General features: G+C 32.2%; 1 protein-coding gene and 2 long non-coding RNA genes across 4 annotated transcripts; 1 reads left to right on the top strand and 2 right to left on the bottom strand.

The window, feature by feature from the left end:
* Positions 1–38,936: 38,936 nt before the first annotated feature.
* Positions 38,937–66,628, top strand: LOC127722156 (uncharacterized). Its single transcript, XR_007991688.1, has 3 exons — positions 38,937–39,206; positions 62,164–62,240; positions 66,470–66,628. It is a non-coding gene; the product is annotated as an uncharacterized LOC127722156 (long non-coding RNA).
* LOC127722154 (uncharacterized) lies at positions 42,703–47,867 on the bottom strand. The gene is made up of 4 exons (XM_052229010.1): positions 47,111–47,867; positions 46,190–46,388; positions 45,587–45,706; positions 42,703–44,926 (listed from the first exon to the last, which is right to left on the bottom strand). The coding sequence occupies exons 1-4, from the start codon at positions 47,756–47,758 to the stop codon at positions 44,139–44,141; spliced, it is 1,755 nt and encodes a 584-aa protein (XP_052084970.1). The 5' UTR covers positions 47,759–47,867; the 3' UTR covers positions 42,703–44,138.
* Positions 48,236–56,428, bottom strand: LOC127722155 (uncharacterized). 2 transcript variants are annotated; one of them, XR_007991687.1, is made up of 4 exons: positions 56,371–56,428; positions 54,005–54,187; positions 52,588–52,680; positions 48,236–48,679 (listed from the first exon to the last, which is right to left on the bottom strand). It is a non-coding gene; the product is annotated as an uncharacterized LOC127722155 (long non-coding RNA). The 2 variants fall into 2 exon arrangements; XR_007991686.1 differs by lacking the exon at positions 56,371–56,428 and having other exon boundaries at positions 54,005–54,744.
* Positions 66,629–72,089: the final 5,461 nt, after the last annotated feature.

Here is a 72,089-nt window from a genome sequence, read left to right as displayed (position 1 = left end):
TATATTTTTTTCATTTAAATGCAATATTTTTTATTCAAATGGTATAATTTTCCATTCAAATGGTATAATGTTTCATTCAATTGGTATAATTTTTCATTCAAATGGTATAATTTTCATTCAAATGCAATAGTTTTTATTCAATTGGTATAAAATGTCATTTGAATGCAATATTTTTTATTCAATTGGTATAGTAGTTTTTTTATTTATATGCAATAATTGCATTATGGGGAATTCTTTGACGTCATAAGGTCAAATTTGTAACAGCGTTTGTGATTTGTCTGAAATTGTTTGGATTTCTCCCCTTTCTTTCTAAACATGGGTGACCAAGAATTAAAAAACGCGTCAGAATATCGCCCCTCTAACTAAATCTAACGTTCGTGCGAGTCCTGCACTGGCTGTTAAAATCTTGTGGTCATAACTAGTATTTCTATTGCAAAATTTTGATGGTCAAAACGTTCGGTCCACTTTTCAAAAACCGTTTCATTGTATATGGATTTATATGCAAGTATATCTGTTTTTTTAAATAGATTAGACACCGTTGGTTATCCCGTTTGAATGGTTTTACATTACTAATTTTTTGGGGGCCCTTTATAGCTTGCTGTTCGGTTTGAGCCAAGGCTCTGTGTTGAAGACCGTATACGTTGACCTTTAATGGTTTACATTTATAAATTATGACTTGGATGGAGAGTTGTCTCATCGGCACTCATACCACATCTTCTTATATCTATATACAACGTAAACCAGACGTTTCTCAGACTGTTTTCTTTTTTTGATAAATTCTTTGCCGCGCGTTGTGTACTGATTGATAACCCAGTCTGGGAGAACAAGATTTATTTCAGTACCAGTTGTAATTAGGGTTGAGCAAACTTCCAGTGATTGCAAATACTCTTATGTCGGTGCTTTGTGTCTATTGTCTTAATGTTAGTTTTTTTGTGTGTCTCGTACCGATCTTTTGAGTTAATTTGCTGATTTGTGCAGGTTGTTATTTTATTGTACTGTTACACCACTGTCCCAGCTTCGGGATGGGTTGCTCACAAACATGTTGTTGTACTGTTACACCGCTGGCCCAGATTAGGGGAGGATTGGGATCCCGCTAACATGTTTAACCCCGCCACATTCTGTATGTACGTGCTTGTCCCAAGTCAGGAGCCTGTAATTCAGTGGTTGCCGTTTGTTGCTTTGTTAAACATATTTGTGTTTCGTTCATTTTTTTGTACATTAATTCGGCCGTTAGTTTTCTCGATTGAATTGTTTTACATTTTTGATTTTGGGACCTTTTATAGCTGACTATGCGGTGTAGGCTTTGCTTATTGTCGAAGGCCGTACGGTGACTTATAGCTGTTGATTTCTGTGTCATTTGATCTCTTGTGGAGAGTTGTCTCATTTGCAATCATACCACATCTTCGTTTTTATATCCACCCTGCCATATTCTTTATTTGCATGTCCCAGGGATGGAGCCTGTAGTTTAATGGTTGTCTTTGGTTCCTGTCTCGACTCATATTTGATATTTTGTAAATTGTTTTGTTATGTATAATTAGGCTGTTATTTTTTTCGTTTGAATTGTTCACACTTTTCATGTCGGGCCTTTTATAGACGACTTGACAGTAGCAGGTTTTTGTCATTGTTGAAGGCCTTACGATTGTCTACAAAAAGCATTTGTCTACATGACGGCAAAAAGCTCTACAGAGCTTATGTTTGTAGTATTTCATGTCACCCGACTTAAAATAAATTTTACTTATCTTATCTTATCTTATCTATAATTGCTTACATCCACTTCATATTTGAACTCCGGTGGATAGTTGCCTTATTAGCAATCATATTCCATCTCTTCATTTTTATATTATATACGTGACTTCTAAACTCGTGATTTCCCGAACAAGCATGAAATAATTTTCACTGGGCGTTAAAATTAGCAACAAACAATCAATCAATTTTAACTTGTGTTAAATAAGAGGAAAACCATTTGATATTTATTTATTTGTTGGGGTGGGGACAGAAGGATTTCATATATGAATATGGTTGCCTGGTAAGAGCTGAAAAATAGGTATGATTAGCGACAGATTGAAATGAATAATAATGCCCTCTCTTCCCTTCCCCATCCTTCATCTATACATTTAAACTGACCAGCACGGAATAGCCCAATAGTGTTGAAAGTAGCGTTAAACACCAATCAAGCAAAATCCCTTCCCTAGAATATCAAATAATCGTCCCTTAACTGTTATTGTCCGTGTAGTTCTTATACTTATCCCGCTTATCGTCCTACAGGGATGTCCTACTAAGGCTGTCATACCATAAAAACGTTTATAAAACAGCTCACATTCTAATATATCTGCATTCATAAATTTATTAATTTCATTTAGACTAAACGACGCCATGTTTGTTATGTGCCTCTGCCGTCAAAATGAAGAGGTGGAAGAGAGCCAGAAGATCTTCCCAATGCAAAAAAAAACAGAAATGGACTTCTTCTGCCTCACTTCCGAAGAACAAAAAAAAAAAAACGCGTCCCATTGATATGTTTTAAAAACGCCTTGCCCCTACCCTTTTTTCCAAAAAAAAATGGCATTATTAAATATATAAACATATATATAAGCATCAAAATTAAAATGCTATTGTATTTTTATAAGACCTACTTTATAACATGACCTGGGACTAATGACATCTATCTATAAGTCCTAGCATACATTAATTAATATAATATGAATATGTTTCTTGTTTTAATAACCACATATGATGCTATGCATGAGTCACCATTTATCAGGACATGAATTGGGTTTACATAGAGAGGATAAGGGGTGACATCAGAAAATCAATGAAGGATAAAAAACCTAATTCAAATAGTTTGGGGGGGGGGGGGGTCAAAATTGCTGCAAGTTTTGTTTAATTAACATCGATTTTATATATATCCTTATTGGTCAATCAATTTTTCCCAAATTAAGTTAAGAGGGGGGGGTCAGTGAAAAAACCTATATGAATTAAGTTTTTTTTATCCTACATTGAACTTTTGATGTCGTCCCTAATGTGCAAAAAATAGATAAGGGGCGGGACCAAACCTATAGATAACATAATAAAGAAATGATGAAATATACAGAATACGTTGATTGACTTTTGGTTGCCTTATGTCCAGTGGCAAATATGTCACGCATGTTTAGAACAAATATAATAGAGATCAAAGGATAAAGAATAGAGTGAAATGGTAAAAACTAAAAGATATGGAATTATAGAAACGATCTTTGATCTGAAACCCCTACCCTCACACACACACCATAACCATTACAGCCAATACTCGCATATATACATCTCTATATAAATCCCTCCCCCCCTCTCTAGACACCGAGGTTTTGGATCCGCCCATGTTAAATGTGTCTAATTACACATTGTGTACGGGTCTAGATAATAGCTAAACGTACAATCATATAATTTGTTGGATACCTAATTATATTATATAATGTGTCACAAAATAAACTTGTATACCCCACTTCCCAATGCAGTATTGAAAAGTAAATCATTAAAAAGTCCTGAAGATAAAATATGTTTTGAAATATACCCTGCATACTTATTTATGCAAAGACATATAGTAATTATTGAACTACTGTGGGGCTTGAAAAAAAATCTATTTAAGGGATTCGGAGACGAGAACATTAAAACAAAGCTCATCAACGAATCCTAAATGTAAAATGATTTGCAGCATAAGACATGAGAGCATATATTATAGATAGTATTAAATATGAAGTTCGCGCCTCATATAGTGCAGTCCTATGTCCTAGGACTATTGTTGTAACATGGGTTAGTAACTGGTTCCAATTTATCCTGAATTGTCTGTATTAAAGAATTAGCTCCGGAGTATAACAGTTTATATCTCTACTTGTGGGTTTCTGGTTCTGCTGTCGTAATTAGGTGATTTTTTTTCTACATGGAGTAAAAAAAAGGGGGCTTAGTCCAAATAATTGTAACGTCCTGGATGTTTTTTATTCTTTTTTCATGTGTGCCTTCCTGCAACGTCTCTGAGGATCAAGAAAAGTAAAAAATGATATAGCACTAAAGAACGTCATGATTACATGTATCTGGACTTAGAAGCGGGAGGGGGCTAGCTATGTATTTTTTTTTTTATTTCAATGTGTAGACTGTAGGAGAGTTTCTTCAGAAAAGGTTTTCATTGGAGGTGTTTTTGGCCATGCACGCAGGCATCTGTTTCTATCAATGAACAAGTTTTGTGTCAAATTAATTATTATTACTTGTCACTCGCATTTTTTGCTCGTCCTGGCCATTATTGGCATTAAAAGCCAGTGCACGAACTCGCACGAACGCCAAATTTAGTTGGAGGGGCGATATTCTGACGCGTTTTTTTAATTCTTGGTCACTCAAGTTTAGAAAGAAAGGGGAGAAATCCAAACAATTACCGACCAATCACAAACGTTGTTGCAAATTTGACCTTATGACGTCAAATAATTCCCCATAATGCAATTATTGCATATAAATAAAAAAACTACTATACCAATTGAATAAAAAATATTGCATTCAAATGACATTTTATACCAATTGAATAAAAAATATTGCATTTGAACGAAAATTATACCATTTGAATGAAAAATTATACCATTTGAATGAAAAATTATACCATTTGAATTAAAAATTATACCATTTGAATAAAAAATATTGCATTTAAATGAAAAAATATACCATTCAAATAAAAAAATATTGCATTTAAATGAAGAAATATACCAATTAAATAAGAAATATTGCATTTAAATGAAAAATATCAAATTTTTGCAACCAATACCATGCCATAGTCAACGTCCAATGCAAAGTATTGTTCTAAACGAGTTGCACAATTATCAGATATTGCCAGGGTTTTTTTTTATGTATGCGAATATTGCGACTAGTTGAGTATCGTTACGATTAGAACTCGCTTTCTAATATTGGATACATAATGCCGTATGCAGATGTTCCTGACAGCGAAATAATTAATACAGTATTCAAGTCTTCGTTTTGTAACCATAATCTGTATTCCTTCAATCTGAAAATGAAAGAAAGACGTTATATTGCACGAATGTTGAAACCATATTGTTGTACAGCGCTTCGAAGTATGAAAAATTTAGCATTAAATCGAAAATGGTTGCACCATTATTCGATAATAAAGTATCTGGAACAAAGTGTTTATCACACTATTTAATTTTATATGATACTAATATTTAGTAATATAGTGTTATTAACTGGCTGTTTCTGTATTGTCCCTGTTATAGATTCGAGGTTAGCTGTATTGGACCCGAGACTCGAAGAGTCGAGGGCCAATACAGCTGATCGAGAATCTATAACAGGGCTAATACAGAAACAGCCAGTTCATAACACTTTTATTAAATGATTTTAATTCTTTTAATTCAAATAAAATTAGAAACTTACCGTGAAGAAGATACAGAATGCCATATCTGAACTTGTTTTCCCGCATTCAGTGATTCACGTCCATGGATTTTTTGTCAACATTATCAGATGTAATTTCTGATTTCTCGTCCAAGTACTTAATATTATGCTATTACAATTCATTCTATCTAGCAAATATAAAGCAGCTGGGAAGAATAAATCAGACAGTTTAACTATTCTTACTCTTGGATCGTCTGTGTTCTGATGATTGATCAAGGTGGCACGGTAGTATTTACATTCCGGAATTTAGGTTGCTCTTTTGTGTAAATAGTGTATATAATGTTGTTGTGTTGTTTTTTGGTGGTGGAACTGTTCGACATACGAAAGTATGGTTACCCTATAAAAGGTGTAAAGATCCAGAGAAGAAGAAGTACCCTACTTAAGTCAATGTTTCTGAACAGTGTGATTGGACAAAAAATACAGTATCTACTGAACATACTTTCCCAAACTGAGGGATGAATCAGGTGTAGAAAAATATAAAATGAATTTTTTAAATTTTGTATTCACTACATGATAAAAGACCTAAAAGCACAAGTGGCCTTAGGTTTATAAAGATAGCAGAAAAAGTAAACGGTCATGATACATATTCAAATTCATTTCTGAATATTATAATGAAAGTACTTCAGTTTACTTTGTATGTAGAATTTTGGGCAGTGTTAGAAAGTGGTGAAAATTCTAAAAAGGCTATCATTATCCCTAAAAGCCAGGAAATACTACTGTGCCACCTCAACGGAAATGAAACAGTGTCAATAATCGAAAGTCGTACTCGAAAAGGCTGTGAAATATTTCCATTTCAAGACTTCAAGACGTTACAAAACACTGAAATCATTCATACTTTTTGATTTTATGATTTTAAGTTTAAAAAATATAATACAAATGTTTTTTTATGCATAACGATTTGTCCAAAGTTTAGTAAGGCGTTAGAAAATTGAAACCGGATGTGAACGTCCCGTATTAGCCCATGGGCCAATACGGCTTTTTTCCTTATTGGCCCTGTCTGAAAAGCAATATTAACTCTTGATTAATATCGACATGGCAACGTCATCAGTATTTCTCATTGACGAATTATAAGTGATACAATAGGAAAACAAAGAATAATCATGTGGTATCCATCCATGACACAACAGCAGCACACGCACAGCAAAAAATACTAAAAAGCAAAGGAACAGCGCTATTATTGATGTTCTTCATCTCAAAGTCACTTTAGGCCTTCAAGGTTATTATCCCTATTTTCTTAATATTTCCTGTTGATCATTTTGTGTGATAATGTCTATATCAAGCTACCCGATTAACATTTGATTCTCTCAGTCACGTAGATGAGAATGTATGACTATGTCATTGATATACGTGGGTCATATTACTCGTAAATAAACTCCTTCAAGATCAACTGTATTTCTGTAATGAATTCATGAGCAATCATAACTCCTGACAAGTTGGTCAGAAGGTAGAATATATATTACTCGGATATTTTGTTTCTAATTAAAAAATTGTTCATGAAAGATATTATCCAACTTTTAGCTTATGTCTATTGCAATCTATACCATAATCACATTTTCTGAGCAATCAAATGATATTTCTTGAGATTTCATATCCATTTCAAACATATGATATAAACAATGGCAGATGACACGTCAAATGCATATGTAAATATGTCGATAAATCAAGTTCCTTTTTTGGATATTCCTTTCAATTCGTAAGCAAACCCCATATTTGAATTTAATTCGAAAATAAAAGTCAACTTATTTACGTGCAAAATGTAATTTCTATGATTATGTGTATGCATGTATTTATTTAAATATTCAATATATAATTTTCCGAGAAGCGATGTTTAGCAGCAATACAATACTTTCTTATTATTTAAAAAAAAAAAAAATAGAAACTTGATGCACTTAAAGCGCCTTTTAATCAATCATGTACCTTAATCCTCATATCACACACTCTAACGGAAGAAGTAAACAAACCAATTTTTTACTATATGTATATCATTACCATAACCACAGGGTCGGTAACTCTTCTCATCACACAGAAAATATTTTGCCGACAGAAAAAAAAATTGAAAGCAAAAACTAAAGACACAGTATAATAAGACATTTACTAGATTTAAATTGGATTTCAAGGCTACTCATTTGCTTATTTTTTACCTTTTTTGTAGGAAAAATTCTGTAGCTTAAATACAGAACATCATTCACATCGAACGATCATATACCTGGATAGTTAAACCACACCGCACGGGACGACTTAATAAAGAACATGTTGAACATCTAACCTTTTCAGAATGTTTGTTTAGTCCTTGTTTTAACTACTAGTACTTATTTCATTTAAACATAGTTGGTATGTATGGCTGAATGCATTTGCTGTTCCTAATTGTATGAGTTTTTCTAAACAATTTATAACGTCTTTACACTTAATCTATCGGGAGTATATTATGTCTTTGTAACATGATTTATATAAGCCGTAATTGGCTTTGATCTAGCTTTTACAAGCAGTGAATACTCCAACATTAATGTTTAGGCTCCCGTAAACATGTTCAATCCCGCAACATTCAGTTCGAGCCTTCCCAAATCAATATGACCTAAACTTTTTCTTTCGAATTGTCGGCGAATTTTATATTTTGTTATGCGGCAAGAGTTGTGATCATTGTTAAAGGCTATGAGATGACCTACAGTTTATGTTTTTTAGTTTCGATTTATTAATTACCTCGGGATGAATTGTTATGCTATGGATACCGTATGGGTACCTGTCTACAACTGGGCTTGTTGGTGAACTGACAGACCAAAGTAAACCATTATTTATAGTTACAAGTGTTTCGGTCCGTGCAATATGAATATGATTAATTGGGATAGCAAATATTTATCATTAAAAATTCATCTGAAGAAGTTAAGTTGGAACTCACTAAAGCAAAGATTATCTTAAACGTTTTCGACAATGTTATAAAAAAAAAGATGTGGTATAATTGTCAATTAGACAATTCTCCACCAGAGACCAAATGACATAGAAGTTAAGAACTGTAGGTCACCGTACAGTTTTCAAAAATGAGCAAAAACAATACCTCATCACAAGCAAGAAACCCCTAGCTGTAAATTATAAGGGCATACACTACAGGCACAGGAACACATTCTACTGCATTCATACGGCGTAGTAGGTCTTTAGTCCTTTAGTCATGACTGTTCTCTTTATGAAATTTATACTAGATGCATTGTTGTTCTGTGCATTGAAATCGATATCATATCACTCAATTTAGGATATAAAATATATGTCAAATATTGGAAAGTGTTTTGCGTTTGAAATGGCCGACAAAGAATTCAATATTATTGGTATGACTGCATTACAATATTCATGTTCTTGAGAGTAATTTTATGTAATTTTGCCCATATTAAAGACCAAACGTTTCACGGAGACTCAAATAGTAGCCGATCATACCATTGCCACATCGCCACGTCTGACCTCTCTTCAACATTTGAAAGTCCCTTCTTTGTATTTTATACGTATACACCATAATTCGTTTTATAGTTGATTCTATTGGGGGTATATTTTTTAACTTGTATTCCCGTCCTTCTGACTTGTTCCTTGATATAATTAAAAGCTTTTTTATTAGATTTTGTAACAAAGCATATGAAAAAAGTGGAATTAATTATTACTAAAGTTGAAAAGTTAATTTGTTGTTTTAGATACATTTTGCGCTTTTGATGGTAATTTCAATTCCGGTGACAGTTAACATTTCTTGACAATGTACACTACACTATAACTTCACACAATCTTATTTAAACAATATATCATATGGTCAATCAAAATACCGTTTTTGAAATATACTTGCTCATACACATATCGAATCGTCTTTCGTTATAATTATGGATTTAGCGTTGTGCTGAGATGATTAAATGCGCTATTTTGTTTTCTTTACAACATCTATGTACGTTTCGGCAACACATTTATCAACTTGTTGTAGGTAATCACAAGGGCCCAATTATGTCCTTTAAAGGATATGTCCCTTTATATACTGTTGTAAATCACAATCAAGGACAACCTTATAACCTACTGCAACAATGGATCACATGGAGCTAAATAGATTAATATTAATGATACGTAAGTTATTGTAGTTTTCTTGATTTTCACAAAAAAACAACCTATACACATATTGTATTGTTAAGAGAAATGGTTTTTCATTTTCTATTATTAATATACCTATGTGGACATGAAGTTTCTTTGCCACATTAATATAGCGTGCATATTCCCCAACACCGATGTCTGCAGTAACAAAAAATCAAAAACGTACAGAGTATTTATCCTCCTATTTTGTACAACGACATAATACATCTAAATTCTCGGAACTTATGTCGAGTACACGGAAACCAGTCCTGAAGAAACTTTGTTTATTTATAAAAAATGTTAATACTTTTGTTTGTCCTCCTGGCTAGTGACTTCTGTAACCTCTCTCCTTGTTTTGTATATATTGTAAATAGTTATTGTTGTTATTTCTGTACTGATGTTATGCATTGGCTTTATGAGAAATAAAGGAAAGAAAGAAAGTAACAGAGTACTTACTGGGTTTTAACCAGCATTATCAGGTAATATGTTAATCATCAGGTCTGGGTCTGGAATTTCGTTACCACAAATTACTTTTTCTTTAGTGTGTTCTGTGTATAAATTTATACGGCTGCATTTTTTTACCAAAATAGTATTGTTCGTGGCCAAATATGACAAAATTAAGGTATTTGTATGAAACAAAATCTAGATCATTAGTTGGAAAATTGTGTAATTATTGAAATCTGCTTGGCAGATTAGATCATATCTGATTATTTGATTGTTTGTCTATTGTACTATCTTAGCTTATTGTTCTCTGTTGTTTATTGTGTGTCACATGTAGCTACTGCTTTGCAATAAAGAATTCATTCATTTTAAACCTTTTCTATAAATCAGCAGACATTACATGGATTAACCACAAATATTTCTTTAAAGATGTAAATTTCTGATTTGAAAGTTTGGCTATATCCTGTATAATTCTTAATACAAATCAGTTATCTCATTATAATTGTAGGGTTATGTTGTTTATACATCTCGTTGAATACTTTCTATGAAAATTGTTGGTCCTTTAATTAATCTTCAAATAAGAAAAGTGCTGTGATTGTCAATTAGACAACTATCTGCTCGTAACAAAAAGATGAATAAACTTATTATCAACGTTTTTCAACTTGACGTTGTTAAAAGATATATGAGAAGTGTTTTTAAGGACTGATCATTTTCTTTCATTATGGGAAAGGGGAGGAAACATCTGAATTTCTCTTATTTTTTTTTTCAAATCCCCACCTTGAAGAAGGAAAATAAATTTAAGAATCCCCCTTCCAAAGACATGAAAATTTAACAACAACAACAACAACCCCCCCCCCCCCCCCCCACACCCACACACACACCTTTCAATACTTTAATTCTTTACAACAAAAAATATATATACATGCATAATATTGCTATTTACAATATTATTATTCACTAAAATATTGCAAAAAAATAAATCTTCAAGTGGGGCAGTTGTTTTTTTTCTACGGGGAACTTTATTTAGATATGATGCCTGTTATGGTCTTAAAGGCATTTACCACACCTCAATTAAATCTCAGCATATTGTTCCTATCTTTATTAAAGAATTTATAGTAAATTGACTTCAGATAAATACTTTCCTGGAAATACATGTTGAAAATTAAGATTTTTGTCTGAACAATTGAGCCGAATTGAACGAGGCGAATTTTTTTTTTATGTCTTTCCTGCCAAAAAATATATTTTCTTTATTGTAAGGTTAAGCGTTGTGTGTGAGTCGGCTGACTCCATACCTTCAGGTCATAAATGAAAATTATTTTAGTTATTAAAGACATATCAAAAATGCCACACTTGACTCCTAGATATCATCTTGAACCATTGAAATATATGCTCAATCATGAGTTTTGCGATTAACCATGTAAAAAACAACTAATATTATCAGTGTTTTTATTATATGGAAAATGGTATTATTTTAAAAAAAAACATTCGAGAAAAACTGCGATTACTCTATAATGGTCATTGTCCATGTCCAACAAACAAACAGAAGATGGTCATGAAATATTAAAAAGAAGCAAATAAAAAATATGATACAATACTGACAGATTTGACATCTGAATCTTTTGAATAATCAGATAATGATTTAGAGAATTTATTAAATCTGCTATAACTTTTGCATGTTTGAAATACAGAATTGTAAAGAATTGAAATTTTTTCGATGTCACCCCATCTGAAGTCTTTTGAAAAATTAAACACCCCTTTTCCATTCAAAAAAATTTTCAAGCCCCCCCCCCCCTTTCCTAATTATCCCCCTCCCCCCTTTTACAAATGACCAGCCAAGACTAGCAAAATTGATTTTTATTTTATTTCATAATTAAGACAAAATTTACCATAATAGTTATCAAAGGTACCAGGATTATAATTTAATACGCCAGACGCGCGTTTCTTCTACATAAGACTCATCAGTGACGATCAGATCAAAATAGTTATAAAGCCAAACAAGTACAAAGTTGAAGAGCACTGAGGACCCAAAATTAAAAAAGTTGTGCCAAATACGGCTAAGGTAATCTATTCTCGGGATAAGAAAATCCTTAGTTTTTCGAAATATTCAAAGTTTTGTACTTGGAAATTTATAAAAATGACCATATAATTGATATTCATGTCAACACCGAAGTGCTGACTACTGGGCTGGTGATACCCTCGGGGACGGAAATGTCCACCAGCAGTGGCATCGACCCAGTGGTGTAAATAGTTATCAAAGGTACCAGGATTATAATTTAATACGCCAGACGGCGTTTCGTCTACATAAGACTGTGATTGTCAATTAGACAACAATCTGCTCGTAACAAAAAGATGAATAAACTTATTATCAACGTTTTTCAACGATAATCACGATAATAGATGAATTTTTATATATGTTTGAAGTCCCTTTTGGTCATTTAGCATTACAGTTTTTAGTAATAATATTAATGGTTCAATATTTCTTCAGTTATACTCGAGACAATAATATTCGAAAAATCCCAATTATTTATACATTCCTTGCTTTCAAATGTTTTTGTTTGAGTGTCCCAGTTGAAGGTAAATCTAGGTACGCCTTTCGGATGAACAAAATCTGTTAAGTGTTATTTTTTTATAATTATGTCTCATACATATATTGTTACCATTTATGAACACTACGGTTTTTTATCGAGACTTGCACGTTTACATTACACATGGTCATGTTTTCCGGCCACGCTTATTAGTAGGGTGCCCAATGTTCAAAAAGTCCTCTAGTTAACGAGTTAAGTTAACACACGGCTGATTTTTTTGCACATTATAGGAAAATCATTATATTTTACAATCATGATTGTCGTCGTAAGTTCCCAGGGTCACGATTTTCTAAATTTCGTGTTTTTACAGGGTACCACCAGATACCGTATTGTACGGGGAATCTTTAACATGAAAAATAAAATTATTGCGTTCTTTGTTGGTAGTACATATAATATAGTTTATATATTAAATATATCATATAACGAAACCGGAAAGTATTTACGTGATTTTGATATAAGTATTTCAGCATTTTAGTAAGAGTAAAATTTTACCCGAAATTTACCCTATTTTCATCGAAAGCAAAATTATTACGTGTATCATCACAATATTTTTTTGCATGTGTGTGCCAAATTGCATGCGTGAAATAAAAATCGTTTTAAAGAAATTAGCAATTAAAAACACAAATTAAGTCAACATTTTGGTATTGATTAAACACGGATTATCTCGTGTCATTAATCATTTTTTTGCTTACACTATTAGGTCATTAACAAGGACAGAGGTCACGCAAAACATTTGTCTTTTTTGCTTGTTGTGTGGTTGATTTTTTTGTTGTGAATAGCCAGCTAACTTTGTAGATTGTCATTTTATTCGGAGAAATCTGTTTTGTGTCTGTTTTTCAAAACTTTAAACTTTTTATTGAATAAATATTTTGTTATAATTCTTATAACCTAGTATAAGAATCAAATCGGTCGGTTTTGTTTCACACCCGGAATATGGCATATAAAAAGTCTTGTATGATGTTTTCGACCTAAATCCCTCTCGATCGGTGGGAATGACAACAAAAATATACCACCGTTCGTGCAACGAAAAAAACCAGATACAACAGACAGCAACCAACGACAACCACTTAATTGCAGGCTCCTGGTTTTGGACAGACATATACAGAATTTGGAGGGATTAAACATGTTTGTGATCCTTCAACCCTCCCCTGACCTGAACAATGGTATACCAACACAGCATAAGAAAAATCTGCTGAAAAACAGTTTGAAATGGCTTGACTTATCAAATCGGCATGAAGCACATAAACAACTAACATGATGAAAAAAAAACACAAAGTACCGCTATAATAGTACTCGCCGTTAGGGTAGAACATTTTATATTCTGAAGAAAGAGATGGGGCTTTTGTACACATTCATATCCTCAACTATCCTGCATTTCATGTTGAAGAGTGTTCATTCTCATCCTGTCTTGTGCAAGGTCAATTATTTCAGTTCATACCAGGCCAAGTAATTTATTTTTCAAACCCTCATTCCCTCCCAGTTTTCGAAATCAAATGGGTTTTCCTTTACTTAAAACTAATGAAAGTCTTCAATAGTCTGAGAAAAGTATGATCATAAACATCATTACCGTAAAAACTAGCTTTTGTTATAAATCAGACCGTTATTTTTTTATCAAATGAATTCTTTCATTTTTTTCATAACTGGCCTTTTTATAGCCGACCATACGGTATGAGTTTTCACATTGTCGAAGGCCGTACGGTTGTCTAAAATTGCTTGCTTCCACATCTCCTAATTTTTATATTAAACAACAAGTATTACATAAAAGTAACACTATCAATGTTCCATGTAAATGAGGTAAGGTCAGATGAACTCTGCCACAAACTCATGTACACCTTGTTACCATTCCATACACCAAATATATTTAACCCACTACTATCTGAGACTGTACGGACTTGACCACTGAAAGTCAAACTTAACCTTATTCACTGATCCGTGAAATTAGGTCGATGTCAGATGAATCATGTCTGACGGTCATGTAGACCTTGCAAGAATACCATATATTAATAACCAAATATAGTTATCCTAGAACTCATGATAATTCAGACATTCACATGACGAAAAGGTTTTTTAGCAGTCACTTAACCATGAATATGAGGTCAAGGATAATGATTATATGACGGAAACTTCGTAACACAATGAATCTATATACAAAGTATGAATCATCCAGTTCCACTGCCCTATGAAATATAAAGCTATACAAACAGTTTACGGTGTTGCCGCCACAACCATCAGATTGTATTCTGTATGCCTCGCATTCTGCTACTTGCGTCGAATGCGATTTAAAAAAGAACAACTGAAATTAGTTCTATAACCTCAACCTAGTTGGTGGGCTTTCAACTTAACAGTAGACAATGAAACGTAATAGCTACTACTAGCTTCGGCAATTTTTCTATGTTGTTTATCTCTTTTTAAAATTTTGATCTTTATTAACTCGCGTGCTCTTATATATAAGCTCAAATGAGGATAACGAAATCAGAGATCTATATTTTAATTAGATTGATGTTGTTTACAAGTGTTTGTAAAATACATCGATGCTGTACAAAACTTTCTTTTTGTAGATAATCTTTAACTTCATGTCAATTGTAGGTCAATTTATGTTCGATGAGTCAAGTACATTACACTTGATATATGTGTGTAAGATGGAGTGATTAGCCTGCTGTTTCTAATTCTCATTTTGTTTTCATAACTTGTAACATAAACCTTCCCCCTTTTTCACCGTTTGCAGTTTGTTTTTTTTTTTTTTTTTATTTCTGTAAAGCAAATATATACTCAGACCTGCTAATTCAATCAATTCTGCGTTAATATTCATAAGTTTTGGAACTAAGTACTATTAGGTGTGCTTCCACGTTCACCAAAAGAAAATTGGATATTTACCCAGAAACTCATGACGAACACCTTCTATCAAAAAACGGAAAAAATAACATTTTGGGAGGGCAACTTAAAAAAACATCTCTCAAGATCACTTGTATCGAATCTTATGTAAAAATTCCGATTTTGGAACTTTTAAAAGGTCAAGGTCACTGTTATTTAACAGCTGAATGAAAATTGTAAATATGCACCCTATAAGTACAAATGTCAATCTCGAAACATATTTGGCAATAAAATGTTAAATTAGTCCTAAATATAGAAACTATAGTTGTAATCCTTTGTATTTTTTGAATTTATTTTGCTATAAACGCAAATATGTAGGCGTGGCCGGCTGTCTAAACGCGACTCTACGTTTTCCTTGAAATTTTAGATTTGACCTTTGACCCAAATTTAAGAAAATCTTGACCACTGTAGACAACGACGACATCAATATTTCAACGAGGCTTGTTCTCCTCTTTCCAATGATATAAAATATAGCCGTGTGTTATTCCGTTAACCCAAATCGATCAAATTTGTTGACTGGGCACCCTACTATATGACGTATTTAGCTTACATTCATGTGATGTGTACTGATTGATACCAAGCAGCACACAACACATGAAATGAGCCAAGGCTCCGTGTTGGGGGCCGTACTTTGACTTATAATTGTTTACTTTTTACACATTGTGACTTGGATGGATAGTTGTCTCATTGGCACTCATACCACGTCTTCCTATTTATATGTCTGAGAGAACATACAGTTGGATGCAAACCAACCATAACATGTAGATGGACGTATAAGTTGCTTGAATAGGTTTTTGATTTGTGTTTTATGTTTCCAGTTTACACCACGCAGTAAGTTATCTCATTTAAAACCTTTTTTTGTATCCCTTTTATAACTCAGTGATATGGTATTGACTTTGCTAATTGTTGCATGCAGAACGATGACATCTATGTTATTTTTTTTCTTTTGTATCACTCGTGGCGTTGTCGGCTCTCAATTTATTTTTTTTACTTTCCCGTAGAGCGAATATGTCCAAATATAACTTGCTGCTTATCGCTAATGATTTTGTGTCTTTTAAGACGTGCTCTGCTTGACATGTACGTATGTTTATTCATTTAATGTCATAGAGATGCAAATACATATATTACCTAAGCATTTCGGGGCCTTTTATAGCTTATTATGCGGTATATGTTTTGCTCATTGTTGAAGGCTATACGGTGACCTATAGTTGCTAACTTCTACGTCATTTAATCTCTAGTGGAGACGTTTCCATTTGCATTCGTACCACATCTTCTAATTTTAATGTTGTATTGTTATTTATCTATTTGTTTTACCGAAGTTATCGTTCTTATACAGATTATACTAAATGTTCAATGGAGCGTCTGAATAGTATATCCTAAGTCTGTTTACACAATACTTTTGATACGTTTAAGTCACAGCTAACTTTGACTTACTTGTATATGTTATTCTGACATCAACCACATACGCTAAATACAAAATACCAATTTTCTTACATGTTATGATTTTTAAAGAACAAAGGAAAACCATCGTATTAAAGCGACAATAATTCAAATCTTTTAAGTATCATCATTGGATTTTCCTCTGCAAGTGTTTGAAGCGTTTGAGCAAGGTTTTCCTATACACAATGACATTTGATCAAATACATTCTGTTTCCATTTCTATTGCAATTATCTAGACGAAGAAAAGCATTACAAGTAATGATTTTTGATCTTTTGGTCACATTTATTATTTTAGAAGTTATGTTGTCTCGGGCCATTCTATTTTGTATCTTTTTTTTCAAAACGGATATATCAATTGATTGCTTGCCTAACTTTCAGTAGCAATTATTTCATTCATATTCAGGAAATAAAACTATTAACAATTAGTACAATATGAACTACCAGAGGAGACAACAAGAATGCACTACGGGACGTTTGGACAGCCACTGGAAAACAATGGTAAATGTATGTAAGATAAGGACGGGTTTAACGTCTCCATTCTGAGGGGACGTGGTTGCGAGTTTATACATTTCTCACAACAAACTGACACCCAACTTTGGCAAGGGTTTGCTGTTTGTCGAAAAATATTAAGTTGACAATCATTCTATAACCCAGTTACCTATGTTTTGATTTTTTACAACAAATAATTTAATTTTCGCCTCGGGTGGTCAAATGAAAAATGCATTAAAATTCTGATTAGAATTCTGGATAATATATTGAGGTCATTTTTTACTATTTAAAAAAAAACAACTAGGAAGTTCTTTATAAATGTATGGACCATTAGTACAATATCATTAAAATATTGTACTTTTATTTTTCAGCATTGATGCTTGATGAACTCAGATCAACGCTTGTCAATAAAAGATGTTTCCTTTTACTAAAGAGTATCTTGAAAAATTATATAGTAGTTTGAAAAACGAGACTGGATGATTACTCATTTTAAAGGGACTTGATAAAATGATTACAACACATGCGTACGATAATTATCTGGTAAAATCTTAGAATAAAAGATCATTTGTCTTTCATTTAACAATCAACAAACATTAGAATAATAGGATTTAATGTTTTCGTTCACTGATTTGTCATTTAAAATGTTATATAATGAAAAATAAAAACCTGTACGCTACAGTTGCCTCGTTAAGGGGTTTAAAGATGACATTTCAAATACAAATTACGTCGAACGTGTAATGAATCAGATTGATGATGCTTTAAAGCATTTGCACATTTGAACATCACGTGATAGGAAAACATACCATGTGATCCCACAATGGTCACGATTCAATTTCAAAGAAAATATCGGCTCTGTATGTCAAATGTTGTAAATGATATCTTCAAAACTAATTTGAATTATAATTTATATTGTTATACAAGGATGTTAAAATGGTATATTTCAACGACCAACTTCATTCGGTTCGAATTTGAATAGGAATATTTAATTCATCTTCTCATAATTTGCATTTAGTCGTATACATTAAAGACAAACGTAGTGAGGGGCAAAAAGACAACTAAGTCGAAGAAGACATAAAACGCCATTGCAAAAACGATAAACAAGGAAACAAACAACAGCCAAGAAAATCACCTCAAATAGTGGGTTTGACTATCTGCTGAAAGCCGGTGTGATAACATCTAGTTGTGTTTTTAAATGCTTGTCATTTGATCTAAGATCGATAGTTCCTTCATTGACAATTATAACACATCTTTTTATTTTTATAAGAGTAGCGATTTTGACATGACATCCACTTATAACCGAGATAAACACAGTGTTAGTGGCACCCGACGTCACTCAATTATATTTATAGCATAGTATTCCGAGTTAGACAAATAAACTTTCGAACGCGAAGCGTGAAAAGTTTATTTGGCTAACGAGGAAGGCGTTGCTATAAATGATTTGTGACATGAATGACCCGCCCACAGTCCGTGCAGGAAAAAAATCATCGTTTGGCGGCAAAATATAATAAACCGCAGTGTCAAAATATTTTCGGAAGTATGGCAGACGTATTCCCCCTTCCAGATTAGCTAGAAATCGAAGGCGATGATATAGTTCTCTCTCAGGTGTGTATTTTTTTTATATAAAATTAGATTGACTTGCGGTTATTGTCCTTTTTTGGGGCATTTAATCGGAAATCGGTAAATATTGCTGTGATTTTTGTCGGCAATAATAGAGGAGAATATCAATCTGTCGCAAATTCAAACGCATCAAAATATTGAACCATTTTATGGCATGAGTGTTTCGCAAGCTGTGGATTATTACGATTTAGGAACGTTTGACATAGGAGATTTCCAATTCTTAATCCGCCTCTAGATTCCACCGGGACTGCACCAGCGCCATTTTATGAGGAAAATTCTGGTACTGAAGCGACGAATGGAAAACTCGAGCGTGTTGGCCATTCCAGCGATAAAACGTCAAAGGATCATTTTCAAATTGCAACTTGAGCAACATTTCATTTTGATTTATTATTGTTGTTGTTTTTTTTTTTTTGCAAATATGTTCTGTTTCAAAAGTGACAGAAATTATGTTTATTTTTTCGGCTACTTCTTGAAATTTAGGAGTGGACATGATATTTTTTGTTCTCTTGCCTGACGGATAAAATCTGCAGAAATTTCCTTTAAATTTGTATTTTTTATTTGAAACCTAATAAAACTGACATTGATGTGTGTGGTTTTTTGTAGGCGTCATCTTTTTCTAAGGAGGCGGAGCTTACCCATGCAATATTGGTTTTAGTGTTGTTGGTTATTTCATGGCTGTTTTCTCATTGAGTTATATAGGCCCATGTGACCTTTCATGCAATATTATTTGGTTGCTTCAATTTAGAGCATACATTATTGTACATGCTTGTCATCTCTATCTTATTCCATAAAAAGATCAAAGGAAAAAAGAAGATTCATGTTACAATGATAAATAAACAACTACAGTAACTGTATACTATTTGTTATTATGTTATACCAGACGAATTCGGTCCTCCTGTAGCAATTTTTTTATGTAGTAATAACTAATAACAAGTCGGGAAATATGGTATATAATAACCTTACAAATTTAAGTGCCAGTCTGCAACGACAAAAACCTGATGAATTAAAATTGTATTCACATAAATTCGAAATATTAAGTCAAACAAAAATAGCATGCGTTTTAACTTCTTTGGGTAGTTAATTATCGGACATTTCCAAAGGCAGAAATTAAAAATATCACAAACCACTCGCCCCTTTTCCTCAATTCAGATATGTTTATCTTCAACATTCCAGTTCCTCAAAAACATTGAAAATTGTTCGTGCAAATTGTGTCGCCGTTACTGTGTTATGATTGCTTTATATCTTGTAAAACCTTCTTATTTCCGGGAGAGAAACCGATAATGAGTATTCAACTTTTAATTGAGTATTTAACTTTAAAATTGAGTGCCTTAAAAACAAAAACGATTGTTTAATCATTGTTATCACATGTGGTAAAAAAGGAATATGATCAATCAATAGAATGAATAAATGCAAGATAAGCCCCGAAGGAGACTTTTCACTGACCTTTTTCTTACCATGAGTAATAGAAAGGGTTCCATTTCAAGGGCTCCTGGGATCACCTCAGTGGCGTTGTCGGTTAATCTTTGACTTATGAGTTTTTAATGCATCCTTCTTACCTTCTTCCTCCTTCTTTCTATCAACCAGTATTTCATCGGAAATACAATATTGTGCTTTATTTGACAAAATATATAGCCAACAAAAGAAAGGTTTTCAAAAAGAAATTGTATATCAAAGATATCATAACTGATCAAAATAATCATTATCAGAGATTATTTTTTTTTTGTAAATATGCAAATATTATTTAAGATTATCAATGATAACAGTAATGGTACCTATGTTACTGATAATGAACCGAATGTGCATTTCGACAATTTATGGTTCGTTAGAGATTATCGAGGCAAAAATATTTGAAAATCAGAAACCTATTACAAACGTTGAAGAGCTGGTAAAATCAAAAAGGACAAAATATAAAGCCAAACCAAGACACTAAACATCTTTTCTTGAGGGATATTTTCCTTAACGTAAATTTCGAAATTTTACACTCAAATAAAACATTATCTGTATGTGTTATGCCGGTACAACAGAATGTATTCATGGTGCATTGTAATCTCAAAAGTTATAAACGGGCTTTTTATGATTTAACAATATCAAATTCGACTTTACCTAAAGATTTACATTATAATCTTAATTGAGTAATAAGACATCAATGAATGTGTGGCTATTATATTAGTTATTTTATGATTAGTGGATGAAATGTAAATTCTTGTTCGAAGACTTTAACGTAAACATAATATTATTACCATTCCATTAGAGCGTAATGTGGTCCTTTATTTCGGTATTTAATAATTTAACAAACATTTAAAGTTAAGTAGCCTTATGCAGTTGAAGTAAAATATCAGCAACTGAAATTTGCAGTTGAAGTAAAATATTAGCAACTGAAATTGCTAACAATTTCATTAACGGTGACATAATACCAATCTTAAACAAACATTAAAAATTGTAGAATGTAGCTGAACGCTTTATTATGATCTCGTCGTTTGCATTAGTTATTATACAATGCATTCAATCAAGCTCATTTGTTTAAATTGCAGTTCATTAAAGGTTACAAATGTTGTAATACTGCCATTTCGAAATACCAATGCATTCCATTGAATTAATGGGTTGAGCTGCGATGTAATTTCGGTGTTTAATTTATGATAAATATCAAAAGTAAAACGTTCTTTTATGGAGGGGTTCTTGTAGTCTTTAGCTTGGTGTACTATGTCTATCTTACGTTATTGGTCAAAAGGATAAAATGTAAATACGAACAATAAGAAAATGATAATATTTTGCTGAAAAAAAAGTTGTTTAAATAAATATTTTATGTATATAGTAAAATAAGAGAATAAATAAGATGAAAAGTCTAGATTTAGTGCCAAAAAATATAACAAAAACACACCTAATTCATATTAAGTTTTAAAACAAATAAGATATGCCTATCGATCTTTGTTAAACAGAAGTAAGATAAATGAATTTGTACGGAACTAATTTATAAAGTTGTTGTTTTATTTATATCTACAAAACCTTGTATCAACAAGTGAAATAACAAAGCAACAATTTATCTAGGTGGACAAGTCAATTTTGAAAAGTAAAAATAACCGGAAAGTTTTATACACCATTTGACTGAAATCAGCATTGTGAGAGGATTGAGTAAGATTAAAACACTGTCCGGTCATTTTTCTTCTACTTGCCTAAAATCTGAGATTCACTTTCAAGCACTTGATTTTCAGAAATTATATAACATCCGTGCGGCATCTCATAAATGCACCCTAATTCAATGACATCAGGTGAGAAACGTCTCTACAAAATAGTCGTTCTATCTCTATCTCGTCTTGTTGTAAATTGATGAAAAAATGTAATATGTCACAACATTTTGACTTGTGTAAGGTACTATTTACAAACTCGATCTTACACAATTTATGTGCTGTACAATTGTAGATAAACGATACAAAAATCATACGTCGAAGACAACCGACAAAGCATGTTCAAAAAATAATTAAATAACGAAATGTCAAAGAAACAGTCCATAACACACTACGTAGAAAACTAAAACTGGGCAACGCAAACTCACTTAAAGCTGGGGTTGTTCTCCGTCGGACCTGGAGCATTTATTTATTGTTAAGTACTTTGAATACCCCTCATGTGTTCTGATAGAGTATTCAGATCATGTACCACGCGTTGCCCCGTCGTTCTGTTCATGGCAAGTACACATTCGGGGGAAATCTCATACGGGGAAACCAAAGTCGAGGAAAGTGGATAGGATTGTGGCTTGGATGTCTGAGATATATACGTGATCATTTGTGACAGATTCCATAAATGTCGACCAAATCTAGGTAATTTCGAAAATGTTATACCTTATAAAATGAGAAAATTCTAACAGGACCTATTCAACTCGGAAAATGAAGAAATAAAAGAAAAAATGTAAAGCAACTTTCCTTTCTGCATGATATATCATAAGGGTTTCATACAAAATGATGAGGGTCAGTTGTTTGCCGTGATAAAGTCTTTTCATTCATCTAGATATAAGAAGATGTGGTATTAGTGCCAATGAGACAACTCTCCATCCAAGTTAAAATTCATAAAAGTAAACATTATAGGTCAAAGTACGGTCTTCAACACGGAGCCTTGGCTCATACCGAACAGCAAGCAATGAAGGGCCCCCAAAATTACTAGTGTAAAACCATTCAAACGGGAAAACCAACGGTCTAATCTATATAAAAAAAACGAGAAACGAGAAACACTTATGAACCACATTAACAAACGACAACTTCTGAACATCAGATTCCTGACTTAGGACAGGTGCAAACAATTGCAGCGGGTTTAAATCTGTACATCAAAATAAATATAAGGGAGTTTGCCTAATTTCCCTTATCTGTAATGACATATCCTTGCTAAACATTGTAGCATGGACAGGAAGCAGATATAGGTGGTTATCCCACTAACCACTCACTTCGAGCATGTTTTGAATGGCGAATTTCTGAAGATAGCATGTTTTGAATGGCGAATTTCTGAAGATAGCATGTTTTGAATGGCGAATTTCTGAAGATAGCATGTTTTGACATAGTTTTATTTTTATAGTAGCTTTTTCAATTAAAATAATATAAACTTTATACCATTATACATATGTTGTATAACATCTTTAATAACATACACAATGGCAATGACATTAGATAAGCCTGACATAGTACAGATAGATAGGGTAAATACTAGTCCATATTGCACAATTTTGTAAATATTGCACAAACAATGTATACCAAACTTAATTACAATACTTGTTTGTAATCATCCCGCGTAAGAAGTTATTTCAAGAGATTTCTTTTTCGAAGTTAATATACGACATAATTCAAAATCCCCTCCCCCCCTCTTTTCCGGAAATTCTTTCAGACATCAAATTAAATGTATTAAATTCTATCACTACTCTGAATAAAATATCATAATGATTATATTAAACAAGAAACCATCAAATATTCATATTTCCAGCTTCTTAATATCATATAACAAAATAATTTTCAAGGACATGTATGTGTATATCAATTGTAAAATACATCGACTGTTTTTTTTTTGTGTGTGTGTGTGTAAAATAACTTGTCATTTTATAAACTAAACTAGATATAAACTCAGTGCAAATGGCTTTGAACAATTTTTTTTACCATTTTTTTTTTATATTTCACCTAATGTAAGATGTAAATGTAAGAACTTATCGATACTTTACCAGCCGATCTGAATCGACAGAATTATCGACACTTATTGTGACTGATATAGAGAGCTGCGTATGTTTTGTAATGGTTCATTTACATGGAAAACATATATGTCAGTTATAATATACATTTCAGATAATAATGCATTTTTATTTTTTTGGAATTTCCGTATGATATTCTGTTTAGAGTGGACCTTCGCAGGTTTTTTTATTCAAATTATGAAAAAAGGATGTGTTTGAACATTTAAAAACACAATATTGGTCTTCTGTCACATAATTCACTCTTTGAGAATTCAACGCCTAATCAGAAATAAATAGCTTATTACTGCTTCTTATCACATTTTAAAATTGAATGAGCTCCTGCATTAGTATGTAACAAAACTTATTTAGATACAAGATATTGGCTCCCAGTGCGTCATTAATGTTTAAAATACAATAAATCGTATAACGAACTGTAATAACATGTAGAAATTGACTTTTAAAATCGAATAAACCATTTATAACCAGAATATATACAACTAAATAGAATTTATACCAAGATGTAATTCTATCATTCAAATGTAATAAAATGTTGATATCGGATCGAAACATGCTTCTTAGATGTCTGACTCAATTGAATGACAACAAAAAGAAAACAAATATTTTTCAGAATAAATTCATTACATCCCGTCTTGCATCTGTATTCCGCTCATTTCTACGAAAGCGGTTTACTAATATCAATAAGTTAGGTCTGTCATAATACCATATCACGATTAAAATTATAGACAGTATATACTGACTTTGTCATACCTTCTAAGATTTTGTGAACCTTTTATAGCCGACCATACGGTATGGGTTTTTCTCATTGTTGAAGGCCGTACGGTTGCCTATATTTGCTTACATCCTCTTCATTTGAACTTTGGTGGATAGGTGTCTCCTTGGCAATCAAACCACATCTCCTTTTTTTATTTTGGTAGTTGTTTTGGATTAATAGAGATAAAAAAAGTTTGAAAATATTTGTTTTTTTCATCTTCCAGATTTTACTAAAAGATGGACTATTTGCAGTAAACATTTAATTTAATCAATAGCCGTAGAGTACACGCCCATAGGAATGCAATAGCAAATCAAACTTTAAACAAACTTTGGTGAACTGAGTATAAACATGATAAACAGCAATAACTGAAAATTATATCATTATAGCTATGTATGGTAAAATTTTCACAATTATACCATAGTTTTGTAATAATTTTACTTCGAAAGAAAACAAAAGGAGGAAGAAGGCAGGCCTAGGGGCTTAATTTTTGGAGATAAGAACAACGATCAGCATATGACAAATAAGCCATTCTGCCCGCTTTGTACCAGATACTGTAGGGGTTTCGAACAAACGTACGGCAACTCCGTTTTTTAAAATAAATTTATCATTTTAGGTGAAATATAAAAATCTGTTTATCGTAATATGTTGAAACTATTAGATAGGGATGGTCTGATATAACAATAAATATATTTGTAATACACTACTGGTATCTTCAGTTTAATGAAGTTGCTTTAGAAAGTAATAAAAATGTTAAGATAGACCGTTAACATTAAACGAAGCTCAGCTGTTTAGGCCTATTTAGGCAGCATGTTTTTTTTCTTCAAATTGTCACTATTTAAAAACCTCTTTCATTAATCGTCTTTTGAAATCAATTAAACTGTTGTAGATTCTTTAAAAATCTAAATATAATTCTTGTGAAATTAGTTTCGTCAGATTTTTAAATGATTATTAAGAAACAAACAAAAATGAACTTACTAAGTTTGATAATTAAAAACTAACCTCTTGCAGTTCAACTTTAATTTGGGAATCTAGAACTCTTTAAAATATCAGAAATTTCTCGTTTCTTTTGTGAATAATTATTCAAAACCTATTCCAAATACAGATATTAATTGCAAAATGGAATGGATTCTCTTGTGTACTGTTTTGTATGTAGCCCTTATATAACAATGAAAACAACACGTCTCCAAAGCTTTTCTCTTGATTTATCTTCATCAAGACCGCTCAAAGCAAAATATTTGAAAGCCATGGATGTAAACAAAACGATGCAGTTGAGAAGCTCAATGACCAAAAAAGGACTAAAAAAATGTCAATTCAACTCAAGGAAGGATTTATCGGACAGATTGGTAGTTCTATTTGTGGAGGGGTTCGTTCCTATAGTCAACATATTTGAGATGTGAAATAACATTTGGAAATGTGCAGTAGATGAAAATTAACGGTATTTCGTGTTATGAAATATACGACTATAATAGATACAAACGAATTGCCAAAGAAGCATACTTTATAAGGGTATTTCAACCGAAACTAAACGGATCTACGTGAACACGTTGATGTATCTCCAGCTTGCCAAATGACACAAACGCGATAGTAATGTTATTTTAACGAAGTTATTTGATGTGAAAAGTAGTCTTTGTGAATAATACATTTTCATATATATACTAGTCAACAAACGAAACGGTGCAAAGCAATGTATTTTCCATATAATGAAATTGGATACACTGTACCAAGGTAAATAATTGCCCGATTGGTCTAATATTTACAGAGTGTTGTTTTCTTATCAAAACCATTGATTTAAGGCAAATACGCGAATTTATTTTTTTGTAATTTTTGTTATTTCAAAAATCGTATTTTCACCAAAAAATTCAAAAATCGATATTAGAACTTACAACTTTACACTTAAACATGGTCTGCTTAAAATTTTGAATGCCTTTGCAGATATTTGAATACTTAATTCTCATCTTTGAAATTAAGTGCCGACTTTTGTCATCATTTTCCGCAAAATAAATTTGACCCCTGTGTTCTATAACACGTTTTTTTTTTCTCACTTTCCAATTTGGTCAGATTCTTTTAATCATATGCATTTGCTTTGCAAATGAATTTTTGTCATTGGATAATTTAACAGTTTTTCCTATTTATTATATTTTATGATAAATTGGAGTTCAAACTTGTGTATCGTTACTTTTGTTGACTAGTATACATTCTATGTTTTAATGAAATTTAGTAACTTATATATCTATATTCATGTCACATTCCACTATTTTTATATTTGCTGCTTTGAGACCATAGTCATCGTTATAATGCATGTAGGCATAGTGCGCATTCATGGCACAGTTAATGAAGGCGCAGTCATTTGAATCTGATATCTATTTTTATCAAGGTTTGTAAACGAGCATTCAACGCATACATTCAGAACATGTACTTTGTACAGATCTTTATCTATTTGGCAGTGTAATATTGTATGATCAATCATGTGTTTGCTACTTTGTTTAACATCAGCATTATTTAAACAGAAATGTTTCTTCATTCAAACGATGTAACGACTTGATAGAAGTCGTTTCCAGGAAGAGTTTGTTTTCATTTAAAGCAGACACTTTGTTGGTGTGTGTTATGATTTTCGTCTATCTATGCTTAGGATAGTTGATGCTTCTGCAATTAATTCGCTTATTTTAAAATAAGATAAAAAAAAACATGTTTGTGATGGCTGTTGATTAATGGAACCATAAGACACAAAAGTTGCACGACATTACAGAACTCGACTGCTCGGACGCATGAATACATGTACATTCGCTTACTTACATTTGGTTTCAGATAAAGCACTCGAAAAAATAAATGCTTTTGTCGAATATACCTTGATACTGGGTCAAACAAAAAACATTCAACAGCTTATATAAACGATGATTTTGAATTTGGTAATCAACAGTAATAGAATAACGAGTGATGTGCCTATTACTCTAGAAGGAGTGTGAAAAATTCAAATGAAACAAATCAACTGGTACGGATAATTTGCTAAATGAGTATTTTCAAACTTTTAAAGCCATTCTCATGCATTTAATTGTACAATTGTTTAATGTTATTTTGAAATGTGGGTATATGCCGAAATAGCGATGTAAAAGAATACTTCTTCCAGTACATAAGAAAATATTTTGAAAATGTTATTGATAATTATAGAGGTATCACAGTAAGTAGTTATTTATGCTAAATTTTTACCTCTGTTTTTCACGAAAAGCTCACAGTATGGGCCAAAGAAAATGACATTTTAACTGGTGTCCAGTTTGGGTTCAAACCCGGTCGTTATACAACTGATTCAAGTTTTGCCTTCAATTCATTTATAACAAAATATTTGGTTTGAAGAAAAACTGTATTGTAGCTTTATAGATTATAAAAGTGCTATTAACAACTTGAAAAAAGATTTTCTATATTTTAAGCTTGCAAGATTTGGTATAAGTGGTAAACCATTTTCTACTATAAAGTCTATATATGGTAATTCTGTGCGCTGTGTAAAGTTTTAGTGGAATGTTCTGACATTTTCTCTGCAGAAAAAGGTGTACTACAAGGAAAACCATTATCACCCATCCCATTATAATTATTTTTAAATAATTTTGAAAAAAATAGCTTATGTGTGCCTTTACATATGAAAGAAATTTCATAACTTTTATTGATTGATACAGATGTCACTATCATTTTTTCTGAGACTATCAACGCAGGGCAAAATATGTTCAATTTACTTCCTAGTTATTATAAAAAGTGGAATATTAATGCAAACACAAGTAAAACTAAGTTGATAGTTTTCAAAAACGGTGTTAAATTAAGAAGCAATGAAAAAGGATTGTATAATGATGAAATTATTGAAGTTGTGGATCATTATGTATATTTTGTAGTAAGTTGTATTACAATAGAAATTTTATCAAACGCAGTTAAATATTGTTGCGAAAGCATAAGTTATGTGTTAAAATGTACAAACAAAATTGTATTTATTTGATGTTTATATTTCATCTGTTTTATTATATGGAAGTGAAATTAGGGTTTTCATAATGCATCTGATATAGAAAACTAATAATTGTAACTTACAAAATAAGTCACCGTTGATAAATAACGTTAAATTTTTCGTTATTTAACTTAGGTTTTTGGCATCGCTGGTACATGAATACCAAGAATGTTGAAGGCGAAGAAGTATTTTCCAAATTGTTCAAACAAAGGCTTATAGGCCATCTTCCTTAGGAAGAAATATCTGTTTTCGAATCGCCAACAAAATATACTATTTATAAAAATCTGGTGGATGATTTTCAATTACAGTTTCATTTGACAAAAAGCTCCACAATGTATTAGATTTTGAACGAAGTACATGTATAGGCTTTGTTTATTCAAACTAAATAATGATAATGGTAGATTATACAAAGAGCAAAAATGAAACGAAAGTGATATTTAGACTGAATTTCATTATAATAGAAAATTTCCAAAATATGACAACATAAGATAATTGTATATCAAAAGGTATTATCAAACAAAAGCATTTGTTTTTTAATAAGTTCAGTATTTTCAACAAAGACTGTAAAGGAATTGCTTATTAATTTTGAAAAATGTTTTAAATATGCGACAGATATAAAGTTTTCATGACAATCCTTTGAATAATTTACACTCCCCGAAGGTATGATCGACTCTATAGTAGTCAGTACTTCGGTACTGACATGATTTATAACAGGCTTCTGAAATTGTCCGTTTATAAATTTTGAAATTATTAAGAAACTAAGGTTTCAACTCCCTCAGGCAAAGTTTACCCGAGACTGATCTGGCTGTTTGTTTAATTCCTTTTTGGTCACAAATCTTTTCAACTGTTTCGTTTCGGTTTCGGGTTTTGTAATTTTACTTTCTTTTTATACAGCCTGGTTTTCAATTATTCGGCTTTGAGCGTTCCTGATGAAGGTAAATCAAGAAAAGCGCCTCGGACGCATGAAATTTATAACGTGTAGTTTCCATTTTTTACACTTTGTAGTGTTGCCTCCGATTGTATTAAAAATGTTCTGTTTTAATATACATGTATCTATTTCTGATACCCCTATAAGCTATAGTGCTTCCGGTTTGACATAAATAAACTATCCAACAGCTAAGATATTTTATACTACATACATAACCGCATAAAAAACATAGACTTCTCAGGCGGTTACAGTCACACATAATGAAGTCTTTTGATGGACTATATCTCGCAATTCAGTTATAACTACACAAAATGTATAAAGAGGTAACACATATATGGAATATGGATTCGTTACCGATTGTCCATTAGGATACTTGATGAGAATTGAGCTTATGAAACACAAAAACACCATTAGGAAAAAACAGACTTTGACTTGAAACTAGTCGCAAATCATTTCATGTGCATTGGAGAGACCAGAAAACCAAAAGAAATATTTTATAGCACGTTTTGTCCCAGGTGCGGAGCCGTAGCTCTTAGGTCCTTAGGATATTTGTTTACCATGGTTCGCACAAATCAGAAAACATAAGAAGAACTATAAGTGTACGGTTTCGCAGCTAGATTTTTCCTTAACGTAAAGCTGATGGTACGGAATATGAACCCGATAGGCTAATATAAAATAATACCATTTAAGCATTTACATGTTCAACAAAAATACGGAAAAATATTTTGAATAACATTTATTTTGCACATTCGAGAGACGTATTGTCTACAAAACGTAAGAAGCTGAAAACACAGGGAAAGGGAACTAATCAAACAAGCCTGACGGTTTACCATCTGCTGAAATTCCATGTTCTACGACAAATGCCAATTTTGAACAGGTAAGAAAATTAATCATGTTTAACAAAACACTTTAGGCGAAAAAAGAGATGGTCTCCAGAAGTTACAATGGGGCCAATGAAAACTTACAGGTAGAAAAGTAACCGACAAAGTCATAACAAACAATGGAAAGACAACAAAAAGACACAAATCGTCTGAAAACCTAGCTACTTTGAAATTTAAAGCAGTATAACAAAACTACAGAACTCAAGGGCAAATCTAACTAGAAGCTCTAAAGAGCCTGAGTCGCTCACCTAGGTCTATGTGCATCTACCAAATTGTATACCATTGTATACAGTTTCTCTCTATCTTATTTAGTTTTTGCCCAAAACACGTGCACAAAAGAGGGTAATAAAAAATCGTCATTTAAGGACAATCAATCCTATCGACTAACTTTTTTGGCAGAATTTGACCTGATTGTAGATCGTATAATTCTGATAATTTTTTTAAAATTTCTTTCTGTCTTTTATAGTTTCAAGATAATAGGCAATAAAGCCCAAAATTGGTATACATCGTCATTAAAGAACAATAATTTGGCTATTTGACTTTAGATCTTGTCTTACTGATCACTTATGCTGTTGAAAGTTTTTATCTATCTATTGTAGTTTTTAAGATTTTAGGCAAAAAACGCAAAAACTTGGTTGAAAATTTCCGCTTTAATTGACTTATTTGAAGATCTTATCTTGCTGATCAGTTTTGCTGTTTAAAGTTTCTCTCCTCTCTATCTATCAAAATATTCAAGATAAAAGGCAAAATGAAAAAAAGTTGTAAAATTCGTCATTTTAGGGCAATTACTCCAGTAAGAAATTGTTCGACAGTTTTCACTATAGATAAAAGGTAGAGCTCAACATTATGAACATGTTTGCCCCTGTTAGTTTATCTCTATTTTTAACGGTTTTCAAAATAATAGACAAAACTCACATTTTATCCCTATGTTCTATTTTTGGCCATGTCGGCCATCTTGGTTGGCAGGCAGAGTCATCGTACACATTTTTTTAACTTGATACCCCAAATGATGATTGAGGCCAATTTTGGTTAAATTTGTTAAATTAAGTTTCAGAAGAGATGATCTTTGTAAGAGTTAACAGACGACGGACGACAACGCCGACGACGACAGACGACGGATCAAAGTGACGGGAAAAGCTCAACTGGCCCTTCGTCTCAGGTGAGCTAAAAGGGGAAAGTCTATAAAAACTGACAAAATCAAACGATATAAATCAATCGAACAAGTGAAAAACAACTGCAATATTTCTGACTTGGTACACGCATTTTCCAAAGAAAATGGTGAGATAAGGATGTTCGCTACTCTCCTTCAAAATAACAAGCTTTTTAAAAGACTGTTTGTATGTTGAAAGTATATAAATAGAGGAACTATAAAAGCAGAAAAAAATTAAGGGTCCGTGTGCTTGTTTTCGAGATATAAGCCACTGAAAATTTGGCGGGAAATGATTCTCTCTAGACTTTTCATACATTTAACATTGGCACCTTTTTTCTTTCAAAAACTATGAAAAAATAACAAGGATTTTATAGGATTTTCAAATATGGCTTTTTAAACTATAAGTAATAAAATTATGAAAAGAAAAGTAGGGGTTAGCGGGCAAAATTTTTGATGACACTACATGGATAAAACCAGAGGATTCTGAATATCTGGCAAAAATTCAAAAACAAGCGGAGCGAACTTCCTTAAATTGACATTTATTTAAAACGAAAATAAACAACCACATTTATCTACAGCATTAGTTAAATATGTAATCTGACAACAACATACATATCATGCATTCTAATAAGTATATTTGCAGAGACTTTAATTTGTGCTTGGGACTTCTGTGCTTTTAATTGTCTTTAAACTTTCTAAAAAAATTCATTTGATAGCGTGTCAATAGCTAAGTATTTTACCTATATCATGTATGTAATCAAATTCAAATTTTCATAGGGGTATTAGCATTCAAATTCATGTTAATCGATTTAGTTCAAGTTCTCGTATTTGATTTATACCATACTAATAGAGGGGAGAAAGATACTAAAGGTACATTCAAACTCATAAGTCGAAAATAAATTGACAATGCCATGGCTAAAAAAAGAAAAAGACAAACAGACAACCAACAGTACACAAAACACAATAAAGAAAACTAAAGACTAAAACGTATATCCAAATTACAAAACAAAAATCTAAAATAAACAATTAACAATACATGGACTCGATAATATGCATAAGTCTTTCGTGTGTATTTTAGTCTAGAGGCCATCTAATTAACCACCGAAATGACCTCCGAAATCTGCTGACGGTCATTTAATCTGATATTAACATAACTACAGATATAAATAGGTAGCGAGCACGTGCAATTGCATTTTTCTAGGTTTATTTGATATTTAATTATGTGTTTGAAAATATGTTAATTTGTTGTATTTGTAGTATTTGTATTTTTATCCATCTGATGAGTTTAGCCTCTTTCAACTGATTTTCATAGTTTGTTCTTTTGTTGTATTGTTACACCACTGTCCCAGGTTAGGGGGAGGGTTGGGATCCCGCTAACATGTTTAACCCCGCCACATTCTGTATGTATGTGCCTGTTCCAAGTCAGGAGCCTGTAATTCAGTGGTTGTCGTTTGTTTATGTGTTACATATTTGTTTTTCGTTCATTTTTTGTACATAAATTAGGCCGTTAGTTTTCTCGTTTGAATTGTTTTACATTGTCATTTCGGGGCCTTTTATAGCTGACTGTGCGGTATCAGCTTTGCTCAATGTTGAAGGCCGTACGGTGACCTATAGTTGTTAATTTCTGTGTCATTTGGTCTCTTGTGGAGAGTTGTCTCATTGGCAATCATACCACATCTTCTTTTTTTATAATCATCGTTTTTACCGTAATAAGAATGATTTTTTGTAGGATCGAATCAGTCAACCCAATGGTTAACTCTTGTTTCACTTTCAATGTTGACATTATGTTCATTTTAATAGATGAACACACCTTGTACATGCTTATTACATCTCTAGCTAAGGGGTTAAATTGAAGATCACATGATTACGGATTGCAAGTCAATAATACATCTGTTGGAAGTAACGCATAAACATAATGTTCTCGCTGTCGCGTCACCTAAGTGTGACGTATTGATATTAGAGTTTGAAAGAGATCCATACATGTTAGTCGACTTTGTTATTGATAGCCATATAGTTGCCATATTTAACCACTTAACGATATTGGTGCCGTGACCAGGATGAATTTGAAGCTGAAATCGATGCGTGCTGGACATAGAAGCGCTGTTCCAAGAATATTTAAGTAATTCGACGAAATTCGGGAGAGCGGAACAGAACTTGTTGATTCCGATGCACCTCCAAATATTTTAGACACTTTGAAAAGGAAACAAGAATTGTGGTGGAAATTAGATGAAGATATTAATCAGGTTTGAATGAAAAGGACATTGAAACAGAAATCGTGGACTAAGATGAGTATTTATTAATCTAAAACAAAAGTACATCAAATAGCCAAATTTATCACAGTACAAACAGCATCGCTAACTACAAATGCCACAAGCTTTACAAACTCTAGAAGCGACGTTCCGCCGTCAGATCCTAGTAATCTCTTAAGCACAGAAAATCAGCACACTACACATTTCCGTTCAGATTTCGTTCATATTCTTCAATTGCTAGAGAGTACAATAAGCCCCCTAAACTCAATCTACGAACTTTCGATGGTGACATTCTACAATGGCAGTCCTTTTTGGACTCGTATGAAGCAGGCGTACATACAAACTCAACACTAAGTAACGTCCAGAGGTTCAATTACTTGACGTCATTGTTACACGATGAAGCTTTACAAATCGTAAATGGCTTTGCGCTTACAAACTCAAATTACGAAAGAGCAGTTTCGTTGCTACAACAAAGGTATAGACAAGTTCACAAAATCACGCAAAAGTACATGAACGCATTATTTGAAATACCGTCACCCAAGAACATCTAACAGAGCTTACGCAATTATAACGACAACATTGAAACATATGTACGTGGGTTAGAATCTCTTGGTCAGACAAAGGATACCCATGGCTCATTATTGGTCCCCATCATATTGATAAAGTTACCGGGAGATGTACGCATAAATCTTACAAGACACCATGGTTAAACTAGTTGGCAATTAAATATACTACAACAAATAATATTTCACGAACTCACATTATGGAGGAAGAAATGTAATAAATGGCATCGATTATACTAGTTCATGCACAGACGAGGTATAACAAGATGAAAATCAGAGTGATGCAGATGTAAATATCAGCACAATTCAGAAAACACAACATAACGCGATGGAAACGGGCACATTTCTTTACTCAAAAGCACAGACAAACGTAATACTAAACACTGCCGTAGCATAAGTAAGTTTAGGATTTACTGACGCAAACATTTTAATTTGAAGAGGGCACACAGAGGTCCTTCATTACAGAAAAACTAGCTACAGAACTAATTCTGGCCATTAACGGACAGGAGACCGTAAACTGTTCAGGATTTGGTGAAACAAATGAGAGCAAAATGGTCCAACATCTAAACACTGGTACCATTTACCTACTTAATGATGACGGACAATTACCCATCAACGTTTTGATTGTACCAGAAATAGCTTAACCATTGAAAACGTATGTACATAAGACAGCACATTTAAAGTATTTGCATGGTTTGAAATTAGCCCACCCCGTCTCACATGACCCTTTGTTTGAAATTGATCTACTGATTGGATCTAAATATTACTGGTCGATTGTCGAGGATAAAATAGTACGAGAAGCAGAAGCTACTGCCGTCAAGTCTAAAATTGGATACCTTGTGTCCGGCCCGATCAATGGTAATCCAGATCATACACGTACGTCAACGATGAACGTATGAGGAAGTCACAAAGTTGAACATGTTGAAGAGCTTAACTTGGAGAAGTTTTGTGAAATTGAAGCTGCTGGAATTGAGAGTACTGACATCAAATCTGAAAGTGTGAAATTTAAAGTTGCATATGAGGAGAATTGTATTAGTTACTATGGAAACAGATATGTTGCTAAGCGACCTTCGAAGGAGGAGCACCCTGCGTTTTTAGACAACATAAGTATTGCACAACAGAGAACCGGAAAAGTCATAAAGCGTTTTAGTCATGAACCTCAACTTTTGCAGATATACGGACAAATTATAAATAAACAAGAAAAACATGGACTAGAACGGGTTAAATATAAATTGTGAAAAGTTAATAAAAGTAAATGTGTGATTAGTATATTGACATTTAAGTGAATAACCACGGACTGTTACATAGATTACACAGAGACTTTAAAGTATTAATTTATTTTTTCAGAACTTTTATCATTTAATTAGTGGTCACTTTTATTTATTGTAAAGTAATTCATTTGCAGTATGTTGGAAGTAACGCATAAACATAACGTTATCGCTGCCGCTATTCATTGTAACGTCACTTAAGTGTGACGTATTGATATTAGAGTTTGAATGGAGATCCATATACTAGTATGTTAGACATCTTTGTTATTGTTGGCCATATAGCTGTCCTATTTAACCACTTAACGATAATATCATCAATGTTTATGAGCCTTTTTTGGCCAAACTGAATGCTTTTAACTAAATATTTAACAGAAATAATATGTTATGTAGGGGTATTTGCGAAAAATACCAGTCAAGGGACTGTGAAATTTTACGAGCCGCTAGGCGAGGGAAATTTGGTCCCAAGACTGGTATTTTTCGCAAATAACCCTCCATAACATGATATATCTGTTTAACTACACCGAATATATTTTGATTGAAATTCTCTGTACAGGTGAAGGGAAATCCTTTTTTTTACTAGTAAGCTGTAATCCATAAACATGTTTATGCATAATTTTGAGAACAAGTAGAGACTATCATAGTACCGCGGGAATTATGCATGTACTTATACGCGTTAGCGCTGTGTTTATGTAACGACATGGTGTCTAGGTATTAACGTCATTGTCATTCCATCATTAAATCGTTCATTTGTATAGACGTCTTTTTCCACTTTATATACACAACGCATTCTTCAATATAAGCCCACAACATATCAAAATCCGGCATTCTTATATAAGGTGTAATTATATTTCAAAATAAGGCGTTCATTAAAAAATACTAGAAACAAAAAGAATCGTGTTTAAAATTTTTGACAAAATCGTAGCTAATGCCCCTTTATTCTTCATAAGACCTACTAGCACCTTGATCAATCAGGTATGATGGAACAACAGTACTCATTATGGACTAAGAAGTCGACAGAAACATATCGACATGAGATGGGGTCATGTGCTGTTTTATTTCCACAGGAGAATAATAACTTGAATACAGTGAGCATTTTACTTGAAACAATAAATGATGAAACTGGTGACACTAGATCTGTTTTACCTCAAATGTGTGAATGTTAGACTTAAATCATGATGTACGGTGATACTGTATTGGTTTTGTGTCATAGCACGTTAACTGATTTTTTTTCCTCATTGAAATATTAACAAAATGAATGGAGAGGTAAACATTACTGTATATGAATTGTACACCCTCCTTTATACCCGGTATGTTTTACAATCTTTATTATTCGATCCTACGTATAACATGGCTGCTCGTACATATATACAATTGTGAACAGTTCACATGTATGTATTTGACTTTTCAGGTATCATCAGATACCTTTTTAGAACATACTAGGAGTATTTAAGTTGACGACCATCTGACTCCAACGACAATCAAATTTTGTATTTTACCTGGCTATTAACTCAAAATGTCTGATATGTGTAAATTTGCCGGACTTCGAGGGCGGAAGTTTTACTACTCGGCAAGAAAAACAACAATTAGTACCCTTCTGTATTATGGTGTTGCACCAAATGCGGATAACGAGAACAAACTGGTTCAGTGGTGCTCTTGGAGGACAATTAATTTCTATTCTGGAAATCATGAGCATAGACTAAAATTTAAACGTGTCCGCGTAATTGAACCTGATAGTGAATAAATAGCAAAATATAAACTTAGTAACTTGTAGATATTCCTGTTTGAATTGTTTTACACCAGTCATTTTGGGGCCCTTTATGAATGCCGTACTTTGACCTATAATTGTTTACTTTTGTAACACATTGTGACTTGGATGGAGAGTTGTCTCATTGGCACTCATACCACATCTTCTTATTTATATTATAATAGAGAAGTAAAAAAAAAAATGTAGTTATTCTGGAAACAAAAGTTATGGATAATCTTGATTTGAACTTCTTATACAAATTCAGTTTAGAGCATTTGCCGTATTCTTAATAAAGTACAAATGTATATGGTAAATAGGTAATGATGAGGTATTTTTCATATTATTCCTCATATGAACCCAAAGGCCTTCTTCCTTATATAGAAATCTCGGGCTTATAAGAGGTTTAATACGAAACATGCCATATAATAACCTATAATTGTCCCATACCAGGCATACAAATTCCTAAATAGTTTATAAACCAGCCAAATACATTTGTTAAATTCAGCAAATACAGAAATTGAATGTTCAGGTACATAATGGAAAATTTGAAAACAAATCTTTTTGTCGTAAAATTTCAGTTCTCAACCTACCCTTATTTTGTTGATTTCCAAATGTAAGTCACGATATGAAGCATAAACTACTCTTTCTGTGAAATTTTTTTGGGGGGATGGGGGTTCATTGTAACAATTTGGCATGATTAATTTTGTTTCGTTTGAGCATTCCTGATGAATGAAATCAAGAAAAATCCTAGTTTTTTTTTCATTTCCTATCACTGGATCGATATTGCGGCTTGCATGTCCCCGATGTTATCATCAGCCCAGAACCCTGCGTTGATAATTTAAAAATGATTAAAACACTAGTATATGTTGATTTTTAGATTTCCAATTCTTTTTTTTTTTTATTTTGTTCTGTTGGTGTATTATCATAAAAACTGACCATGAAATATAACGATTGATGATACGAGTTATAAAGGGTTGACTTAAAACTTTGCTTAGGGTACAAAGCAAGGTATTCACGTCATCGAAATGGTCAAAAGTACATGCAAAGATCCAAAATTATATTTGATAAAAAAAATAAACACGAAAACGTGACACACTTCCTATGTTCCTGTTTGTCCTTCACAGCAATTGTTCACCCAACAATCTACTTGACCTTATAAGGTCGTATTTACGTCCAGGAAATCAAAAGTGGGGTACAAATGTAGATTATATAAATAATGAAATATAAAACAACCAGACAATAATCATTTCAACGACCGGATATGTATGTATTAAACAGACGGACAATGAGCATGATGAGGAACTAATGATTGCAATAATTCATATGTATATAGTATAACAACATTGATTTGTACAAGTATGTACGAATGAAAACAGAACTGACAACCACAACGCATTTTTGAAACAATGTAGACATACTCCAGGTTTATTATGCACTTCAATTTGTTTTTTATGTTTGTTTATGTTGACAGAGTCATAACACTGAAGACGGGAGATCCATATGTGTGTCCAAAAAAAGTAAAGACAAGGTACGTTATTTGTGTTAAGGTAGTTCAGGGGTATAGAAAAAAAATGACAGAATTTTCTTATACTTTGTGAACTTAAATTTTGTAGCATGGTAATTGAAAAAATCAAAAAAAAATTGGGGGTCACCGGCCATCTAAGAGATTTTTTGACCTCTGAAAATGAGTGCAAATAGGCTATATGGATATATAGGGAAAATGGACATAAAACCTCTTTGATTGAATTTTTACAGCAAACAAATTGACAGAAGTTGCTCATTTTTTCATACTGAAAAGTTTGATGTCCTTATTTTATGAAATTGGAATAAAATTTGGGGGTCACCGGCCATCCAAGAGATTTTTTGACCACTAAAAATGAGTGCAAAAAGGCTAAATATAGGGAAAATGGACATAAAACCTCTTTGATTGAATTTTCACAGCAAACAAAATGACAGAAGTTGCTCATTTTTTCATACTGAAAAGCTTGATGTCCCTATTTTATGAAATTGGAATAAAATTTGGGGGTCACCGGCCATCCAAGAGATTTTTTTACCTCTAAAAATGAGTGCAAAAAGGCTAAATATAGGGAAAATGGACATAAAAACCTCTTTGATTGAATTTTCACAGCAAACAAAATGACAGAAGTTGCTCATTTTTTCATACTGAAAAGCTTGATGTCTTTTTTTTATGAAATTGGAATAAAATTTGGGGGTCACTGGCCATTCAAGAGATTTTTTGACCTCTAAAAATGAGTGCAAAAAGGCTAAATATAGGGAAAATGGACATAAAACCTCTTTGATTGAATTTTCACAGCAAACAAAATGACAGAAGTTACTCATTTTTTCATACTGAAAAGCTTGATGTCCCTTTTTTATGAAATTGGAATATAAATTTGGGGTTCACCGGCCATCCAAGAGATTTTTTTACCTCTAAAAATGAGTGCAAAAAGGCTAAATATAGGGAAAATGGACATAAAAACCTCTTTGATTGAATTTTCACAGCAAACAAAATGACAGAAGTTGCTCATTATTTCATACTGAAAAGCTTGATGTCTCTATTTTATGAAATTGGAATAAAATTTGGGGGTCACCGGCCATTCAAGAGATTTTTTGACTTCTAAAAATGAGTGCAAAAAAGCTAAATATAGGGAAAATGGACATAAAACCTCTTTGATTGAATTTTCACAGCAAATAAAATGACAAAAGTTGCTCATTTTTTCATACTGAAAAGCTTGATGTCTCTATTTTATGAAATTAGAATAAAATTTGGGGTCACCGGCCATCCAAGAGATGTTTTGACCTCTAAAAATGTGTGCAAAAAGGCTAAATTTAGGGAAAATGGACATAAAAACCTCTTTGATTGAATTTTCACAGCAATCAAAATGACAGAAGTTGCTCATTTTTTCATACTGAAAAGCTTGATGTCTCTATTTTATGAAATTGGAATAAAATTTGGGGGTCACCGGCCATCCAAGAGATTTTTTGACCTCTAAAAATGAGTGCAAACAGGCTAAATATAGGGAAAATGGACATAAAACCTCTTTGATTGAATTTTCACAGCAAACAAAATGACAGAAGTTGCTCATTTTTTCATACTGAAAAGCTTGATGTCTCTATTTTATGAAATTGGAATAAAATTTGGGGGTCACCGGCCATCCAAGAGATTTTTTTACCTCTAAAAATGAGTGCAAACAGGCTAAATATAGGGAAAATGGACACAAAAACCTCTTTGATTGAATTTTCACAGCAAACAAAATGACAGAAGTTGCTCATTTTTTCATACTGAAAAGTTTGATGTCTCTATTTCATGAAATTGGAATAAAATTTGGGGGTCACCGGCCATCCAAGAGATTTTTTGACCACTAAAAATGAGTGCAAAAAGGCTAAATATAGGGAAAATGGACATAAAACCTCTTTGATTGAATTTTCACAGCAAACAAAATGACAGAAGTTGCTCATTTTTTCATACTGAAAAGCTTGATGTCCCTATTTTATGAAATTGGAATAAAATTTGGGGGTCACCGGCCATCCAAGAGATTTTTTTACCTCTAAAAATGAGTGCAAAAAGGCTAAATATAGGGAAAATGGACATAAAAACCTCTTTGATTGAATTTTCACAGCAAACAAAATGACAGAAGTTGCTCATTTTTTCATACTGAAAAGCTTGATGTCTCTATTTTATGAAATTGGAATAAAATTTGGGGGTCACCGGCCATTCAAGAGATTTTTTGACCTCTAAAAATGAGTGCAAAAAGGCTAAATATAGGGAAAATGGACATAAAACCTCTTTGATTGAATTTTCACAGCAAACAAAAATGACAGAAGTTGCTCATTTTTTCATACTGAAAAGCGTGATGTCTCTATTTTACGAAAATTGGAAAAATATTTGGTGGTCACCGGCCATCCAAGAGATTTTTTGGCCTCGGTAAATGAGTGCAAAAAGGCTAAATATAGGGAAAATGGACATAAAACCTCTTTCATTAAAATTTCACAGCAAACAAAATGACAGAAGTTGCTCATTTTTTCATACTGAAAAGCTTGAAGTCTCTATTTTATAAAATTGGAATAAAATTTGGGGGTCACCGGCTATTCAAGAGATTTTTTGACCTCTGAAAATGGGTGCAAATAGGCTAATTTCTGAATGGATATAGGGGAAATTGGAAAAAAACCTTTTTTTTTTAATATTCACAGGAAAAAAATGACAGAACTTGCTAATTTTTATGCCCCATCGTAGCTGTTGGGGCATTGAATTTTACCCTTGTCCGTATGTAAGTCTGTTCGTCCGTATGTACGTCCCAGATTTGATTTCCGTTCTCCAGATTTTATTTGCCTCAACCAAATGTTATGAAACTTTATCACAATGTTTTTACCACACAACACACACCAAGTTTTAATTTTGTTGGTGTCACTTTAACCGTTCTAGAGTTATTCCCCTTTACAAATTGAAAAATTGCTGAATTTTTCCTTTCCTTTCTCTAACTTTAGTTTGCTTTTACCAAATGTTATGATTGATATCTTGCAGTTTCCTTTGCATTTTCTTATCAAACTTTGAAGTATTATTAAGTATCATGTGCAGATTTCGGTGTAAATAGGCTGTGTTTGCTTTATATATAAGACTCATTTCTAAAGGAGCACCAACATAAAATATTATGTAAAGGAAACATGGCATTTTCTGTTTTTTTTCTTATTATGATATGAGTTAGAATGTCCCATTAGTATGGTTAATCTTTCTTTTATCACACATTAAAGATTCAGATAAATGTGAGCATTTGTTCTCGTTTTCTTTTCATTTCTTTTTAATATTAAAAAAAATACATTCCGAATAAATTTGACAAAAAATAGACTTACCATCACTACCACACATAATCAGCACAGTAAGTGCCCCTCTTTTTCCACTCCATTTGATTATCCAGTATTATGTGGTGATGTGCAAGTTATAATTGTTTTTTTTGTGTGTTACGGAGTTGATTTAGGGAATTAACATGACTAAACATATTTCTTGATAGAAGTGAAACAACAACATGTGATCTAATACATTTATTTTATTTTCAATGGATATCTGTTCTTACGTTTGTTTGTACATATATAATTAAATAAAGATGCCAAATAAATTACATGTTTTTCTCAGTTAGAAATACTGTTTGTAGTAACTAGGTTAAATAATTTCACTGAATAAAATTTGCAAAGGCCTTGCTAATAATATAAATTTTTAAAAACATATTAAGACATTTTGCTTTGGACTTCAACATGACAAATTCTAGATTTAACCCTAATTTGGTTTATTATACAATTATTTGCAAAATGTAGATCATAATGAATATGTGTAAAATTTCATTAACTATGTTCAGCACAAACATTGACCTGACCAATACCTGAATACATGTATCATCATGTAAACATCAAATAGTCATGATTGAAGTCATCAAAATACTGTTTGTTTGAATATATTTGCCGTAACTTGTATAAGTCTTTCTGATATCATTTTATCCCATATTCATTCTTTTAAAGATGGAGATCTCCTTCTTTCCCATCCACAGAGGTAGGAGTATAATTATGCCAGACATCTCATTCAAAATTTTACTTTTTGAATATACAGTATTTTGATACTTCTGTACAAATAGATGAAAGTATGTTATCTATAGATAGCTTTTTAAAGTTTCAACAGCAATAACATTTCTCAATAACCTTGGATGTCTTTTTACTAATATAAACACCTGAGAGAAAAGACTACAATTGTTCCTGCAGCTTTTTTATAATTGTTAAGCTATTTTCCAAAAATTTCTATATACTTGTTCTAATTGCCTGTACAAGCAATAAAAAAAATCCACCAAAATATATATAAAAAAAACACAGAAAAGACTAAGATTTATAGAACTGTTAATTCAACATATTTTAAAACTCTTATCTCAAGTTGAACTTTTTTTCAAGAAAGTGTACAGTCAAAATTTATCATACTATGTTCATACAGTCTATCTTTATGAACAAAATTTGGGTTATAGCCTGATAAATTACTTCACTGGATTATGTATGCATTAAAAACTCAAATGCATCTCATCCAGTAAGTAATGGTTTTCCAATCAACAATAAATTATTACACAAACTTAAAAAAATTGATATCTAAAAAAATTCAAGGTTCATATAAAGTTGTATAACTATCAAAACAATTTGGTTTATATCATGAAGATATGTCTACAATACATTTACAAATATTACAGCAGGGCTCACGCTACCATTTACAGTAATTTACAGTACACATTAATGTTTATCTCTGATCATGAATTTCAACAAAAGATTAGTTAAGGTAAAGTTCTGCATAACAACGATCAATTTTCTAATTCTTATCATACAGGAGGAATAATATTTTATGTTAAAACTTCATGACCTCCCCTGTAACTGTATCATATGCTCTTAAAGTATTACCACTGACTGACTACCTTATATAACAAAACATATTTTTCCTTTACTTTTGACTAATTAGATACTCATATACTCTTTGTATAATTTTTTTGTTTGATGTCACTCTAACTACCCCAGTTGAAGACTTTTCTGTCATTAAGGCTTTGAGTCCTGCCATGTCATTTCGTTGTACTGCTAGTTGGAAATGTTGAAACCTTAGGTTAGACCTCGCTGTCTTTAGTGCCATAGCTTTTGACAGACATTTTGATTGAACTAGCTTTTCAAAAGTTTTCAAGTTGGCCAATTGAATCTGGTATAACTGAGGGTAGCTAGGTGAAAAAGCAAGTTCACTAATAAATTGAGAAACATTACCTTTCTCAGTGACTAAATTAAAAAGTAATTTTGTGTCATACACAGCATTATGAGATTCATACTGTTGACCTAATAGTTTGTCAACAAGAAAAGACTGGCTATAAGATGACAAGCCAGGTGAAACAAGTTTAAACAAATTCAAAGAGTCTAAAAATGCAACAGTACTTGCACATAGTTCACTGTACATATTCATACATTTTAAGGTATGAAATAAAACATGGCAGTCAAATCGTTTTATATTATGTCCTACCAATACAGGTTTATCTGTGAAACTTGACAAATAAGTTAAAAAATCAGTCATTCCTTCATGTTTATGCTTATAAACAACAGCATTACCATTGTAATACATTTTTTGTCCTACAATAGTGATTTTTGTTATTTCTGATGCTTCTCTTGAAATTTGTTGGTCTGGAAATATATATCGACTGAAGGAACTGTCTTTGGTGCATGCAGCTATCTGGGTTATATCAGAATATCTACCTGAAGTTAAACATTTTGTTTATTATTGTGCATCTAAAATGTAAAAAGTATTTCGAAAAAGCAATTAATTGTCAAAAAATTATCAACAGGACTAAGTCTTCTATCCCCCTTATTTGAACTTTAGTTGATGGTCTTATTGGCAATTATACCACATCTCCTTATTTCATATCTCTCTTCATTGAAATAACTAAAAAAAATTAGTTTTGCTCCACTGGTCTGTAAATATTTTTCTAAAATTATCATCTTTGTATTTTATCTCACCTCCAAAATAAGGTAGATGCAAAGTGTAAATTGCTAAAAAAAAATGAAAGAGTTATTGCCCCTTAAATGTATTGTTTCAGCAATTTTCAGTTTTTGGTTTTATTTCAACTAAAAGAAAAAAAGAACATTAGAATAATCATCAAAATCAAGCTAAATTATCAAGGTGAGTCATTCATGATCCTCTTAATATACTTTATTCATAATGCAGCCTAATATGCATTGAATTTAAAATTTGGCTTAACACAGTATATACAGACAGTGATAATGTGTTTCTGTAGATATTGTTATATCTTTGATGTCATGAAAAAATGCAGTTCTTTCAATTTTAACGTTATCCACTGAAATATTTTTTTATAATTGAGGTAACTCATTTCTGAAGTTTAATTATGTATAACTTACTTAAACCAGTTGTCTCTAAATCAAAACAAACTATTGGTGCATCATCTATGTTTGTAAAGGTTTCAGCTTCAGGAATTGCAGGTATTTCTTCTATGTCTATTGTTGCAAAATCTTCTAACCCTAATTAAAATAAAATATACCAAGTCTTTGAAAGAAAATAATTTCAACTTTATAAAATATCAAAATCTACTAAAATCATTAATATTTTGTGACTAAATTGTCCCAAAAATTACAATACTTCAGAAGTCTGGTAAATTTCATGATTACATCTTCATGTTAATTATATAACTTTAATGTCTGGCTGAAATCTCACGCATTTTCACAGTTGGTGATTAATTGCACAGTCACTTTATAATTTGAAAACTTTTTTGACTTGGGGACATAAAAATATATACATGAATATTACATATGCATGGACCTAATGGTGTAGCATTCTCCTATTTGGATATAATGATCACATGTATCAAAGATTATTTTATATATCCTTTGTTTCTATTTTAAAGTATATTGATGCTATGTTTCTATTATAATAATAATTATGTATATTGACCTCTTCAAAAGTAAAAAGCACATCATACTTTCTGTCAATATAAGAATTATTACCGATTGAACTGTGGTATGTTCTCCCTTCTTTGACTTCAGCCACTGTTGTTTTTTGGAGGCGTTTCTTTTTGAGAACTTTACGTTGTCTTTTTCCCTGTTTGCTTTTGAATCTGTTTTTGTTGCCCTCTCTCTTCTTGTTTAATTTATTACCCCTGCTTAGGGTCTCATTTCCAGGTGACAGGCCTATAGATGTGTTTAACTGAAAAATCAATTCATTTAAAATCATGCAAGTCTTTATCATCTTTATAATAATTCCTTAAAAAAAATCATATTTTGTATGTTTTTGCAATGAAAGTTGAAGGCATTTTGTAGTATGAATGTTACATTTTGAGCAGCAATAATCAATCATTGAATAGAATTCGGCAAAATTGAGATTAATCTTGACCTGATGTAGAATAATCAGAATATTTACCCAGGAATCTTTAACAGTTGATATCATAATGTATTCTTTTTTTTGCTCATTTTTAAAGGCTGTAAAAGTAAGGGCTTTTCCAGAATTAATGGTATGGGAGGGAGGAATGCACTTTTATTAAAATTTGATGGGTGGTGGTTATTTAAGAAAGATTGCCTGAACATTTATATGAAATATCCAATTTAAAATGTATGCATGGTGGGGTCAAATAAAAAGTGCCTTCCTACCCCCCCCCCCATGATACATTTATTTTTGGAAAAGCCCTAACATAGTTGCTTAGATATGTCTTTTTGTCTTTGGTAAATAGATGTCTCATTTGCAATCATACCGTATTTTCTTATTTTTATATTTTTTTAGTTTATTTTTTTTAATAGAGAAGTATATATATATATGAAGTAAGATTGCATTTATTACACATTCATTGTGATTATTATAGCCTTAATGTTAGTTGCTAATTTCTGTTCAATTGTCTTAATTGCAATTAAGTATAGAAGTTCATCAAATAATACCTCAGCAATGTAATTATAACCCTCATTCTTTTGGAGTACAGCTGAGCTGACTCTATAATTTAAAGATGCTGATGTGGAGAAATGTTTGGTTTTTGGAGCTTTGAGAGCAATTAAGTTATTGAAGCTTTCATTTGCCTGTGATGAGCCCAAGTTAGATAGCTTTTTAGACTGTGGAACCATTTTTTGAATAAACAGTTTCTCAAGATCTGATCTGAGTTCAGACGAACATAGGTCTTTTCCACGTGGAAGATTTGAATGGATATAAGAATCCTTGTCTTTAAGGTATCCGCACCAAGTTTCATTGCAGTTATCATGTTCGCCAAATATGTGTTTTATTGATGCATGTAGGCCGTCCTCAATACCACTCGGATTACCTACATTCTGGTTGACAACGTATGTAAAGTTTTTAACAATTGCATCACAAACCATTCCAGTTAACTCTTTGTGTTTTGGCTTTAGTTCATTTATCTTTGAAATAATGTTATGTTTGATATGATTTCTATCACTTATTTTTTCCATTTTTGAATTGGGCATTAATCGCTTAGCTCGGTCAAACCCTGTGGAATCATCATCTCCTACTACTTGTAATATATCCACTCCTTTTTCATCTAATTCCTTTAACATTTCGACTACCATATCTGGTTCCATACCCTGAAATAGTTTTTAAAATAATGTGTATTCAGTAAACATTTAGATGATACCACAACCCCATATTTGATTATCAAAAGCCTTAAACTTTGCATTGACAAAATTTTTTGTAAAAATTCCTCAAAAATTGAAAGCTTACACAGTTTGATTAATTCAGCAGTTGTATCTAACAATTCTAATAATCTGTCAATTATTTGAAATTGAAATTTTTTGGAAACACGAAAGAATGAATGGTCCTCACATTCAATTTTATCAACTAAACATTGAATATGCCAATTCAAAATTACAACTTATTGTCAAAGTAAATATTGAAGTGTTGTTTGTTTTCACAATGCAAAGATTACGGGATGTATTATGGGATGTCGTTGTCCGTCTGTTCTTCTGTTGTCAACATGTAGGACATTAAATTAACTCAAAAACGCTTTAACTAATTTGCATAAAACTTTGATGAATTGTTATGTATATTGATGTGAGATCCCTTTGGTTTTTTATAAATTTTAGATTTTACATTTCCAAGTTATGGGGTTTTATTCATTAAAAAAGGGGTGATTTTCCAGTTTTGGACAATGACTCAAAAATGCTTTCAGCAATTCTCATGAAACTTTAGTGAATTGTTTATATCTATTGATGTAAGCTCCCTTTTGATTTTTATACATTTGAAATATGACATTGAGAAGTAATTGAACTTTTTCTTTGAAAATGTGACGGGCGTATCATGTGCTCATGGCGCAGCTGTTTATTACCATTGTTATTGCTTTCATATGGTAAATACCTTAGCCTAACCACTCCAATTCTTTCTACACTTATGTTGTCGTGGTAAGACACCTCTGCTCTTTGCCCTTTCACAAATTCTACAGCTTGATATGCGAACCTTATGGTTTACAACTTTGCCTGTGGTTTTTCCAATCAGTGTTGAAACTCCTTCAAAATGCAACATATTGAAGTTTTATATCTAAATCACAATGTTCAAGCCAAGATTTGAAAAGAACAGGTTTATATTGAGCATATCAAAGAATCCTCAATACTAAAATGTTGTTGAAATAAAACAAAATTTAATTTTGGACCCCAATTTCGACCAACTTGAAAACAAGGCCAAACAAATCAAAAATCTAAATACACGATAAGATTCACCATATCAAAGAACCCCAAGATCTCAACTTTTGAAGAATCAAAAAAAAAATTTGACTCCTTTACACCTTAATGTGAAATTATTTATTTGAAAATTGGTACCAAATTCAATAAAATGCTCCACTGGGCGCAGCTTGATACGACAGCAGAGGTTGAACCCTAAATAGTTGGGGCAAGTATGGACACAACATTCAAGCTTGATACAGCTCTGAATTTGGATTGTGATTAAATATTTGACACAGCATAGGTTTCTGACACAGAATGAATGTGGTCTAAGAACTTAAAAAATTTTAATTTACCTATTATGGTCCAATACCCACAATCTAAATACATGGTTAGATTCAGCATATCAAAGAATTTAATTTTTGATGAAATCTATATATAAATCAGAAATAACCAACTTAAAATGGAAAATTTTTAAGAAAAAAAAAAGGAAAAAAAAATCCCCCCCCCAATTTTTTGAACCCCCTTATGATTCATCACCCCCAAACTCAATCCCAGCCTTCCCTTTGTGGTATGGTACCTTGCAGTACAATTTCAGAGAGATCCATACACTTGAACACAAGTTATTGTCTGGAAACTAAAAAAATGCTTATTTTTGGCCCCTTATTCCTAAACGTTTTGGGCAATTACCCCCAAACTCAATTCCAGCTTTCCCTTTGTGATATGGAACCTTTTAGTACAATTTCAGATAGATCCATACACTTACACACAAGTTATTGTCATGAAACTAGAAAAATGCTTCTTTTTTGCCCCCTTTTTTGCCCCTAATTCCTAAAATTTTGAGGCAATTACCCCCAAAATCAATCCCAGCAGTCCCTTTGTGATATGGAACCTTGTGGTACAATGTCAGAGAAATTCATACACTAACACACAAGTTATTGTCTGGAAGTTACAAAAATTGCCCCTAATTCCTTAACTGTTGGTACCATAACCCCCAAAATTAATCCCAACTTTCCTTTTGTGGTATTGAACCTTATGGTAAAATTTCATAGAGATCTATTCACTTAAACTAAAGTTATTGTGCGAAAACCAATTTGTCTTCGGACGACGACGACAACCACGACGACACCAACGTCATACCAATATACGACCGCAAAATTATTTTTTGCGGTCGTATAAAAATCTAAATACATGGTTGTATTCGATATACCAAAGAACCCAATAATTTAATTTTTGAATTTTTGAAAAATTTTAAGATTTTAAAAAATGTTGACAGCTTTGGATATTTTATGTGGACTTATCTATTTGAAAATTGGGACCAAATTCAAAAATCCAAATATATTGTAAGATTGGGCATATCAAAGAATCCAAAAAATGCAACTATGAATAAAGTTTAATTTCAGACCCTTTGGATCTCAATATGCACCAATTAAAATACAGGGTCCAAAATCCAATAGATTCAACATATTAAGAACCCCATAAATTCAAGCCTGTGAATTAATCATAATGAAATCGGTCAAGAAAAAAGCAGTTTATACAAAGTATTAGAAGTATTGTTTTTAGCCTGGTGAGCATTTTTAATTTCCTATGGAAATTCATATTGGAAGGGGAGATAACTCCGCCAAAAAACAAATGAGTCTTTTTTTTGTCAGTTTTTGGTTGATTTTCTTAAAATTTATGTAAAGTATGATACTTAGATGTGGTTATAAGTTCATATTTGACTATATTATATAATCTTCAGCTCATGAAATGTACAAAACCAAAGAATTATGGGTATTTTTATTATGCCCCCACCGTAGCGGAGGGGGCATTAAGTTTTACCCTTGTCCGTCTGTACGTACGTACGAACGAACGTACGTACATCCCAAATTGGTTTCCGTTCTCTAACTTTGGTTTGCCTCAACCAAATTTTATGAAACTTATACACAATGCTAATTACCACAAAACACAGATCAAGTTTGAATTTTGGTGGCGTCACTTTTACCGTTCTAGAGTTATGCTCCTTTACAAATGGAAAAATTGCTGAATTTTTTGTTTCCGTTCTCTAACTTTAGTTTGCCTCAACCAAATGTTATGAAACTTATACACAATGCTTATCACCACAAAACACAGATCAAGTTTGAATTTTGGTGGCGTCACTTTAACTGTTCTAGAGTTATGCCCCTTTAGAAATGGAAAAATTGCAAAAGTTTTATTTTCCTCTAAATATCAAGTTATTAATTTTTAGAATTGGAGTTATCTTCCTTTGTCCATGATTATAGTTGAATCAACTACACAATGCAATGTTTAATTTTGACTTCCACTGATAAAACACAGATCAAGTTGAATTTGGGTAGTGTCACTTTAACCATTATTGGGTTATGCCCCTTTATAAATCGAAAGATTGCAAAATTTTTAGTTTCCATTCTGTAACTTAAGTTTGCCCCAACCAAACATTATGAAACCTATACACATTATTCATTACCACAAAACTAAGATCAAGTACAACATTTTTGTATCCGTTTTCTAACTTTAGTTTGCCTAAAACCAAATGTTATGAAACTTATACACAATGCTTATTACTACATAATACAGATTAAGTACGAAATTTGGTGGCAACACTTTTACCATTCTTGAGTTATGTCCCTTTATAAACATAAAAATTGCTGAAGTTTTCGTTTCCGTTCTGTAACTTTAGTTTGTCTCAACCAAATGTTATAAAACTTATACACAACCGTTCTAGAGTTATGCGTGTTTACAAATAGAAAAATTGCTGAGTTTTTAGTTTCTGTTCTCTACTTAAGTTAGCCTCAACCAAATGTTATGAGACTTACACACAATGCTTATTACCACAAAACTGAGATCAAGTTCAAATTTGGGTAGCGTCACTTTTACCGTTCTTGAGTTATGTTCCTTTATAACAATATGATGTGCAAGCAGGGGCATCATCTGTGTCCACATGTGGACACTATCCACATTTTTTTTGTTTTTTTCATTTAACAAATTGCAAATTTGTGGCTTTGTGACCATTTTGAAAAAATAATGTGAAAATTTGGTTTAGTTTATATCTGTATATTATATTTGTTCAGCATCTACCTTGTTTAAAGAAACTTTAAACCACAAAAAGAAGAATATATAAATAAATGGTCAACTAATGAATGACGAAATCTAGAATGTAGCTTGATAAAAGATAGGGAAACACCTTAAGAGTTGTTTGTTATACTCTAAAGAAGGCTAAAATATCAACAATCAATACATTCTATTGAATAGAAGCGGTAAAGTTATAATTTTGTATCAATTTTAATTGATATTTCTGCCTTTTTTGCAGAGTTATCTCCCTTTTTCAATGCAAATCTCCATAGGAATTTCAAATCATGATTTTTTAGTCTTCCTCAAGTAAGAATATATGGAACTTTTTTCTGTGTATATTTGGGGTATAATGCTAAAGATTAAAACTTTAAAAATCTTCTGTTGCAATTACTTTAAGGTTAGGGTCAAATTTATGCTAGATTGACTGGACTAATGGGTATGACTGTGCGGTATGGGCTTTGCTCATTGTTGAAGGCTGTACGGTGACCTATAGTTGTTAATTTCTGTGTCATTTTGGTCTCTTGTGGAGAGTTGTCTCATTGGCAATCATACCACATCTTCTTTTTTTATAATGGGGTATATTCCAAAAAGAAAGCAACTAATATTTAACAAGCAAAATGCATTTCTATAGATCCACTCCACCAGGTGATCACACTGAATGGACATGAAATAAGCACTGTCATTTTTACCTGATAAGCTGTTGTACGATCGGCCAGATCCTTTTTTCTGCCAGCATGTATCAGTACTTATGCATATTCCACTTCTACTGTCTGTTTGATCTTCTAATTTAATAGGGAAAAAATGCACATATAATATATATATATATATATATAGAAATAAGCAGTAATAATAGACCACTTCTGTTCTCCACTTTGGACTTGACTGTCCTTAATTAGTGTGATTAATTAATATCAATCTTGGTATAGTCTGTATAATTGATTCCACAAATGCTCCTCCAGTCTTGACTCTGTCTCGACCTGTGTCTACAATCATGATCTTCAAATTTAGTCTAGACTGGTCTGAATGAGCCTATCTAACTATATAATGAATTTTATCTTAATCTTACAAAATTTCAGGTTATTTGGTAGTTTGTTCATTGCTGTCAAATTAAAGGCTTTGATTAATAGGTAGAAAAAAATAGAATTTTCAGTTCTGATTAAATTAATATAGTGACCTTTAATTATAACTTTAAATTTTTCCAATTAACTTAGATTTTCATAAAACTTTGCAGCTATCTCAATTATATATTGATCTTACAGAATGCCATATTGTTTGGTAGCTTGGTGTATTGCTGTCAAATTGAAGGATTTCATTAATAGGTAAAAACAGCAAGAATTTTCAGTTTGGACTAAATTCTGATTGTCACCTTTAAATTTTTATAAAACTTTTCCAAATCAACTTGGATTTTCATTAAACTTTATAGCTATCTGAATTATATGATGATGTTACAGAATGCAAGGTTGTATGGTAGTTTAGAGTGTAGCTATCAAATTCAAGGACTTAATTAATTGGTTAAAAAAAGCTAGAATTTTCAGTTTGGAGTAAATTCTGATAGTCACTTTTAAATATTTTCATAACTTTTTCAAGTTATAATTTTGATTTTTCATCAACATCTTTAGCTATCTCAATTAAATATTGATCTTGCAAAATACCAGGTTATTTGGTAGTTTTCAACTTTTGTTTATTGCTGTCAAATTTAAAAATTTAATTTATAGGTATCTTTATGAATTTAGACCCAATTGAAAATTGTGACTTTTTTTTACCTATTAATTAAATCCTTAAATTTTATGGCAATCAACAAAATAGCCACATTACCTGCATTTTGTAAGATCAATATATAATTAAGATAGCTGTATAGTTTTATGAAAATCCAAGTTGATTTAGAAAAGTTAGAAAGAAAATAAAAGGTGACTATCTGATTTAAGTACAAACTGAAAATTCTTGCTTTTTTTTGGTTGAGATTGTAGAAACTGAGTCCAGACTGGTTGAGCATTTGTCGAGACCATATTCAGACTATACCAATATTATCAAGTACTCAATCAGGCTTATAAAGTAAAGTATAAGAAAATGTATATAAATACAAAATAGCCATAATTGTTATCAAACCTGTTGTGGAATTCAATATTTCCCTTTGCAAGTGTCTTTGTTGTGACATGATGACCTGATTCTCAAGAACACTGCCGGCTTCATTTTCTCTAATTTTCAAGGTCTTTGCATCTATGCAATGGACATTAAGTGATGACAAAAAGTTGTTGAGCTGAGTCTCGCCAATACCAGCATGTATCATTCCTGTATTGTTTATTATATGATTAAAAGATGTTTAATAAAAATGAATTGTGAATACATCAAAACAATTGGTTCAATGTGTATTTTTAACATGTTTAATGAAGTGTTTTTCACAAGGCCTTTCATGACCTTTCATCATCACTACAAATTCTGTAATTGAGGCTATCAGAATTGTTTTTTAATGTAATATATATGTGAAGCCTAGGTGGTCAAGTGGTCTAACGTGTTGGATATAGTGCAATACGATTTTGTGCCACGATATCTCAGTAGTATGAGTTTGAATCCCGGCGAGGGAAGAACAAATAAATTTGCGAAAGCAAATTTACAGATCTATAACATTGTTCGGCTGATGTTTAGATGAATTATAAATATATACCAGTAGACAGATGGTGTTATAAATGTGTTTGATGCTATAATTTATATATTAAATCCAAGGTATAACTAATGATTTTGTACATGATGTGTTTTTTTTTTCATTTTTCTCAATCAAGTAATTCTTTCTGTCAGTATTGTTCTTTTGTATTGCTTTAATTGTTATTTTCTTATTATGTTGCCCCTTCAAAAGCGCCTCGTTGTTTCTATAACTTGAAATAAAGTATAATTTATATGTTATTCTTCTATACATGTACAGATGTACAGGGTTAAGTTCTTCTCATATATTTTATGATAGATATAGGAAGATGTGGTATGAGTGCCAATGAGACAACTCTCCATCCAAGTAACAATTTAAAAAAGTAAACCTTTATAGGTCAAGGTACGGCCTTCAACACAGAGCCTTGGCTCACACCAAACAGCAAGCTATAAAGGGCCCCAAAAATTACTAGTGTTAAACCATTCAAACAGGAAAATCAAAGGTCTAATCTATATAAAAACGAGAAACACGTATGAACTACATAAACAGACGACAAATAGTATGATACTAAACCCCTAACGGAAGGGATAGTCATGATAGTGTTGATATTCATATGATGAAACATAATCTTTCAATCAGTTTAATTGAGGTCTGGGGCTGGCATGTCAGTAACAGTTGGTAGTCATTTGTAAATTTATGTATAATTGTCATTTTCTTTAGTTTCTTTTGTTACCTATTTTGACATCGGACTCAGACTTCACTTAAACTGAGTTTTAATGTGCATATAGCCATTGGCTTGAGATCTCACAAAACATGTTTAACCCTGCCGCATTTTTGTGCCTGTCCCAAATCAGGAGCCTCTAGCCTTTGTTTGTCTTTTATGATTTTTAATTATAGTTCATATTTATATATTTCGGTCTTTCAGAGTTTACATGTACATGATGTAGCTATATATATATATATAGTATGACGTCCTTATTCAATGAACTAGTACACATTTTTGTTACGGGGCTAGCTGAAGCATGCCTCAGCGTGCAGGATTTTCTCATTGTTGAAGACCCATCGGTGGCTGTTTTCTGCTCTTTGGTCAGCTTGTTGTCTCCTTGACACATTCCCCATTTCCAGTCTCAATTTTACAACCAAGAAAATGTTATGCTATTTTATAAATAACAGATTTATGATGAGATGAACATAAAAGAAAGTCAACAGACACTACTACTTTTCCAGAGGACTAATAAAAATGTCAGGTGACATATGTGGGGTTGGGAAGGTTAGAAACTCTACATGAAAGAAACCTGTTGCAGCTTTCGTGTTGACATCAAAAATTCCAACACCTTTCTTTTCTCTCCCAAAGTGGACCTTGCCTAGTTTAATTCTGTTTAAGGTTTGACATGACAAGTTTTGACAAATAATGTACACTATGCCGGTCAGTCCATAGCACCGGACTCCCTTTGCATCATGCAAATGTAAAGGTAAACTACATTCTCTGCAACCTTTTAGCTGGTTAGCCAATGTGTCCAGTTCGGTCACTAGTCTACAGTGACTTAAGGGAACAAGATCAGGTGGTATATATGTTAAGTCATCATCAGTTAATGTGCTTGCTGTAATGTTCTCTGTTGGTGTTACGGGGTTACAAAATGTAGCATAGGAATGATCCGATACTCGGTGGTTGTTTTTATGTTTTTGCTGAACTCTATCTAGAATTAATTTTGTTATTTTTTTGACAGATTTTGTTTGTGAGAATTGCCCCTTGTGGTTTCTGATGGAAGGCATAATTTCTTTAGAGCAGACTATTATTTATTGCGATTGTCGCATTGCGAAATTAACATCTTACCTCCATGGCCATTTTTTTCAAAGGGTGCTCCGTCACTTTCAAGTCCAATTTTAGTGATGTTAATTTGTGAACCCGCTTAATAATACACCAAAATGATTCTCAATATGTATTATTCCTGAGAATTAAGTCAGTCATCTTAATAAGCGGTTCACTTGTTTCATATCTTCTCTTTTTGTTGAGATTTTTTTCGACTACTCACCATTCACTTTTACCGGAAGTAAACATGCTACATTTCGTCCTATAAAAAGATAAATTAAACACATTCGTTTCATTGAATGATTGCAAAAAATATTATTCAAAGTAAGTTATCCGCTGAAAAAAATTGTTTACCAATGTTTTTTGTATTTATCGGGTTATCGTAAAAATATTTGTTTACGACAAGAGAATGCGCAACTTTCTGCGCAGAAGGCGCGAAAATTTAAACCCCCGAACTACCTTAATAGCGGAAAACTATAATAAGATATTAATTCAAAACATGCAATCGAAATCAAATATTTTGTTTTTGCTATCCAAGACTCCAAGTTTCGATCCACCTTTGGCTTGCATATCTTTTGCTTCTTAAATTCTTTTATAATAACAAACCAAAGTAATGTTTTCAACACAACGATTCAGAGTTGTACACCTGTCTTCACTATGTCTCATGTGATGATACAACGCAGTAGGTTTCGAGTGTCTGTATTGACATATAGATTATAACATGGCATTTTTCATATCAGACCCCTTATCACCCTAGGTCATGATATCAGCCCGAGAGCCGACAGGCTCGATGGATGATTTTGACCATGGGCTGATAAGGGGTCTGATATGAAAAATGACATGTTATGTTCTTTTTATCATATATTTCAGCAGAAACCATACAGACAAGAAAACGTTTTTAAAACTTTATAAAATTCATTTATTGTATTATTTGTCTTGCATTTATTAATAATATATTTTTCTGTTTCCTAATAATCGTTCTCTCATTATAATTAGTTATGTTTTTCACTAAAATGTACCACTGAGTTTTTTTTTCCGGAATTTGAAGTATGACGTCGAATGACGTCGAAATGCTTTCCGATAACGTTAAAGAAAGGCATGCGATATTAACCGGAAGCAGTTGATATAAACCGGAAGCAGTTGATAACGAAAATCATATCACACGGCTAAGACAATTCTTCAAATTTAATGAATAAATATACATACAAATTAGTTTTGTCAAGGGGTACAGTTATACCATTATTTTCTATAAGTTTATGATAAAATGCTTTATTACATACATTTTGTATAACCTTATCAACCCAATTAGGTTTTCGATCCTCAAGTTAATGTGTATCTCCTTTGTTCACTTTTCTTTATAAAATTTCCGTATATGTAAGGTTGTTCATGGCTTAACTTTTTGTCGGATACGTTTCTGGTTATGGTAAATCCGATAAGAGTTTTTGCTCTGATATTATAATAGATTTAGCTAATTATTAGGGGATAATATTTGTTCAATCTGTTATGTCACTGTTGGCAATATTTTTTATTTGTGTATTCCTTTTTTTTTTTTTTGGGTAAGAGATGCACTTGTCATGAAGATAATAATAAAAGTCATACTTTTAAATCAAATGTTCAACATGTTCAATATTTCATGTACGCAAAGCAATGCAATTTTCATTTTTGGATGGTACTGTTTATGTTTTTTAATGCTGTTTTTTTTTTTTATTTTTATCATTATTTCATGATAAAGTTTGCATTTTTATTTTCATTTCAAGCATGCAAGTATTTAAAAAGAATATTAAAATTGTTTCCCTTTTCTTTTTAAGTAAGTTTTGTATCATTTTTTTCCATTTTTCAGGTGAATCATTTTTCTTGTCATGATGTGCATCTTTTTGCATGTGTTCAGAAGTGCAGTATTAAAAAGAAATACATTAATACTTCGACATTCACATATTGTGTTGTTGTTGATTTTTTTTGACATATCCGTTTATTCAAATATATGTACCCTTTATGATATAACTGGGGTTCTAAGCATAATTCAACATGAACATCTCCGAAAGGTTATATCTCATGATCCTAAGTTCAGAGAACCCCTACACATCAATTGGAACCATATGTTCTGCAAAATAATTATGGATTGCATTGAGGACTATACCAAAGAATGGGCTAAAGGAGAAGAAGCTGAACTGGACACTTTGGTCAGAATTTGTCAAAATAATCAGGTCTCTGGTAAAACGTCAAATTCATAAGTTGAAAATCTGTGTGAATGATCGACCAAAGTCCGTTTTCAGAGACAAAGAGGGGTCATCTCTTCATGATAAATATGTTGTTGTTTCTGCGGACAAAGCTTCAAATCATATTTGTTTTGTATGTAAATCGTACTACTACGAGTGTCTTGTAAAATAATTGGGAATAAATGAGCACTCAAGTAATCCCACATACAAAAACATATCATTTGACAAGGAAATTTTGGCGAATCATAAGACCTTCATGGCTTCAATAAACATTACATTGAACAGCAAATCTGAGGACTTACCGTCTTTGTATTCGATACATAAGATTCACAAAATTCTGTACAAACCACGGTACATTGCCGGCTCATCTACATGTTCTACAAAGAAATTGTTCATTCGATTGACAAAACAAAAGGTCCGCAGTTAAAGAGGGTTTTCAGAAATGCAGTGAAACTGTTTACTCGCGTAGTGGTATTAACCATATGTGTATTCTAAAAAAACAAACATCTGAAATTGAAAAATCGTCTAAAAGAAATAATCCACAATGCTTTTCAATGCTATAAATGTATTGCTTTGGGATACCATACGGCATATTTTGTTAATAGTGAACAAAAAGGTAAATAGATATAAGAAGATGTGGTATGAGTGCCAATGAGACAACTCTCCGTCCAAGTCAAAATTTATAAAAGTAAACCATTATAGGTCACAGTACGGTCTTCAACACGGAGCCTTGGCTCACACCAAACAGTAAGCGATAAAGGGCGCCAACAATTACTAGTGTAAAACCATTCAAACGGGAAAACCAACGGTCTAATCTATATAAAAAACGAGAAACGAGAAACACTAATGAAACACATCAACAAACGACAACTACTGAACATCAGATTCCTGACTTAGGACAGGTGCAAACAAATGCAGCGGGTTTAAACGTTTTAATGGTACCGAACCTTCACCCTTTTTCCTGAAACAATAGTGTAACATCACAACATAGAAAGACACACTGTAAAATATCAACTTAAATAGCTAAACTCAATCAAAGGACATATTAACACCAGTGAACATACAACGTGCTACACAGATGAACAAGTGATCAGTACGCTGGAGTTTCTTATTGACAATATATTTTTTGAATTTGAATAAAAGCCAAACTTCCATATAATGGTATCAATTTTCTCCCAAAACAGCACACGACGAGTACAGCAGTCAAAAGGAGCTTTGTGTAAAATTGGGTTTAAATGTGACTACGCGAAAAAAATTCCTGCAGTACCGACTTTAATTTATTTTTATACTGGCTGTATATCTCTCTGGAACATGACAATTATCCGTATATGTATGCAGCTAGATTAAAGAAGTTCAGGGGAAAAGTTCCATAGGAATCGATTTGTTATGAAGCAAAATTTGACACTTTTAAAATAAGGATACTAAGAAAATTCAAACGGACCATTATACCGATTCAAACACTAAACGTGAACAGATCGAGAAGACCGCTAATGCATGTATAGAAATCAGTAATTGCAAAATTTTAATTTAAGACCAAACAGTCTATTTAGTTCTACGAATAATGTTTTTACTAAATTTTCGGGTCAAGGTATTTCGTGATTTTAGCTACAAACTATTATAAACAAATTACGAGAAATACTTCTTTCTATCACTAAAGCAACCTCAATATTGTTTGTTTTTCCAAATCGAAAAATCTTTGATGGTATTTAGAAAAATAAAAATATTCCTATAATAACACTAAAGCCCTGAAGCATAATTCTGTTTTCAAGTTAAATAGAAGATTTCTTTAAATCAATTAAAGATTATCAAGCATGTGGTTTAATCTTCAAAAGCTATAATTAGTTCATTCAAGGTAACATTAATATGCAAAAGTGAGGAAAAAAACCTTTCCAGTATTATAATCAATCAATAACTGATTTTTGTTTGGAAAGAATTCAAGAGTTCAAATACTACCCTCAAAAGTATAGGTTAATAGTCCCAAAGAGTATATGTCTACGACCTTTCAAAAAAAGATCTAGTATATAATTTAATTCCTTTTTTTTCATTAGTTTTCAAGAAAATCGTTGTTTTTGTCAAAACAATAAATCCGACATCATAGAACCAATTTCACATAGAGAAGGTAAAAAAGCCAGATTGGTATATTTGAATTGTTTACATCTGTTTCTATGGGCTTTAAAAGTTTAATAAAGGTGCATGATTTTGGATTTCATGCATCTTGTTTACGTGTTTTCACTTAATTTATAGTATGGAGCTTCGAGATATTTGTAAACTTTTAAATTGTAGACAAATTTTCATAAAACAGTCGATTGCTGTAGTTGCGAATACAAGTGGATCTTTTTTGTGCATAGGCATAAATTCCGCCGAACAAAATTCCACAGAAAGATAATAGATTGATCTTTTTAAAGCATTAATTTGCATCTCACCCCCGACGACAGTTTTTTTGGAAACAATCTTAAAAATGGGCAATAATTTCATCGAAAAGAGGAAGCCGAGTGCACCTTTTCATGTTCAGACGTGTTTGAGTTGACTATTCTGTCTTGATTTAATAACATTAAAAATTCACAGTACTAAAAAATGAAATATATGAGTCAAGTGAAATACCTTTCTTATGAGTCATAACAACAGAGTAGGTGTGTTCAAATAACATTTTTTTACTAAATGTACTTGACGACAGACTTTACAAATGGATCTTAAAAATGCATAACTTCAACAAAAAACTTCATTTTTTGTGTGTGTTATCTAGGGTTATTAGTCTTCAACTTCTGATTTTTTTAGTGTGCCCTTCCACGAAATATTTAATTAGAATTTTTGTAAATGTTTTTGAACTTTCGAAAATTCCACAAAAAACCGACAACCGATAAGACAATAGTTTTAAGTTGACTAAATGCAGAAATGTACATTAAACTCTGCTCAATAGCTAGTAGATACATTTGTCTTTTAAAACACAACCATCCCTACAATGGCTTCTAATTTTTACGATTGTGAAAAATTGATGGCGTAATGGGGGGGATAATTTTGACAAAGTAGAATCCTGACTGAAACATACGTCACAAAGTTTTATTTCGTCCATGTGGCGCTTCGCAATGTGCATAAAAACCTGACTGTTTGGTCATTTATCATGTTAATCAGTTGATGACAATTTGTAGTAGATTTGCTGATCATATCAATTTAATTCGTCTTTCTTGTTTTACTTAACTTTGGTTTCATTACAATGTGTTGTTGATTGTAATAGTCCTTTGTTGCTGTATCGCAAATCACCATGGATATATTAGCTTACGTGTTTCGCAAACTTTTATCTACATTTAATGTAACATAGTATGACTCGTTGTGAACTTAAACCACTAGCATTATCCGTATCAATAGGGTTGTTGATTGAAAACCAAAGCTTGCAACCATCTAGACTTTTTTCAACACTAACCTTGAAATTATGTGCATTTGCTTTAACAGTCAATCATACATATTACGAAATCGATTGCTTTATTATCCAAACAAGTATTACGCATACCAGTACACAAACAGGCGTCTGAGGAAATATCCATCACTCAAACAATAATGTGAATCTACGTTTCATTTTTTAAGCAGAGATTTGTTTTCATTTTAGTAATACGTCTGAAACCAAAACAGAAATACATATAGAGTGCTGTCCTAACTATATTTACCAGAACAGAAAATGTGAAGGTAATTTTGCCTTGTTGCATACTAATAACTTTTGTTGTTAATAGTTCTAGTGTTTTCATTCTTTCATATGATCAGTTGTAATTTTTTGTTAAATGTCAATGTGACAACACAACGGGATACAAAACCAAAACATATCGTGTTTTTTTCCAGTGAATCGGTCCACTTTTCTTGAGTGTAGATTAGGTTTTTCCGAGTGAGTTTACATGCGATCAGATCGATTTACTGTTATTTCGCGAGTTTTATAGTTTTATTAGTGACTGCCCATCTCATTTTGAATGCTTTACATGTTTTGAACACAGAATTTCCTTACAGCTCACTTACAATACAGTGTTTTCATATTGTCCGTGTTTTGTCGAGAGTAACATTTAAAACGTCCGGGTTTTTCAACAAATGATCCGGGTTTTTTTGAAGAAAATGTGACTGAGAAAGAAGACTTTCCTTGGCTTAAAAACTGACTTTTTCTAGTTTGTAACTGTAATTTGTAGCAATATGCCAACTTAACCTGCAAATGGGATATACATTTCCCAACTCATTCGGTATTCAAGAGCTTGCAGCTGCTACTCAGATCTGTGTAAAGAGTCACCAGTGTCTGAGCAAAAAGTTGATGAAAAAGGGTTATGTCAAAGAACGTCTCGTCTTTTTTCTAAAAAAAATGTTCATCGGAGGATACCAAGACCTTATTGATAAATATTCCGTATCAACTTCACAAATAATACATGATGGTCTTGTTGTATAGATTATAGGTACTGATGTTGTTTATCATCTAAATTACGTGTTATAGTTTTCTTTTATTTGTCTTTCTAAATTATTAACGTCTTTTTTGCATTCTTGTGTTTCAATGTTGCGTATATGCTTAGTTTTTATGCCATTTTGTATTTCTTTGTTGACGTATTTGTTTATTGTTATAGTGTTTGAGATTATAACACAATGTTGGATGATGTACCCCCATTTTTGACATTCTTACCTATTATATCTGTTTGTTTTGTTCACACATTGTTGTCAATATAATGGAATTTTATGCGACTGTCATACAAGTGAGAGGTTTAGCTAGCTAGCTTTAAAACAAGGTTTAATTTACCATTTTCTATATAAGAAAAGGCCTGTACCAAGTTAGGAAGATGACAGTTGTTTTCCAGTCGTTTGATGCGTTTGAACTTTTGATTTTGCCAATTGTTACGGGACTTTCCGTTTTAAATTTTCATTGGTGTTCGGTATTTTTGTTGTTTTACTTTTTTGACGAAGGACAATATTATATATTCTAAGTAAGCCAGAACAACAGATTACTATGTTGATCAAATTTTAACCATTTTCAATTTAAATTAACTTTCTGTTCTGAAAACATTTGACCATAACCTAATAGTATTACTATATTTAAGAATTCAATGGTTCCGTTTTGAAACGGTCTTAAGAAGCGAGTACGGGGACTCATAATCTTTTTAATTTCATTTCACGCCACCTTTGTTTTTACAGTCAATAATATTTTATGATTGATATATATTACAGTGACGAAAAAAATTTAGGAGCAAGTAAACTAAGGAAAAGTAGTAAACAATCAGAAAAATTAATAAAAACCCAAATATTTTACTAAAGGAGGACCCCCCCCCCCCCTAAAAAAGTAATAAAAATTGATAAATTAAAATAACATTTGAATAGAGTAGAATATCTAATAAAACATTAAAACAACACTTTATGATTTTATGCTATATGACTAAAAGGACCTTAAAAAATAGCTAAGGCCATCTAAGGTCAACTTTGCCTGATGGAGATGAAACCTTAGCCTCTTTATAATTTTTAAATTTATAAACGGACAATTCGAAATGATTGATTGTTGGTTGCTAAACGTCCAGTGGCAAATGTGTCATGCATGTTCAGGACGAGAACAAATTACCAATAAATCCAATAAGTAGGTCTTGTAACAGAGGACGTTCGGGTAAAGGTCGGGAAATTTAGTCTGCAACGGAAAATGAGAGTGTATTGGATATGGACAGAAATTTTGCCTTGCAACAGGCCACCTACCGACCCTTCAAAGAGCTGTTACAAGGGTTCTTAACGCGCAATGAGCGTAGTACTCTCTCTACACGCTCCATTCTGAAAGAACTTGGATGCGTACTTATTCAATGTATTCAATAAACAACGAAATGAATCATCTGTAAGCGTCAATAGGATCCTTTTGAAATAATAATAATTAAAAAAAATAAATGTATATATAATACGCGTTCACCTCACAATATACACTGACAATTGTTTAGCTATGTTGGTGCTTTATTACTGTGTGACCAAGCATAGCATACGCAGGCTCCTCTTCACAGTAGGAGCAATTGAACATTGTTGTTGATTCCATTTCTAGAACGATAAAACATTATTTCTTATGAAGCATGAATCTTGCAATCTGATTGATTAATTACCCGGGTGTAAAAAACACTACTCCTTAGTTCACCAGGGGATAAACAAATTTGTCTAAATTTCCCAAAATTCAAATTTTTGTCAAAATTATGAAAAATTTTGGAAAAAAATATTAAAAAAAAATTTAGATTAAAAAAAAAAAAAAATCCAGATGAAGAAATAATTTTCTTCAATATTCCCCAAATAATAAGAATTTAAAAATTTCGGTGTTGAAAACTGTATAATGGAAGTTGGTCATAAGATTTTTTTCAATTTTTTTTTCCAGGGAATAAGAAAAAAAAAATTAACGAACGCTAAAGAAGAAATAAATTCGTTATCTTGGTGCAACCAGGGGTTTACGGAATTTTACACCGGTATGGTACTGAAAGTTCATACGACCTTCGGCTGCGCCTCAGGGTGTACAGATTTTCAACACATGTGTAAAATTCTGTAAACTCCTGATTAGACCAAGATAGGTAATATTTCCATCAAGACAAATAGTAAATGAAACATTAAGGGTATATTTTCTGTAATAAACCACATTTACCCGCTTTACACACTATGTGCAATGATGTGTACGTACGTCTCAGCCTAACATGTCTGATCTCAAAAAACGATTGTTTACATCACGAAATATTTACTGTATAAAATCCATATCGGTACACTAACATGAAGATTTCTGAATGCAAATGAACGATGACTTTTTATGAAAGGTACGTGTTAATACAGCATTATCACACTGGTTTAATGCATTGTTTCGTGCTCTGAAAAGTACTTTATTTGAACCTTTTCATCGTTTTTTAAACGTAAATTCACTGACATATTACATTTTAATCCATAGGAATTTTGTTTTTTTTCATTCGATAAAACAAGGACACACTCGAAAAAACACTGACATATAAAAATGAATTTACTCTTCAAAATGTCCTTTTCAACGCAAAAACAAGAACTTTTGTAAAGTGTCCGTATATCTAAGTATACATAGATTCCATGTGCACATTTGCATTGGTATGTGTACAAAAATGGCTTTAATCTATATTTTGAAATAAAGCATTGTAAGGCTAAATTATACGTTTTTGAAACAAAATCATGTACGATTGATAATATCTTTTTATCAAAAATACTAATTTACCTTCTATGATTTTGTATATAAGGTTCTGGTATCTTTTTCACGTTTTACCAGAAAGGAAGTCTGTTTTTTTCACATTTTAGATCATATTCACTCGAAAAAAAGTGGTCGCACTCGAAAAAACCCGATCAAATCACTCGAAAAACCACGATCCCAGCCGGACACTATACCTATCGTGATAAACCAGTCTTCAACAATCGACAGACGACTAAACAGTATATCATGTTCTAGCCGGAGACTAAGAAAGTGGGGGATACATTTCGTTATCAGTTACGACGTGTATAATTATCAACTACTTATATTAAAGTAACTGAAATAATTCGATTTTCCAAAAAAATATCAAACGTTATGTTATGCATTTTTTCGCTGATATCGAACGCGATTTGATTTTGGTAAATGTTAATTGTATTACATATTGAAACATTCTATATTTAGGGTTATACTAAAATAACAAATGACAAAGTGGTACAACCTGTAAATTGTAATAAGATCATGGATACTTTTGCACAATTTTCAATACAGAACTAATTGTCGGCTTTTCAATATCTTCTAAATATATAATATTCTAGTCAATCCAAAGAAATCATAAATATGTTTTATGCTATTATGCTTTAAATTTTTTATTTTAGTTAATTTTCAACTTGTTTTTTTGTTTTTTTTTTTTTTTTTATGTGTCTGAGTTTAAGATGATTATAATGTTTGCAAATGATTTCTGTAGCATGTCCGCCTGGAAAATATGGTCAGGATTGCTCAGAGAATTGTTTGCCTAATAACTACGGAGTACAGTGCAAGAATATATGCAACTGTAGAGGTAAAACGAAATGTGATCCAATTCATGGTTGCATCTGCTTTAAAGGATTTACAGGGAGGCACTGCTTAGATGGTAGGGAAATTGTTTAAAATAATGGGTTTTTTTTAGTTAGTCACACTGCAAAAATTAAAAATGTTAAATTTATTCAACAAATTATATAATATTATCATATTATGTACATTTATGTCATCAATATATGATCATCCAACAAGTGATGCAGAAGTATACTATTAACTGCCTACCTGCGCTAGGTATGTACATTTAAGTCACTTGTCGGCAGACATGTAAGAAATGAAAAAGAATATTTGCCAAGCAGCTAACCACCTGAACTACTTAAGTTATATTTGGTAGCAGATAAATTAGATTCTTTGAATTCAAGAGAATGACTGTAAAGCTTCAAACTGATACACATGACGTCAAGATATCCTGTGCAATGGCGTTTTCTATTATTCTTTCTGCGGTGAAAGGATAAGAATTCTGTACGACGCAAAGCTCAAATCATACACATCGCTGTCGAATCGTAAACAATTTGAAATCGCCATGGTCATGTATGTCCATTGTCGACAGAGGCCCTAGGAACATACCGGTATGCGTCCATGGTGGTTAGAAAACGACAAGGAAAATTTTCTAAATAGAGTCTTTTTTAATAAAAGGGAGTACGTCAGCACGATAAAAATGAGCTCATCAGATGTCATTCTACGATCTCCCAACATTCTTTGCTCAACGCAAAAATGAATAACTCGCACGTAGAACGTAAATTTTAAATACGCTGTGGTTATAAGGTTAATATGATACGTATAAGAACAATGAAATAAATAGATAACATTAACGAACATTGTACAAGTCATATTATAGCTTTTTTGTTTACATTTCACAAATATTAATGCACATGATATGGAATGGGAAAAAATGTATCACGCCTTCGAGCATTTCTTTGTTCTTGTAATTGATTCATATATTAATCACTTCACAATTACTACGCCTTAAGTTATATTTTGTAGTTTTGTGCCTAGTGTTGATAGCAGCCATTTTAACAAAATGCATAGACTTCATGATATTCTTGTGAATTTTTTCTACACACACACACAGAAGAAGCCCAGATGACAACATAGGTTTTTCCACGATCGACTAGATTCATTACACGTGTGTGTGTGTGTGTGTGGTCTTTTGAATTTTGTTTCGTTGTAGTGTTCACCATCTTTTTTCCTACACATTAACACTGTAGTATATACTGATAAACAAAGTTATATTGTAAGTTTCGGCTATGTTAGTTCGTCTTGTATCTTTAAATGTAATAATTCTCATGACCTTATATATTCGTTAAAATGTTTTAATATCGGTAAACTTCTGCCGCCTTGCTTTTTGATACAAGTAAGTGATTTATCATAATTTACATTATTATCCATGTTAACAGTGTAATTAATATTATATGAAGTTTGTCCAACTGGCAGATACGGTGTGAACTGCAGTGAGGAATGTTTCTGTGCTCACGATGCTAAGTGTGATCCTGTAACTGGGTTTTGTTTGTGTCCTGCAGGATGGTTTGGGGATCACTGCACCAAGGGTAAATTCAAATGTACTTTATTTTTCATATTATTCTTGACTTTGAAGGTTTACACACATACAGTGGCGTAAAATTTAATAAAGCAACGTTGAAAGTGTCTGTATAACAGTCGAATGCGAAAGAGATATTTTACTGTTACAGGGAAAAAACAGTTACTACCATGTGACTATACTTACTCGTGCGTTTTATTGACTGATTTCCATAATAATGTTCTCTAATACCATGTGGTGGCTAGGTCAAGCAATTTCACTTTTAAATGTTGTAAATACTTATAACATTGACACGAGGGAAACAATTTTAAATGAAACTTTAAAGCTGATTTAAGTCGAAATAAAAATCACATATGAAAAGAAATCATAACATTTAGTTATAAAATATTTTGTTAAAAGTGATTCATTTTTAGCTTACCTGGCTTAAAGGGCCAAGTGAGTTTTTCTCGTCACTTGGCGTCCGTCGTCGTCTGTCGTCGTTAACTTTTTCAAAAATCTTCTCCTCTGAAACTACTGGATCAAATACAAACAAACTTGGGCACAATCATTATAGGGGTACCTAGTATAAACAATTGTCCGATGACCCCACCCGCCAACCAAGATGGCCGACATGGCTAAAATAGAAAATAAGGGTAAAATGCAATTTTGTCTATTATTTTGAAACTGTTATAAATAGAGAAATTCTGACAAAGCAACATTTTCATATTGATAGGCTCTGCCAATTGTTCATGAGGTCAAAACTGTCAGGCGACTTTTTATCGGAGTTATTGCCCTTAAATGACAAATTTTACCATTTGTTTGCATTTTTTCCATTTTTGCCTTTTATTTTGAAAACTATAATAGACGGAGAGAAACTTTAAGATGCAAAAATGATCAGCAAAATAAGATCAACAAATAAGTATGCATTGTTGAAATCGTCAGTTGACTCCTAATAAGAGTTATTGCCTTTTGATTACAATTTTTACCATGTTTTTGCATATTGCTTTAGATCTAAAACATTTTAATAGATATATAGAAACTTAAATAAGCAAAAATTATCAGCAAGACAAGATCTACATTTAAGACCATATGAAGGTTATTTTCTGACGACTCCTTATTGGAGTTATTTTTACAATATTTTTTTTTTTTTTTTTTTGCATTTGCCTTATATGATAAAGATTATAATAGATAAATAGAAACTTAGAATGACAAAATTGATCAGCGATGCAAGATCCACACACAAGTCAAATGTGGCCGATATAGTTAGTAGACTGTCACCTTCATATTAGTGATTGCCCTTAAATGAGGATTTTGTTTACCTTATTTTGTGTTTTGAGCAAGAACTAAGGAAGATAGAGAGAAACTAAAAAAACAAAATTATCAGCAATACAAGATCAACAAAAATAAAAATGTTTATCATGAACTCTATTCTACAATAGAACTTTAGTCTACAATGTTGGAGAGAGTCCATTGTTGATGATGCACATAGACCTAGGTGAGCGACACAGGCTCCTTTGAGCCTCTAGTTTTATACCGCATCGGATTATCTTGTAGAATGCCCATTTGAAAAATTTGGACAGAATTGCAATGGAACTTGTGACTGTTCAGATGACGAGAAATGTGATGTCGTAACAGGAGAATGCCGTAAGTGTTAGTCTAGTAGAAAACAATGTTATGAAAAGAAAGGTTCTGATGTGTTCGCTATAATAACATTGTCACTTATTTTAATATCACTTGAATTGGCGAGTCTTGTTACTCGCGATATGATTATATTCGGATGTAAAATTGAAAATAGCATAAACAGAAAAAAGGGGAACAAAATTCATCAAAGATACCAGACATGTAATTTGTTAATCCCGGCGCGCATTTCTTCTTTATAAGACTCATCTGTGGTGTTCGCTTCAAAATAGGTGGACAAATAGCATTAACAAAAAAAATCGAACTGTAAGGTAAATTTAAAAAAGGGGGGATGTCCATAAAACATGACATCAATCAGACACTTGACTCTATCAACCAACGGAACAAATGGAAACAGCATTGTTCAGTTGGAAGGCCACATTAAAAACGAAGTTGAAGAGAGTTAAAAACCGAAAAATTGTGCCAAATACGGCTTAGCCAATCTATGTCTGGAAAAAAGAATGGCAAACGGGAAAGCATACTGTAAACCATGTGATTTTTTAAAATATTTTTTTCCCGTTATTCCTTTGTTTTTGGGGCTTTTTTTGTTGTTGTTATTTTGATTTGGCTATCCATAATCAATTTACTTATATTTTCGCTTTGAAAGCCCTTTTAATCGAATTTAGTGATTTTTTCCGTACTATAAGAGACAATCCAAGTAGCACGTGCGCGACTATTCATAGTTGCTATATGCAATACTTTTTTTTTTAGTTGTCGAGTATTGGGATAATTGCATTTTTCATGAAAATGGTGTAGGTGGATTGCTGTCTGGTTCACAAATACGTTAAATATGTGAGGTCAGCAGCAACCAATCAGTCAATGCACCAAAAAAACAAATTTAGCGATTGAAATTATCACAAACCTAAATGATTACATATCGATAAAAGGACGTTTACACATATATTGTGGAATTCAGAATTTAACCACATTTGGTTTACACACATGCTTAGTCGGTTTCTTATTTTACACATTCTTGGTTTACGTTGTATACAGTATTTCTTCATCCCATCCTGCTGGGCAAATGCAGGTACCTGTTTTTTGGGGTCATAGCCAGACGCATGCCAACAAAGACATTCAGTTTTACATCAAATTGCCCATTATTTCCATTAACATGTTAAGGTATAAAATATATTACAATATATGGCTTCAATTCTATGCTATAATTTCTCTACCGTTTAAAAGACCTAAAAAGAAACATTGTTATAATATGAAGTAACCAAAATGACAAAGATGATATAACGTATAACTTTTTGTTTACAAATACACTAAACCAAATCTGAAACAAATAATTTTAAAATATTATAAATACAATGAAAACATATGACATTACTACATGTATTTAGTTCAAGTTGAAATAGGAAATCCGAATTTCATAAATATAAGCGTCATACTTTCTACATCAGGAAATGCCTGTACCAAATAAGGAAAAGGACAGTTGTTTTCTATTCGTTTGATGTGTTTGAGCTTTTGGTTTTGCCATTTGATAAAGGACTTTCCGTTTTTAGTTCGGTATATTTGCTATATTACTTTTCAGGGGCGGATCCAGAACCTCGATGTCTGGGGGGGGGGGCACCATGACGAAACCAAAATTAATTATTTTTGTAAAGATGCATATATGTGAGTGTTGGTCGGTTGGGGTGGGGGTTTATTTATTTATTTATTTTTTTTGGGGGGGGGGGGGGGGGGGGGGTCAGATCGTCGTTTCTATATTTCTATATCTTTTAATTAGCTACCATTTCACTTTCTTCTTTATTCTTCTGATCTCTATCATATTCGTCCTAAACATGCATGAATTATTGGACGTTAAACAACCAACAATCAATCTTTTCTTTATATTTCATCACCTCTTTATTCTGTTATATGTTTTGGTCCCGCTCTTAATCTACAAATGTAACTTATCTGCCCATTATTCTCATATCTGTAAACCCCATTCATATCCTCATAACTGGTAATTGAATCAAGAAAAATAAACATATATTAAAAACCAATTGTTCAGGGAACAATTGAAGGTCTTTCCACCCGAAACGATATATTTTGATGTGAAAAATATTAAAACTCGGTTAAAAATGTAATTTTCAGCGCCAAATGAGAGCTTATTATACGCTGAATTTAAAAATATATGGTTTCTATACATTTTTGTGTGAAATAAGGGAGATAATTTGTTACTTCCGGTTTGAAAAAGTCACTTTCGGTATCATTTGATAGTTTACTTGACAACAATTCCAAAAATATATGGTTCTATGTACTTTTATATTAAATATGGACAAGAAATAGCTACTTCCGGTTTACAAAAGGTCATTTCCGGTTAATTTTTTCA

The sequence above is a fragment of the Mytilus californianus genome, unplaced genomic scaffold, assembly GCF_021869535.1.
Source record: "Mytilus californianus isolate M0D057914Y unplaced genomic scaffold, xbMytCali1.0.p SCAF_12, whole genome shotgun sequence".
Classification (NCBI taxonomy): domain Eukaryota; kingdom Metazoa; phylum Mollusca; class Bivalvia; order Mytilida; family Mytilidae; genus Mytilus; species Mytilus californianus.
Note: the sequence above shows the minus strand (reverse complement) of the source record. Positions and strands in the feature narration are given on the sequence as shown.

Excerpts from the sequence above, each read along its gene's own strand:
- LOC127722154 (XM_052229010.1), bottom strand. The coding sequence starts at position 47,758 with ATGGAACCAGATATGGTAGTCGAAATGTTAAAGGAATTAGATGAAAAA. Across the intron at positions 46,389-47,110 it reads GTTATAATTACATTGCTGAG|TTAAACACATCTATAGGCCT; the intron begins GTATTATTTGAT and ends TTGATTTTTCAG. Across the intron at positions 44,927-45,586 it reads TTTAGAGACAACTGGTTTAA|GTAGATATTCTGATATAACC; the intron begins GTAAGTTATACA and ends GTTTAACTTCAG.